The 72,089-nt window shown below is 34.4% G+C and overlaps 1 long non-coding RNA gene across 1 annotated transcript; it reads right to left on the reverse strand.

Moving 5' to 3' along the window:
- Window positions 1-6,924: 6,924 nt before the first annotated feature.
- On the reverse strand, window positions 6,925-24,750 carry LOC122213464. Its single transcript, XR_006199526.1, has 3 exons — window positions 24,325-24,750; window positions 17,262-17,374; window positions 6,925-7,181 (listed from the first exon to the last, which is right to left on the reverse strand). It is a non-coding gene; the product is annotated as an uncharacterized LOC122213464 (long non-coding RNA).
- Between the last annotated feature and the right edge of the window lie 47,339 nt (window positions 24,751-72,089).

Raw genomic sequence — 72,089 nt, forward strand, 5'->3', positions numbered from 1 at the left:
AGCTCATAATCCATTAGGGAATTATCACTGTACGAGTGTTTTCAGTATTATGTGAGAAGTGAAAAGCACATGGATTTATTAACAGAAGAAGTACTTAGCTTGTAAGAGATACTGATATCTAAACGATCCTTAAGAATGAATCTATTAGCTAGGTAGAACAGGGCATAGATGCGGTGATGTATTGTAATTCGTGTTTAGGCCAACAAAGTACTGTTCTGTAAGATTCTAGGTAAGAGAAAACATGCCATTCTGAGGAACTCCGTTCAGTATAAACACTACTGTCTGGCTGAGGACGGCATCTCAACACATTATGTCAAGAAATGTGTGAGAAGTCTGAGTAAAAAGGACCATAGCATACCATTTTAAAGCCACGCCTTGTTTTCTTTTTCCTCTTTGCAAAGGAGTTTACTAAATGTGGATAGGAAAATCAATAAATAGATATCAGAAGCCCTGCAGCAAAGGCCCGTGAGGGCTAAAAAACATACTTAAAAATTTCAAATAAAAAGAAACTTGGGAAACAGCCATTTAAGAAGTTTACTTACCGGATCCAACAGAAACGCCACACGCCCACAAGCACCATCAAGGACATCCAACTATTTGGGCCAAGATGACTCTTCCTTCTCAGTCTCTTCCCCGGAAAAGGGGCCCGATGAGACGCCTCCTGCTCCCCACCATCTTGCTTCTCCCTTTCTGTGTGGCTCCACTCCGGAAGCGCCATTTTCTTACGCCGGCGAGGAGGCGGGACTTGAGCGCTTCCACGTGCTCACAGTTGACCGCTTCTTTTTACAGGCTCACTTTCGCCCCCACCTGTGGCTTGTTAAGGCTAACCCGGAACATGTTCCACGTGTGCCCGTGGGTCTTACCCACCGGCAGTTTTACTTCATGGGCTCTCATTTGCTGGAAACGCTGGCTGAAAGGGCACGGATACCTGTGAGGCGCCCCCATGCCACGACAAACAGCTTCTCCACGAAGCAGGTTTTGCGGGTGACTTTCCTTAGGTCGTCCTGCATGGAAAAATGACATTGTTGAAGGAGTTGGTCCCAGACGGGTGGCCCCCTAGGGCCATGCACATCCACTGAAACAGCCGCTTTTGGTGAAGAGATGTTGGTCTCTCCCGGGCATCGGGGCCAGGCCCACGGTGTGTTTGTCTGAGGCGGAAATCTTCAGCACAGCCTGGGAGTGCTCCAGCCACTAGCCAGCCAGGGCACCGCCTAGATCTCGAAAGGCAGCCACCTCACTTCCCCCTTTGAGGGCATCTTGTTCCCTGGGGCAGTTCCAACGCTGACGCGCTGCACGTGGTATTCGGCAATTCACAGGCAGACGTACACGCAGCCTTCCACCGCGGCGCTACTGATACCCCAGGCGTCAGCGAACCTTGGCACCAGCTGTGACGGATTCTGCGCGTGAAAGCTGCCGAGCTAGCGCCAGCTTCAGCGTCTTCAGGTGCTGCTGCTCTACAGTGTAGAGAAGTCAAAGAAGACAGGGGAGTCTGTCTAGCCTCGACAGGACGGCTATCCAAAATGTCAGCTCAGTTGGTGGACACCCGGGTGGTGGTGCCCATTCCATCCTTTTCTACGGGAAGCTATTTTGAGAGTCCATTTCTCCTCGTGGTTGTGGAAGCTGGACAAGTTGGTGGGGCACTTATTGCCCGGGGTGCGGATCTCATCAAGGAATTAGATGCCAGGGGCCCTTGTGGAGCTTCCTTGGAGGGGCTCCACAAATCAGCAGCGTCTTAGAGGCCTGGGTTGACCTCCATGGACGTCGGGCTTCTATTGTCTTGAAGAGCGTGGGGTTTTCCCGTGCCACGGCCTGCCTGGGTCCCCGTGTCTTCCCCCAGCCGAGGCGGTGGGCTGGCGAACCACGGCCGGCCCTTCTGAACTTTGGCGCCCAACTGCTGGAAGCATGACAGCCTCTTCAGATAATCCACAGCCTCTGACTGCTAGTTTGGCCTCATGCATTCCTACTGTGTCTCTTGAAGGGGACTCCTTGCCACATGTCGCTGCCCACAATCGTGAAAGAAGACGTTTAAAGTTGATGAAAAGCCAGCCCTGAGCCTTCCTTCTCTTACAGACATTGCAGTCAGCTGACGGATGACACAGCCAAGCCCACTGCTGCCATCCTGAAGGCGAGGAGGGTATTTCCAAAGAAGTCCAAAGGCTTATAGGAAACTGGGATCCTGACCTTGCCTTCCTTCCACATTCAGTTCATCTTCAGCTAGTCTGAAAGCTTCTCTTCAGATTTGTGGGCGTTTGCAGCACGCAGTCAGCGAGTGCATCCAGGGCAGCCGAGGCACCTGGAACACCACGGTGCCGGCATCGTCCTTTGCCGGCGTCTCGGGGACAAAATCGGCCCGGGAGATGGCCCCACTGGTGCTGAGCCAGTTCAGCGGGCTCACCACGATGGCGACGAGGAAACAAGGTAGGGAGCCGCTCGTGGTACTCGTGGCCCTTCCTCATTGTGCTTCCTTTCGGTCGTCTTCAGGGGTCCTCACCTTGGATCTATCATTGCTCGCAGGCCTCTGCTTAGTCATTGAGGTGTTCAGTTAGTAAGTACCACCCGATAGTATCCAGAGCCTCACTGGACCCTGGACTAGGTGCTCTATCAACAACCTCTGGGAGACCCCTTCTTTCAAGGGATAGGGGTTAGTAGGCTCACTTGTACACGTTGAAGGGCCAGGCCTCCAGCCCGAGGTAGTAGGGGGGACAAAGTGTAACAAAATTACACTTGCATCACCTGGGAACATTTAAAGGGACCCTTTGATATAGAAGGCAGCTATTGTAGCGCTACTCCAATTTATTCAAAGAAGAATCAAGTCATATAAGGGGAGGAAATGTTTATATTCAGATAACCATTACCACTACCTGGTGATACAGTGAACCTTCTTTCCTAGCCCAGGGTATTGATTTGGGAAGCATAGTTCTTTTTTTGTTGTGTGTGAAAATCAGACTGTTCAGGGCTACGTGTGTGTCTTGTCCACATTTATAGGAGAGGATTGGTCAATTTCATTTTATTCAGAGGTTAAAAAGACAAGGTAAATTTCTCTACAGAGTATACATGTTTTATCCAAAATTATGCTTTCAAAATATATAGAGATTTTTAAATATTAGCTGTAATTAGGTCATGTAATCACTAGCAATTTTAGTTTTTAAAAATATAATCTCATTTGATGGTTACGATATTAACAGTTTTCATTTTAGCTGTCACATAATGGGGAAATGCTGAACAGAACATATTTTTCTCTTGGAATACTCTAAAGATGATCTGCTGATTCATTTTCCTAGGTGTTATGTAAAGACTGATTAGAATCAGAAAGACAAGTATTGAAAATTTACACTATAATGTATTATGTGCTGGGAAAAAAAAGAATGATTATCCTAGTTATGTTTAAATATAATTTACCACTGACAATGAAGCATTTTTTATTTCCAAATTGGAAAAAAGTTTAGATAAATTTATAAAAATAGACATCTTTTGAAAATGCAATTCCCAGAATATCATGGGGGAAATCTCCAGTAAAACAACTAATATCATTAAATACATATAATATATATAATTATATAATATACATAATTTCATAACATATATAATCATTAATGATTATATCATAAACATGTTAATAATCTGTACCCAATGACTACCCTAGTGGGGAATATTGTATACAGTTAAAAAAATAATAATGTGAAACACTGATTTTTAATTTCCTTAAAGTTTAAGAATAAATACTGTTACTTTTTTGTTATATTATCTTTAACAGGTTAGAGTTTAAGAAAGTTCTTATCTGGCTGCAGGCATCAAATTAAATTGTATATACATAGTAAGATTAAAATATATAGTGTACAGTTTTCCTGCTTTTGAAACATTCTTAAGTTTCTAAATTGTCAATTCTGCTCAGTTGTAGTTTATTTTTTAAACATAAATGTTTTAAGTATAATATTTGACTACTCGAGTATACGCTTATTTTTAAAATAAAAATTTACTGGGGCGCCTGGGTGGCGCAGTCGGTTAAGCGTCCGACTTCAGCCAGGTCACGATCTCGCGGTCCGTGAGTTCGAGCCCCGCGTCAGGCTCTGGGCTGATGGCTCGGAGCCTGGAGCCTGTTTCCGATTCTGTGTCTCCCTCTCTCTCTGCCCCTCCCCCGTTCATGCTCTGTCTCTCTCTGTCCCAAAAATAAATAAAAAAAAAAAAACGTTGAAAAAAAAAATTAAAAAAAAAATAAAAAAAAAATAAATAAAAATAAAAAAAAATAAAATAAAAATTTACATAACAAAGGATTGGGTACCACCATTGTATTATGACTTTTATTTATTTTATTTTACTTTTTTTATTTGAGTGTCGTTGACAGACATGTTGGGTTAATTTTAGAGGTACAACATAGTGATTCAACTTCCCTATACCTATGCTGTGCTCACCACTAGTGTAGCTACCATCTGTCACCATACAATGCTACTACAGTATCATTCACTATATTCCCTGTGCTGTGCCTTTTATTCTAGTGATCTATTTATTCCATAACTGGAAGGCTGTATCTCCCATTCCCCTTCACCGATTTTTCCCTTTCCCCTCACCCTCCTACCCTCTGGCAATGATAAGTTTATTTTCTGTATTTACAGGTCTGATTCTGCTTTTTTTGTTTGTTCATTTGTTTTTTTAGATTTCGTATGGGAATGAAATCATATGATATTTGTCTTTTTCAGTCTGACTTATTTCAGTTAGTACACTCTAGGTCCATTCATGGTGTCACAAATGACACAATCTCTTCCTTTTTATGACTGCATAATATTCGTGTGTGTGCGCGCGTGTGCGTGCACGTGCATATATGCGTGCCACATCTTCCTTAGTCATTTATCAGTGGACGGTTAGGTTGCTTCCATATCTTGGCTATTGTGAATAAGTCTGCAATAAACATGGAGGTGCACATATCTTATTGAGTTAGTGTTTCTGTTTTCTTTGGGCAGATACCCAGTAGTGGAATTAGTGGATCATAAGGTATTTCTACCTCTAAATTTTTTGGGGAGCTTTCATATAGTTTTCTACAGTGGCTGTACCAATTTACATTCCTACCAACAATGTATGAGGGATCCTTTTTGTCCACAACCTTGCCAACGCTTGTTTTTGATTTTGGCCATTCAGATAGGTATAACATGATAGCTCATTGTGGTTTTGATTTGCATTTCCGTGATGATTAGTGATGTTGAGCATCTTTTCATACATCTGTTGGCCATCTGTATATCTTCTTTGGAAAAATGTCCATTCAGGTCCTTTGTTTTATTTATTTATTTGGTGTTGAGTTTTGTGAGTTCTTTATATATTTTGGATATTAGCCTCTTAGATAAATCATTTGGAAATATCTTCCCCTACTTTTCAGTAGGTTGCTTTTTTGGTTTTTTTTTTTTTTTTTTTTTTTTTGGTGCTTTCCTTTGCTGTGCAAAAGCTTTTCATTTTGATGTAGTCCTAATAGTCTATTTTTGCTTTTGTTTCCCTTGCCTCAGGAGACATTATCTAGAAAAATGTTGCTACAGCTGATGTCAGAAAAATTAGTGACTGTTCTCTCTTCCAGGATTGTTATGGTTTCAGGTCTCACATTTAGGTCTTTAATTCATTCATAGTTTATATGTGTGTATGGTGTTAAAAAGTTGTCCAGTTTTGTGTTTTTTTGTTTTTGTTTTTGCATGTAGCTGTCCAGTTTTCCCAGCACCATTTAATGAATGGAATGTCTTTACCCTATTATATATTCTTACCTCCTTTGTCATAGATCAATTGACCATATAAACATAGATTTTACTTCTTGGCTCTATGTTCTGTTCCATTGATCTATGTGTCTATTTTTGTGCCAATACCATACTTTTTGATTACTACAGCTTTGTAGTATATCTTGAAATCTAGAATTGTGATATCTCCAGCTTTATTTTTCCTTCTCAAGATTTCTTTGGCTATTCGGCGTCTTTTATGCTTCCATATAAATTTTAGTATTCTAGTTCTGTGAAAATGCTGTTGTTATTTTGACAGGGATTTGAAGCTTATTATTTAAAATACAGTTTTTTTCCCATAGGGTTATAAGATAAATGATTACTGAAAATAAAGAAAATGAATATTTTATAGTAGGATGGTACTTCAAGGTGCATCTTCTTGTGGGAAAAAAACAACAACAACAAACAAACATGTCATTGGAGTCAGAAATAACTGAGCTTGTAACCTAACTATGCCATTTTTGAGCTGTGTAAAATGGTTAATTATGTATTTTCTCTGACCCTCATTTTCCCGTTTGTTGAAAGGGTAAAATAATACCACTTAGGTTTCTGTGAGAAATTCAATTGTATATAAAATATATTAGCATAGTGCTTGGCACAAAATAAACAAAATGATGCCATTTTCTTTCTCCCAGGATGTGCATACTGAATAATATAATAGTAGAGGCAACCAAAAATAATCTGTGGGGTAAAAAGAATAACAACTTTATTTGAAAGAAAGACTTTCAAATATTTATGAATACGGTCTAAAGTGGCATTAAAGAAATATGTGAGTGGGAGCAGGATACGTTATTTTAAAACATAACCATTATACCACAAATGACACTATAGTTCATACTGTGATACATGCTTTTTTTCAACTCAGAAAGATGCTTTAGCTCATCCAAACAATCTTTAGAATTGTGTTCTTAGTAACTACACTAATAGACTGTATATATTAAGCAATTTGCATATCATTGGGATTATATTTCTTTATCTGTAGAAACAGGGTGAAATATGATAGAAGTATCTATATATTTATATATCTATTGTTGTTAATCAGGGTTTTCCAGAGAAACAGAACCAATAAATACACACACATACACACACACACATAAATGTAGATACAGCAAGACATTTATTGTAGGAATCGGTTCACACAGTTATGGAAGATGAAAAGCCTCATAATCTGCCTTCTGTAAGCTGAAGAACCAGGCAACCTGGTGATTTAATTCAGTCCTAGTCCAAAGTCTTGGGAACCAGGAGCTCCGTTTGAGAGGACATGAAAACATGGACATATCAGTTGAAGAAGAGCAAGAGCGAACTCCCCACTTGCTCTGCATTTCTGATGTATTTGGGCCCTCCAATCAGCAGTTGAATTATGCCTGCCCACACTGGTGAGGGCTAATCTTCTTTAGTCAGTCTGATTCAAATGCTAATCTCTTCCAGAAATGTCTGCACAGACACACCAGAAATGATGTTTTACCAGCTCTGTGGACATCCCTTAGTCCAGTCAAATTGACACATAAAATTAACCATCACCTATATCTATATCTATACTCTATATATACCTTTCCATCATTTGCTATTGATGCATGGGTAAACAGATATATATGTGTGTATATATATGTATATGTTTTTATATATATATATATATATATGCTGTTGATATCTGTTATAGATACAGTAACTTTAACTTTTGCTTCAAAACATAATGTGCAAAATATATACATGTTTAGAACAAGGCAAAAGTTTATTTAGTTTTATTCCAGATTTACAAGAAACCAGATAATTTACCTCTGCATGCAAAGCTAATCTTGCTATGAATGGATTCAGATTCAGGACATCTGTTTCTTGTCAAGTTCTTAAGTACTTCCTGCATTATTAGATTTGTTTGTGTGTTTTTATTTTATTTTTCCAGGTGTATTGTATTATAAATGACAAAAAGTGTAAATAGGGTGTACAACATCATGTTTTAATATATATATATGCTTTGTGAAATGATTACCATAATCAAGCTAATTAACATATCTATCACCTCACACACTTGCCACTTAAACTCAAAATAATGCCTTAAAAAACATACTAGTGTTAGCACAATATAGACTGGTGGAGTAGCAAAAAGGACAAAGAGGAAGAGGAGAAAAGGACAAGGAGGAGAAGAAAAAAGCTCTGCAGTACTCTTTTTTTTTTCACAGCTGGATTTAGATGATTTGACATATATATTCTAAAATGATTACCATAATGAGGTTAGTTGACACATTCATCACCTCACAGTTACCTTTTTTTTTCTTGTAATGAGAATTTTGAAAAACTGGTATTCTCTTGGTATCTTTCAAATATATAATACAGTATGGCTGACTATAGTCATCAAGCTGTACATAAGATCCCCAGAATTTATTCATCCTACAATTGTAAATTTGTACCCTTTGACTGTCTTCATCCATTCATTCTACCCACACCCTTGGTAACCTAGAGGATGACACATTTGTTTTAGAGTAGTTGAATTTTTCAGATATATGTATATGTATGTTGTGTCCATGGTGAGGAAAAGCCCGTTTAAAGGATACTGCAAGAGAAAATAATGAGTCCAGCTGATGTACTTTTAAATTATTAGAGCAAGGTCTTTTTAAGTTTTGTAAGGAAAATAGAAATCTAACTTTTGAGTACCTCCATTGTAGCATGCTTTGTACCATTCTGTATTCCCCAGACCCCTGTGATTTCACAGATCTTAGAAGCAAATGTTGCAGTTATTTTGTTCTCATTCATGTAAACTATGTTAACCACACAGCAATGCATATTTATACTAGTCTGTTTCCTGCCACACAAGTCTGCTCTGTTCTCGTTCCTGTACCCCAGCCGGCCGTTGATATACAGATGCACATGGGCACACACAGGCATATACACTAAAGAAAGACTTATGTTTTTGCTTGATGACTAGCTATTAAATATATATCCTTTGGCTGTGGGAGTACCACTAAAACATACACAGGTAGAGACATTTGTATAGAAAGAAGCAATGTCAGGTACAGGAAGTTAATGCTAGAAACTAGCCACCAAATAAGATTAGCTTAATTTCACTGGAGATTTTTCCTTCAGATATTAAACTTTCTTTCCTCCTGTGAAGATTATTATTTCGTATCCCAAACATTCAGAGCTAACTGAACAAAATGACCTTCTTGTCTAGACATTGCCTAATAGACCATGGGGAATGGGGAGGGAGGACGGGGAAGGTTTGTAGCAGAAGAAATATCTGGACAATCAGTTAAATGTGTCTGCATGATGAAATATTTTCAGAATAAAAGTATTGATTGGACTCCACATGTACTTTCTGTAGAGGAGGATTAATTGACGGTCTATTCAAAAGAGCACATGGGACTTTAAAAACTTTATGAAAATAATGCATTTCTAATTTTGGGGAGACTTGAGTAATTTAGGTATAATTAAGCAGTAAGCATGTAAGATCGTGGATTTACAGAAAATGGAAAAAGATAGTGCTACTTTATTCTGCTATTATATATGCAACCTAAATAGAATAAAATAGAATTTGCAACGATACAGAGGTTCACCCAAACTAACTCCATTTTCTTATAAATGTCGTTCCAAAATCTTAATGTGATTAAAAAGATTTTGAGAATGCAGAACTTGTATGTACCTCATTGGATTTTAAATTCCCATGAAAAGCCCCTTTGTTCTCCATCCCTAGAGTGCCTCTGCCCTTTTCATCCATAACATAAACTACAACTACTTTCATATTCTATGCATTTTCCAATGCTTCTTTGTCATTTATATGACAGAGAAGTATATAATAATGAATGGATAGGCACAGCTTTACATTTCTGATTTCAACACAGGAGAATTGTTTACTAGATTAAGTGGAGGAATTTTGTTGTGGAAAATTGGTAAAAAGTGAGGTATAGTAGTGTGGAAAGCAGAAACTTAATGTTCAAACATATAGTAAAGTGCAGATAAGGGAATATAACCTAAAAGGAGAGGGAAAGATGAGTGAGACAAGAACTAATGGGTGGAGATAGGAGAGTTTGGAGAGTGGATGAAGAATTAATTGGGAGGTGATGGTAGTTTTTTCCCCTTGTTCCTTGTGTGTGTGTATAAGAGAGAAAGTGGACTTTTAAGAAATTGTACTATGCTAAGTAGTATCCCCATTTGGCATTTTCAAGAAAATTCATAAAGGTAACGACTTTATATTGGCTAGATCTGTAAGTACTATATTTGGATCTTGTAAAAGATATTTTTAAAAGCAAAATCATCACTCTCATACAAATATAAAATGAACATGCATGTGTCAAATTTTTAACTCATTAATTAATAAGGGATACATGAAGATGCTACAACTGGTTCATATGAGACTTCAAATCACTACACGTATGTTGGTAAGTCAGGAATACCAAAATGAACGTATAAATAGATGCAAAATTTGCTTTTTTCGTAAGAATGAAGGAAAATAAATTGTATCTTCACTAGAAAGAATTAATTAGTATGTGGAAAATAATAATGTGCAATACTATGAATTGATGGAGACATCCTGGAGGGGTAAGTTAGTCATTTTTGCCTGTTTCAAAGCCTTTCATGATTTTTCCTGGCTGTATGAACCAGGTTCATATTAATTTTAAAATTAGAATGTAGGAACAAAGCATTAAAGATGCCATATTTTTGTACATTGAAGAGGAAATAAGAGCAAAGCCAAAATGTTACTGGTTCAGCTCCCTTTTTCAATTTTACAGTGGCTGTGTGGTATAATAACTCCTCAGATTCTGCAAGTTATCTGACTTCCCATCTAAATAAATGCTTTAATTATTACACTGAAAACTCATATTGGTGAATTTTCCACTGCTCATTCTTACTGTATCAACACTCTCTTCATCTTCCCAAAGGTTAAGTGAAACGTCATGCAGATGATCTGTGATCTGTTGTTCTTGTCCCATTGGAATGGAGACAGAAGTGAGAAATAGGGAACATCAATTACAGGGATTTAATCTGTTTAAAGTGACGTTCTCACTACCAGGTCCTTAGTGTATTAGAAAAATCACATTAATTTGCCTCTTAATAGGGTTAAACACAAAATAAAAAACATGAGTTATCTTAGCAGTTGGATGACATTAAAACTACACAGTTGCTTTTCTTCTTTTCTGAGAGGCCCTTGCACAAAGTGGAATTAATCACTAATTTGAAAATTGTAGATGATTGTTAAAAGTGTTGATGAATTCACAAGTGTAATACTATCAATTTATTTGTGGTGCTATACCATTATCTACTGATTTTCAATTTTTATGTAAGGGACTTGTAATTTAAAATAATATATTTTAGGGGTGCCTGGGTTGCTCAGTCGGTTGAGTGTCTGACTTTGGCTCAGGTCATGATCTCCCAGCTCATGAGTTTGAGCCCCACATCGGGCTCTGTGCTGACAACTCAGAGCCTGGAGTCTGCTTTGGATTCTGTGTCCCTCTCTCACTGTGCCCCTCTCTCACTCATGCTCTGTCTCTCTCTCTCAAGAATAAATAAAACATTAAAAATTTTTGAAAAAATAATACATTTTAATTAAATGTAAAGTGTGACTATAAGAAAAGCAAAAGACAAAATATTTTAACATTGATTCAACACTAAGTACTGTCTTTTAACATAAAAACCTATATAAACACATACCACATCACATCATGAAAATGGGTTACCAAACTGTTTCTGGTTTGCTTCATCTATGTTAATACTTTCAGTTAAAGTATGATATATATCCCTGTTGAAGTGATGTAAATGTAGGAAGTTTAGTCTGAGAAATATTTGTATAATTTTCCTTGTTTTGTATTTTGGTGGTACTTAGAAAATTAGATTAGTCACTTCAAAATAGCTTTGTGTCATTTCATAAGTGATTTACTGCATGTAGATATTAAGCTTTAGTTCAGGGTTTGTACCAAATAAATCACTGAGAGTCAGTAGGAACACATTTCCATAAAATGATTTACTACATTTAACAACAACAAAAAAAATAATTTGAAGTGTTAATTTTAATTAGTTTCTGGATAAGACTTACATTATTTAACATTCTTGCTTCAAATTAGCCATGGAGAACATAAATTTTATGACTTGTTAAGAACAACTTACTATGAATTTCCCAGCAAACACCAAGCATACAAGATTATATGGGAAACACAAATTTAGTAGTCTGTTAACAACAAAATACCATACTGAGAATTTTTATACTTCTACCTTGAGGGGTAAAAAAGCCATAAAATAAATGCTGTTAAACATCAAATTAGACTCAAAGAAACATCCAAGCTTATTAATGATCATTAAAGTTATTAGATCTATAGTGTGGAGAAGTTTGTAGTTTAAACCCTTTGCTTTTAAACTAGATACCAGCTGTATAATGTGGTACTTCTGAAAAACCTCTCTCCTTGACCAAACTTTAGTCAGACTCCTCTGAGTTCTTTTAAAGACTAGGTCTCATCCTTGGGCCATGGCTTCAAGCCTGACTAGCCTAGTTGTTACAAGACTTATGCTAAGTCAGTTTAGAGAATCTCCCCCCACCTCAATATCTGATCATCCTGATCTCCCTACACCATAAAGTCTGTTAAGAAGATTTAGCAAAAATCTCCCCTATCCTTGATGTCATCTCATAATTTCTATCCACTGATGACCTCCACCATATCTGTTCATGAGCTGTTAAACTCCATTTGTCCTTATTGTATTTACAGTTGAGCTAGAACTCTCTCCCCTGTTGAGATAAACTTGACAGTTACAGCAATGGTTTTGGATAAGGTCTTTCTCACTGTGTTTAACAAGCATCAGACTAATTTTTTTTTAACAGTTTGAAGGATGCATTAGAGCCAGTGTAAAAATCAAGAAAGTGCCTTAGATGCTAAAAATTCTTGAAAATATACAATTAATTATTCAACCTTTAATTTTCTCATGCGTAATTTCAAATTTTATTACCAGTGTTAAATATTCAAATTTTTTTATGAAAACAAATACAGATATCTTAATGTTCAAATTCTATATAAGTGCATCAGTTTAAAAATTTAAAGACAATTTTCATGTTTCATAGGAAACCTGTGTCAATATTTGGTAGAGTTTTTTTTTTTTTTTTTTTTGACATTTATTTATTTTTGAAAGACTGAGAGAGACAGTGAGCAGGGGAGGGGGAGAGAGAGAGAGAGAGGGTGACACAGAATCTGAAGCAGGGTCCAGGCTCTGACTTGTCAGCACAGAGCCCAATGCAGGGCTCAGACCCACGAACCGTGAGATCATGACCTGAGCCAAAGTTGGACGCTTAACTGACTGAGCCAGCCAGGTGCCTGAGCTGGTGGTGGTGGTTGTTGTTGTTGTTGTTTTACATATATTTCTTGGACTCTTTATTTTAAAGCATTAATTGAAATCTTCACAGCACCATTGTTTTCTCTCCATAGGTAAATTCCATATGTGTTCACATCTTGTATACTATTTAGTATACATAAAACATAAAGGGACAGTAATTCTGTTGTTAAAACTAAACAAGCACAAGGTGATGCTATAAAAAATAAAGCAGAATATTGAATATATGATATAGAATGCAAGCAATGCACAAAGTCATTAACTGCAAAGATTCTTGGGAGGTTATGTGTGTGTTTGGTGATGGTGGTGGTAAGGAGAGGACTGGATAACATACATATTTTGTTTGCCTAATTTGATTTTTATTTTTATAAATTACTTTTATAGTAAAAAAAAATTAAATACAAAGTTTAGTACTTAGTTTGTACTTGATCACTAACTGACCCGTTAATGATGATGGGGTTTCCTCCAGATACCTATTGTCTGACCCATTTTATCATGTCTCTAAAAAAGGCTTTTCCGTTGTGTGATAATAGGGTTAGACTAAATTAATTGGTTGTCCTTCCATTCATCTGAAACATCAATGAAGGTGTTATGCTATTTCCTTCCCAGCACCACTTTTGAATCAGAGTCTCCTGCCTCTCTTTTCATTTGAATGCTACATATTTTGAGTCTACAGTGAAATCATCACTGTTATCATTGAACCTTACATAATTTACTTTTTTTCTCTATGGATAACTTAAGTGGATTGTTCATATGTTTATTTTTCAACCAACTTCAGCTGACTTCACGTTCACAATTTCCACTTTGATATTTCTATCAGTGTAACTCTTCAAGTTCACTTCATTTTACCCTTTCTGATAACCCTGACCTTTACTTATCTTCACTTTGGATTGACCACCCAGTAATACAACCAGACTCTAGACCTCATCAGCCTATCCACATCCAACAATTCAAACTTTGTACTTGGCATGTATAATCAAAACTTCCTGTCTTGTTTTCTCTCCCATTTCCGCACTCCCACTAAATCTGTTCTATAACTTGACCGAGTGCTAGTTTCTCAGTTTCTCTCTTTCCTTAATTAACTCTTTTCTTTTAAATATGTATGTGACTTTCTATGCATATTCGCTCAGGAAACTTTATCATCTTCCTGGATTCTCTGGTACTGATTTAGTTATTTCTGCTGATTAGATTCATGATGGTTCTTATGGACAAACCATTTAGAATTCTCTTGTTGGTGTCTGCATTCTAAGTTTCATTCTCTAGCTTTCCATGAGATATATGAACCCAAATATCTACTAGATAATTTTGCTCTTTAAGCTAGTTTTCTTTTTATGAAATTCATCTTTGCCACTATGAATTCAGACAAATGCAACTGATAAAACCCAAAGGCCCAATAAACAGCTTGGCTACAGCACAGGGCATATATGTACCAGTAGGGAAGATAAGGCTTGAAAAGAGGTTTGGGAGCTCTCTAAACTATGTTTTATTTATGTCAGTGATTCTTAAATTGGAGTTAAAAGTTACTCAATGAATCTGTGGGTAGAAATGTACTTAATAGAATTGATTTGCTTGGGAGACAACCAAAGATAACATTCAGTGAATAGATATAGCTCAAAGTCCGGAATCTTTAGTTGATAAGCAGCAGTCACTTCATTGGGAATCTGTGTGGCTCTTTTTGGCCTTGAGACCTAAGAACTAAGAGGACAGCTTATCTGTCCTATACATACCCAATATACTATAGTAGAACAGGGGCAGAAAAACACTCATGCAAAAATAGTCCCACTTGAAAGAGAAGGATGGAAGTCAAAAAAGTCAATAGTTTATAGCTATTCTGAGATTACTATGAAGGCCTCTTACCATTGAGGTAAAGAGGTTCCTTAAATAGAATATGATTCTCCTGAGAGAGCTTTTGTTCATCTCGTTTATTCTCTGCTATCCTCTTGATCAATTCTAAACTGAGGTTATACAGCTTTCTTAGCTTACTTCCTGCTCATTGATGCTTGGGTACCCACAGATTACTTTGATTCTCGGAGTCACACACTTTTCCAATGCAGGCTCATGGCTTTTCTGACAGTTAACATCCCTTTCATTTTCTTTGCATCTGGTCTCTTTTTGTGTCAGAACCATCTATATGTCAGTTATAATTGCAGATTCCCTTGATCACAATCCAAGAGGTAAGGTAGGAGGCAGAATCTGGGAATAAATATTTTAACAAACTTGTTAAATGATTTTGGTTCTCTGTAAATTTTGGGAGCTACTGGATTACGCTGAAGGTGGTTTTTTGAAGTATGGATTTATTTGAGTTGTTCATAGGTAGAAAGATAGGGGCTAGAACCAACTAGGATAGTGATAGAAAAGCTTGACAAAAACAGATTCCAGAAATATTTTAAAAGTAGAATCCCCCGAATTCGACACATTACATAGGAAATGTCAACAAAGTAATCAGGATGAGCTTCCAAATTTTGCATGTAATAGAGTGTACAGGTAGAGGTCATCACAAGGTAAAGTTACAAAAGAAAGTTTCTTGTTGATTGAAGGTATCTGTGGAACATGGGCAGGGAAATAGTATTAATTGATGGTCATCAAAATGAGAAGGTAAAGTGGAGTTTACAGTCTTTGAGAAGAGAGTATTTTAAACTGTTCTGGTACTAGTCATCTGAGGTCTGATTATATGCTACATTTTCCTGATGCCTTTTGTGAAACACAAACTCATTGTAGTCTTTTATGATTTTTTTTTTCAAAAAAAAAATTTTAGGTTTATTTATTATGAGAGAGACAGAGACAGAGTGAGGGAGGGTCAGAGAGAGAGGGAGACTGAGAATCCCAAGCAGGCTCCACACTGTCAGTGCTGAAGGAGCCTGACAAGAGCGTGAAGGCTGATGCAGGGCTTGAAGTCATGAAACTGTAAGATCATGACTTGAGCTGAAACCAAGAGTTGGACGCTTAACTGAGTCACCCAGGTGCCCAGTGGTTCTGTTCTTTTAACGTTAGGAGATTTACTTGAAAGTAAGACGTTCTATGATGTATCGGTAAGGGGTAAAAAAAAAAGGACTTTTCCTGAAAAATTACCTATCAGTCTTAAATTATTCAATTCTGTTCCATTAACAACCCAAATTCTATGGATGCTCAAAGGATGTATAATTCCGCTTTCTTCTTCCTTGTGTGAGAGCTTAAAAAACATTATCTGTTTTCAGCACTTGGTGTTAACATACATCAATTAAAACTAGGAATTTGTTCAAGACAAAAATTATCTAGCCCTGGAACTGATGTTCATCTCTCAATCCCCCACATTCCTGGTTAGACAAAAGGACTGATAAAATGTGTGGCTGCAACAGTGTATGTGAAATATCTGGTACTGGTGCTTTTGCTCATTTTTTTTACTTTAAAAAATCAAGAATTTTGATTATATCTAGCTGTGATCTACCAAAAGTATAGATTCACAGTATTTTGTTCTGACCTAAGACTTTCAGCACAATATTTCCCATTTAATAAAGATAAGAAGAGGGATTCCATAGATGTGCCCATGCCATAGGAAGGTTAAAGCTAAAGTGCTCCTGGAGGTTCCCAAATGACTCTGATGACGATAGCCAGGTACTCTGGGGACATATCAGTATATCATTGTGTTTCCCAGGAGCACTGGATCGGCTTTCTTTCCCCAAGAGGGATCATTTTGCTTGGCCAAAGTACTCTGACCTTTATACTACCCCACTGCTTTGTTGTCTTTCCTGCCACCATTCCACCTACCCTGGCTGTGCTTTAAGACAACCCCCCAATTCTATAGGACAGCTGTACTTTTATTCTAAAAAAGAGTTTAAAAAAATGTATGAAAAACATATTTCAGCTAATTTTTATCTATTGAAACAATAGACACGTTTTAAAGATATTCTAACTTGTCTTATGTACATTGCTATTACACATTAGGCAACTATGAGTTTTTCATTCTCCAGTTTTTTGTTAAACAGAAAAGTATATATATGTGTGTGTATATATATATATACATATATACGCATATATATATACTTACATATATATGTGTATAGGTATATATACACATATATGTATACACATACATATGTAAGTATATATATATGTATGTGTATATAATTGCTCAATGTAAATCACATTCATAGAGTTTATTTCTGTACCTAGTTTGTTGCAATGTTTGTTGTTATGTTTGTGTGACAGTAGAATGAAGGAGAGGCAAGTACTTACTTTTTTAAAACCTTAAGATCCACTTAAATCTGTCCTTTGTCTTAGAAGCCCTGAAACCTGATTTTGTAGTTGAGATTTGTGAGACAGTTCTCAATTTCTGGCTCGGACATTCTCTACAGGGAGAGAAAATATCCTGTTTTTACAATGTAATAAGAGCAAATAGTTTGAAGCTATATTGAATGATCTGTAATCAGTAGAACACTGATATGATTAAAAATGATAAATCATTTCAAAAAATTTTTCTAGAGGAGTAATAAAAATTGTCTTGTTGGGAGTGATTTGATATGAATAGTCTCTAGTCACCAATGTTATAGATAGGTTCCTTGAACACAGGCCTCATTAATCTCCTGGAAATAAAATGATTCATTTTAAGACAGAAAAATATTCTTTGTTGGTGTAAAACGTATATACTTATTATATCCAAAAAAAGTGGAGAACATTTTAAAACTGTTTGGAAAATAGAAGTGACAGGAAACATTTTATAATACAAAATAAAATGGTAAAGAAAATCCACAGAGATAGAGTTCATTTATGCAAAAGTTTTGATCATTGCCAGGAACTCTTACAGATATTTCTTTATTTTGTCTTGCAGATCCCAAAATTTCTAGTGTTTTAATAATGATAATAATATGTTTGACATACTGTAGGAATAAATTAGCAGTTATTATTTGCTTGCTTTTTTTCCAAAGAAAAATAAGTGGTTTAGATAGTAATGTTAGGAGATATATTAGACCATATATATTTCTTGTCATTTTCTACTACTACTCACATTTCCTAGACAAATTCTAAATAAGTAAATAAGATGGTATGCTCCTTAACATATGAAAAGATTTAATAGTCTACAAACTTCAGAGGGTTTTTAAAAAACCTGATCTTTTAATTTGATAATTTGAAATTAGGAAAAATAATTTTTTCTGTGAAGTACTTTATTCCATTTTTTTTTGTTTATAATCAGACATATAACTAACTTTATACAATTTATATCTAACGGCTTTTCTTTTGCATTCAACTAAGTCATATGTTCACATCACATGTGTATGAATTTGACTTTTATAAAATATATTTTAAATAGAAAGAAATAGTTCCAAATAATTTCTTCAAAAATGGTATTTGTTTTCTTTGTTTTTCATGAGGTCAAATGATAATTTAGGGATATTATACTTTTACTGATACTAATAATCATTTGAATAAACTTCTGCCAAAAAGGCAAGTATCATGCTTTTTCTAGCCATATCTTTAACAATGAGCAAAGAAAATAGAGGTGGTCCTTTCCACATATTTTAGGCAAGTGATTTTCCAAAATTAATTTCATTTTATCTCCCTCACACGACTGCTACTGCACAAGGGAAGATGCTTTGAACACTGACACCACTTGCTATGCTGAGGACTTTTCAGCCTACCAGCGTACATTCTCATCCTACATATTTATTCCCGTGTGCATTTTTTCTTCCTTATCTTATTTTTTAAAAGTAAATATATTGAGTACCTACTATATGCCAGGCACTGTGCCAGATATTCTAAATATATTTGCTCATGTGCTTCTCACAAAAACACTGTTAGTGAGAATTTGGTGCTATTCTCACAGTATAGATGAGAAATTTGTCAGTAAGTGAATGATCTGAGATCCAAATTTTCTGTTTTTGAAAGTGACGCACGGTGTCTTATAGGCTCTTAAAGAGAATTATTTGGCAATAAACAATAATGAATGGATTAGTTGATTTAATCTTTATTTTATTATAATTACTCTGAAATATTACTGGGTTGATTTTCACAAGTACCATATATAAATAATCTAACTGGCTATTATACTCCGCATTTATTTCATGAGTTCTCAAGTGGGTCAATAGCATGGCACTGCTCTTCTCCAAACATTAGACATGTGTGGGAGCTGTTTTGGTTTTCAATAATTGAGGGGTACTCCTAGCATTTAGCGGGCAAGGGTCATGAGGAGTAAATATCTCACAATACAGAGGAGACTTCCATACAACAAAGGACTATCCTGTTCCACAATGCCATCAATAATCCTTTAGAGTAGCACTAAAACCAGCCCAAAACCAGAAAGACTGCACAAAACTTAAATATTTGAACTAATGCCACCCACCATCATTGTCATCTTAACTCACTGAGAATTATTTCGTGCAGTGTTTTTAAATTTGGGGTCTGATAAATTCATTAGTGGGTCATAAAATCAATATAATCTTTTGTGGCTTTGGTTTAAATAAGCATAAGAGAAGAGACAATATTAGATTGTACTACATATAGTTGGAGTAATTATTATGTAATTTTTTTGTTTCAGTTATATATTTAGATATAAATATTTTTGCATACTGGATTGCCATGAAAAGGTATTGTTTGCTGAGAGTAGGCATCAAAACAAACCAGAAACTTCAAAAAAATGATTTATATAGTTGGCTTTTTTTATTCCACTGTATACAACCTCACTTGGGGACATTAGACAATTAAATTACTACCAGCCCAGTAAATCAGGCACCAGTTATCTATGCAAGATGTAAATTTAAGCTAAAACAAAAACTTCATGTTATTGAAAACATTTTAGTGAAGGAGATATATCTTCTGTGATGTATCTGTGGAACTGAAGAAATATATGTCTTTATAGGTCGTGATTAATGAGAAATTGATCAGCATGATAGCTATTTCCATATATAATTTGTAGGCTTGGGAAGTTAGCATTTTAAGAAATAACCATTTGTTATATTCAGACTTACCCAGAATCCTATTTATTCTAGCTAGATTTATATTAAGATATTTATCTTTCAAATAAAATATTTTATATCACAAAAGATGCCTCAAATAAAAATTTATATATATATATCTTAGAATTGTATGGCATCTGTGTGATATTGTTCATTTTATGTCTTTCTTTTAGGGAGGCCAAAAACATTTATAAGATGTTATTCTGATTTTTAGATTTAATTTTTCTCTTATTCAGAGTCTATTACAGAAATTATATCTCTAGAATTGTATTTTAATGGGATATTAAGTTCCTCACACTCCAGATTCATTCACACAAGCCTGACATGTATAATCATTCATCTTCCAGAAACCATTCAGTTGGTGATGAACAAGGATTCCGTGCCCTTTGGTAGAGTGCATATTTTTCAAGCTTACCCACATCACCTTTTACTTTTAAAATCTGGATGGTTAGTTTTGTACCACATACACTATTTCTTGGTCATAGCTGATTGGGCAGGGGTGAGCATCTGACTCAAAGAAACTCATTCCATTATAGGTGAAAGGAATAATCTGTTTCTTTGTAACAAATTTTAAATAAGCTGGCAGCGGACTCTGATGTTGAATGGTCACGGTGCTCTGGCAGAAGAAACCTAGGACCAAGCTGAATTTATGGGGATGAGAAACTCAATTAGAAAGGAAAGCTATACTGTTGATAAGTAAATGGTATTAACAGGCTGAAAACATCAGAAATTAAAAATCTGTAAAACCCAAAAAGAAAAAGAGAAAATGCATTGTTGCCCATACATTCTGTTAAGACATGACTGCTCTGTTAAGACATGACTGCAACTTGACTTCAAGTTGATCTTGTAATACCTATTATTGTTCTGTGGAAGTTTCAGTTCTTTATAAGGAAAGAGCTTTCACTTTCACTATGGGTGAAAACTCTCGTTACATGGTATTTTCAGTAAAGGACAAAGGATATGTGTGTATATTCCAGATAGAGTACTTGCTCTTTATAACAATTTGTGTCTATAGAAAAGTAATGCTATTCTGAAGATTTCTACAAGATAGCTGCATTCCTTGATTGCAGTGGGATTTAATAACTTCCAATTAGCAAGAAATTATGATCACAGTATTCAGATCTGATTGTGAAGTAACCTGATGTACAGATTCCTCAGAATAAATTAGCCAGGAATAAAAGCACTTATTTGAACAAAGCTATGCTCTGAATGTGTGTGGTCCCCTACCTCTAATTCATATGTTAAAAACCTAACCCAAGGTTTATTTGATCCAGTAACTGCCTCTTCAGAAGCAAATGCTGAAATTGCTAATTGCAGAATTAGGTCATTGGTGGGAGAGGTGAGTATGACTAATTGCAGACGTTTTCAGAAAGACTACATTGTGGACTACTTATTTATCCTTTACCTCAGAGTAATAAAGGTGGACACCTGTGTACCAGTTTATGGTAAATGCAACTGGTATATAATATTAAATCCCACAAAACCCACCACAACTTATTATAGTAGGTGATATTTTTATACCAATTTTACCACCAAGGAACCTGCAAAACAGTGACTTCAAGAAATGAAGTAACATTTTGGAAATATTATTTAATTAGTAATGAAGTTGGTTCTTGAACTCAAGACTTTTAGTTACAAAGCTCAGGTTCTTCTCAGCCAATAACACTGTTATCCTTTTAGAAAAATGTTTCATAATATAATGAATACCCCATACATTTCCAAAACTTGTGTATAGAATGACATCAGTCTCGTTTGATTATTGAATCAGAACAAAATCTTAAGAAGGAACAAATTAAATATATTTTATCCGTAATTTTCACATTTACGTTCTCTCTCACAATTTCTCTTGAGGCAAAGGAACCTCAAATGTGTAAATTCAGGTATTTGTTGTATATTTATATTATATTAATATATCATAAGCCATAAAGTGAGGTTAATAGTCTTTTTTTCAGGTTAAATTGCCTTTTAAATTTAATATTTATATAATTATAGTGGAAAGTTTTCCCACCTTTTCAAATTTTGCACTTTGAAAATCTTCAACATAAATTTTCTTTGCTTTATTAACAATAGAAGGAAATTCTGTAGTTCTACTCTCGGATGAAAAAAATAAAGAACAGAAATGGGCTGTGAAGTCCAAGGACTAAGCAACGAGTCACATGACTGTGTAAATGTAAAATAATTAAAATGAAATAAAATTTAATTTTCTTCACACTCACATGCTCACATCTGAAATGTTCAGCAGCCACTTGTGACTGGTGGCTACCAAATTGGACAGATACAGAACATTTCCTTCAAAGTGGAAAGTTCTATCAGAAAGTATACAGGGATATAATCTTAGCATTATAATTTAGACAAAGCCTGAGGACCAAATCAGCCTTTCACCTGTTTTTCTAAATGAAGTTTTAGAAACTTAGTGACATAGTGACATCAATTTGTTTACATGTTTTTACGACTTTTTCCTCATTGAATTGGCAGAGTTGAATAGTTAGGCGAAAAACCATATGGCTCATAAAACCTATTTTGTATTTGGCTGTTGAGGGAAAAGGCTTGCCCAACTTTGACCTAAAGCCTCTCTTCTAAGCTCCCGATAATTGGCATGATTTTCTGGCTGAATTACTATTTTTACAGGAGTATTTATAATCCTTTGCCCACTTCACTCTTCCTTCTTCCTCCTCTGTTCTTTCTTTGATATTATTTCAATCACATATTCCTTTACTTGAATTGCAAAACTTGAATGAAAATCTCTTCAGGAATTTCTTAGTAACTTGTTAATGAAAAGAGTGCCTGAACCTTGGTTCCCACATACTTCTATAAATTTTTAGCCACCATGACATTAAAGTAAAAATACAGTGGTGTTTTTAATAAAAGTCACAGAGAATATCATTATCCTGACATCTGGATGTGGGATATGGACAGGAAGTAATTTTTCTGCTTTATAGGCCTAAATAGAGACAGAGTCCCCTACCAGCTCTCCTTTTGCTTCTTTGCAAAAGAAAGCTCATATTTCCACTATTGATACATACTACCATTTTTCACTCCAGATAGAAATTTCCACTTTTCTTATTTCGTTTTTACCTAAAAACATTCCAAGACCCTCCTTGGTTGTGCCATGTAATAAAATGAAAGAGAAGGAATTTTCTCTGACTAGTCTCATACAGGACAATAATATCTACATAAAATATAATTTATTTCCAAAAAATACCCCCTGCTACCATAGTGTAATTATAGTTAAAATTTGAATTCAACCGTTGAGGTATTGTAAATAAATGTTTGCCTATGTTTATTAGCGATAACATCAGCCTGATGAGAAAATCTTTAGGATTTCTCCACAAGTAATTACTTTGGCTCTTGGTGGATCGAACAATTGACTTAATATTTGGTCAGACCTTTTACTATGCACCATTTTATTCATTTCACCCAATAGTTAAGACATAACTGAGATGTGATAAAATGGGTTATTTTCTCCATCTAATACTAATTAGTAATGACCATACACATCTAACCAGCATTTACATAGCATTTTATAGGTCAGTCTGCATGATGCAGTGTCTCCCAGCTCTGCCTTTACTAGCTGTGTAATCACCCACATGGTACTTAACCTTCTGTTCTTCAGATTCCTCATCTATTATACAGGGATAAAAGGTGTACTTATCTCATGGGGTTGCTGAAGAATCAAATGAATTTATATCTGCACAACCTTTAGAACAAGTCCCCAGTAAATTCTCACTAAATGTTAGAGAGTGGAAAGTGGAAAGATAACATGCATTGGAATCAAATTTGTCCTTAAATCCCAGTTCTGCACTTCTAGTCACGTTAAATTTTCTGACCCTTATTTTTTCATCTATAAAGATTAGATTCAGCTATACTCATTTTATAACTGAATAGTAGCTATAGTAAAGGTCACTGACAAAATATGTAGGATGACTGGTATATGTATGATACTTAATAAGTGACTGTTTATATTAACATAATTGTGTAAATATAAGAACTTCAAATGAGCTGATTCGTTTAGTCAGTCTGGTCAGCCAACAAATAAACAATTGCAGGTCCATTTACTCAAATCTCTTCAGAGGCCTGTCTTGTAAAATGTGTTGAACAAATGTTTAACTAGCAAACTTTGTGCCTGCTCTTAAGAAAGCCTACCCTTTCTCTTTGTCAATGCATGCCTCCCACTACGGTAGTTAAACTAAGAATCATAATTTCACAGACTCTAAGAAATGGAAACCAACTAAAATGTTAAGTGCGGTCCAAAAAGATTAAACTACCCCCCCCCCCCCCAGATTTGCACAACTATTTTGCCAAATTTCTTCCAGGAACCTGTGCTGACCCCAGCCCTTGTTTTTTCTTACCTCACTTTGTATTTAGCATTTATGTATATATAGCCTGTATACTTGTTTATATAACTTCAGAATTGCTCTCTAGCTGTCCACAAGTACATGTGATATTTTTTCAAGTTTTAAGGTTCTTGAAAACAAGCATCTTGAAGTCTTCTCCTTTTAGATGCTTTCAAACAAACACATTAGTGTTATGAAAAAAATAATGATGAATGGTTCGTTAGTGAAAGAATTATAACAAGTTTCACAGTAGAGTAGAAATTCTCGTTTGTAGGGTATCTTAGTCTGCCAAGGCTTCTATAATAAAATTCCATACACTGGGTGGCTTATACAATGGAAATAATTTCTCATAGTTCTGGAGATCAGGGTGCCTGCATAATTGGGTTCTTTGAGGATACACTTCTTAGCTTGCAGACGGCCACCTTCTTGCTTTGTATTCAAATAGCGGTGAGAGAGAACCAGCAAGTTCACTGGTGCCTCTTCTTAAAAATAAACTAGTTCCATCATGAAGATTCTACTTTATAACCTCATCTAAACCTAATTGTGACCCAAAGGCCCCATCTCCAGATTCTACCACATTGGAGTTCAGAGCTTCAACATACGAATTTTAAGGGGTTATGGTACAATTCAGTCTATATTATAGGGGCAAGATTTCTAATGTAATTTGTATAAGCCCTTCCATTCAGATCGATCTCCTTACGTCTGACACTTAAAATATTGAAGTACAGCAAATACATCAATACATGTACACAACATTCAGAGCTGGCTCCATTTCATTGTTCATGTTGCTACCCATTCTTGGAATGCTTTAGTCACAATGATTTGAATGGAGAAAAGAGCCTTACAAAACAACGTATCTTCTTCTAAAATGCCTGATACGCTCCAGTAGGTTTCCTTTCCTCCCTTTCTTCAATTAGCCCAATCATAAGCCAAGATATATGTCACACTGCAATTTTGATATGGTCATTTTTAGCAAACGGCAAGAAAAAAATAATAAAGAGCTTTTAAAATTGCTAAGTGATGGGTGAAATAGACTTCTTCAGTCCTTTACTTAATCATACAGTCTTTCTAACCCTAAGCAGTGATGGGCATTCACTATGTTAAGGCTGATGTTATCTGGATTAGAAGCCAGGGATTAGGAGGCCAGAACTAAGGTAAAGATAATATAATTAGCTAATGCTGTGTATGTCTGTTCAAGTTTTTTTTTTTTTAAATATCAGTGATTCTACATTGTAACAGATTCATATTAGTCATACCAAAACAGTATCAAATAGACCTTGACAAAATGTCATACATTTAGTCCGTCTTTGTTATTAATAAGGATAGCCAGTTTTCTCACTTGAATTGGGTTACAAAAAAAGACTGAGAATATTGCAGGATATTCTCTCTTGTAGTTTGTTTCATGTATTCTCAATGACATGTGCATAATTCCACTTAAATTAAGATTATATACTTAATGTACTTTCAAAGTTTATTTATTTATTTTGAGAGAGAGGGTGTGAACTGGGGAGAGGCAGAGAGAGGGAGAGAGAGAATCCCAAGCAGGCTCCATGCTGTCAGCTCAGACCCCCACACAAAGCTTGATCCCATGAACCATGATATTATGACCTGAGCTAACATCAAGAGTTGGATGCTTAACCAACTGAGCCACCCAGGCACCCCTATATACTTAGTGTATTCTTTGTATGCATATGTATATATTCTGAGAATAAGAATGAAAGAAATGAATGATGAGTTTTCCTTCCCCAAATCAAGGAACTTTTATTACTAGCAATTTCTTAAATTATTATTCTGAAGAATTTGAAACTATTAAATTTTCCAAATTATTTAGATTAAGTTCACTTTCTCTAAATACCTGATATATTAATTTACAAATTCTCTGTAGATTTCAAGTGTGCTTTAAGACTTCTAATGTCTATATTACACTAATTTAGATTACATAAAACATTGGATATCTTTTTTAATTTATGAGGATTACAAATGAGGTTTAGAATCATTTTATCATTGGGACCATTAATGTAACCAAGCAAAGATTACTAATTTCAAACAAGTAAAACTACCTTTGGTTAGTTTAACAGAAAAATGAAAGAACCAAAAAGGAAGCTGCTGAATCAGACTGGGAAAAAAAACAGTAAGACAAAAGGGAGACTAGACAGTCAAGAACATAGCCAAAATCACAACATGCATTGGGTCTGGTTAGAAAATTGGATCTAGTACTGAGACTACTGGACATGTCCTGCTGAGTTGTTGGAATTCAATGCAGCTGCTACTGTGGACATTAGACTCTGGCTATTTTAACTGCCACCACAGTGTTCTAGAGGATTTGTGAACAGTCAGTACACAAATACCTAAGAGGGCAAGTGAATCTGACCAATAGAGCAAAAATCCTAAGCTCCGACTTGGTCATTATCACTATGTTTGAGCTGCCAAGGGCTTATGAGAATATGGAACTGGCCCTTTTTGTTTTAGCAGGAAGACTACACCAGGCCTTGCAAGCTGTCAGACTGCCCAACCATAGGAAGACTATTTCAGTGCTAATCAGCCATAAAAGGAAACAATATCTGTCTCATTGTTTGTCTCCTTGATTTTGATCCCTGTTTCTATTGTGATGTTGGTCACATGGAAGCTTCAAACTATTATATTTTCCCAAATGATCAAAATTTTCTGAACTGTTGTTTGTACCTCCACCTGAATTTCTTATGCATTGGTGATGCTCTTTAGTATGAATCATTTTTATTTGCAAAATTAATCTTCCTAAAAATTAAAAGTTTCATTTTAGCTTTTTATTCAGCTTTGGCTCATTACCAATAAAGAGTTGAAGTGTACCAAGGTGATGTCTTCTCCATAAGATGATCCTAACCCAGTGGATTTAGTTTAAATTATGATGTACAAATCGATAGAGTATTCAGTTGTTAGTCTCTCTTTTATTGGGATTTACTTGGTATTAGTGAATCCTGACTAAAAATGTCTTTATTATTGGTGCCTAGATGGAAGAAAATTTCCATTTGTTCTCAGACCTAGTTTGTTCTCTCTACAGTATTAGTACTAGCGTATCAGTGAATCTAACATAATTATTACTTTCCTTTCCTTGATCCGATTCCTAGATAATTGTCACTTGGTGCCTAAATGCATTTGTGCAGCTGTTAATACAGGCATGCAAGACTCTCTTATTCTCATTCTTTCTCTTATGCACACACACACACACACACACACACGCACACGGGGAGTTACATACAGGGACACTGTAAGAAGCAAAAGTTCTGAGCTCACCATTTCACAAAACACAAAAAAATGTTATGGATATGAATTATGTTCATGAATATTAACACTTAAAATAAATTTTCTATGCAGGATATATATCAAGATGCATTACATTTAATATACTTATATCCAAAATCATTATCTTAAGAGCTAAAAGCATTATGAATTACAGGAAGCTGGAAGCTACTGGGAGGATATGACCAGGCCTTTTCTGCATTATCAAACACACCAACATAGTCTTAGTTAATATATACAGTTCTGTTATTCAACCTCAATAAGAGAACCTATTGATATTAATTCTGTCCAAATAGGCTCATTTATCTCTTTTATTGATCATGAATATCTATTATTTGTCAAAAATAAAAAGGGGTATCTATTGAGTAAATAAAAGAAGTTGGATTTATGAGCATTAGCAACTGGCAATCAAGGGAGAAATTAAAAATAAGAGAAATATATGTGCAAGTAATCATATTTACGAAGAGAAGAAAAGTAATGTAAACAAACTCAGTTACTCTAAATTCATTGAAGAATCTTAACAGATGTGAGTTAGATTTAATAAACTATGATATCATAATAAAAGCATGCCATATAGAGCTATGCAGTTTATTACCAGAACTGAAAAATTCAAGTGGTGTTACTTCTTAAGACTTAAGTTTTGGATTGGTGTTTTATATATATGTAGAAAGAAAATAGACAAGGCAGAGATAGAAATGGTGATTCTATTTTTTAAACTTAATATTTTAATTTTTTGTCTGCAGATGCACATATTTACATAAAAATATACTAAAACAACCTCACAACAGAAAAGAAAAGCATTAACCAATCTTGTGGAAATAATTTTAATGAACAAAAAATGCAGAGATAATAATGTGCATTAAACTTTTTTGTATTAGAGTAAAACATGGAAACAGAATAAAGGGGACAAAATAAAAAGGATTAGATTAGTAAATGATGATATAACTGTATATGAATTTCTTAACCATTATGAAAACTGATGTTTTAAATATGTTTTAGTATGACTTCTTATTAATTAGGACTAGATTTGAATCATGAAACAGGAAATTCTGAAAGAATAGTGATTTAACTATAGAAATTTAATTTTTCTCAGGCATAAAAGAAATGTAGGGTCAGACAGGCCAGTAGTGGCCTGGAATTTAGTTTTCTCTCTTTCTGCTGTCATTCTGAGAACACGGCTGCCAGGCTCAGAACATGGTTGCACCTTAGAACGTGGCTACTGGTCCATCTTGTAAAGAATGCTTTTATAGTCATCATACTTGGACAATACATATAATGTCTTCCTTCTTGGGCAAAGGGTAGGCAGGCTTACTGACTGTTAAAAGTTTCAGGCTCCATAAGCACAAATGTTTCCTGGCCCTCTTCTCAGAGCCCTGTTGAAGGGCTTGGAATTGGCTCTTTAACAAATAGGAAAATGCGGATATTCTGACTACTGCTATTGCTGTGAGAAATAAAATCCTTTAACTCTGAGCCATGAATCTCATATCTTCTGCTAGCTTCTAAGGGACTGTGGTGTGCCAATTTATTTGCTTGATTGTAGGAAGTATAAGATTGTGGAAACTTTGCAATTCTTCATAGTATCACACCATTTCTTCTAATTTCCCTTAGTTCAATTTAGGCAAATAAGTATACCTAGAACCAAGGGAGCTTGAGGAATGTTATTATTTAGCTTAGCAGTAAAGTTGGTGTGTTACTTTTTTTTTATGTTTTTATTTATTTTTGATAGCGCGCACATGCACATGAGTGGGGGAGGGGCAGAGAGAGGGAGACACAGAATGGGAAGCAGGCTCCAGGCCTGGAGCTGTCAGCACAGAGCCGGACAGGGGGCTCGAACCAGGGACTGCGAGATCATGACCTGAGCCGAAATCGGATGCTGAACTGACTGAGCCACCCAGGCGCCCCAAAATAGGTGTATTACTACCAGGAGGATGGAATACCAGATTTCAGTATAGGACACAAATACTCACCGCCAAAGCCTAAAAAACAATCATTCACGATTTATTATTATGTGGAAAAAAACATAAAACTATACTAAAAAACAGAAATCTTCACAGATTAAATAATTTATAATTAATTTTTATAGAGATGATCTCTGGGTAATGAGGGTGCACTAGTTTGCTAGGGCTGCTATAGCAAGGTACCACAACAATAGCACAGTAGGTGCAATAATAGCAATAGCCACAATAGGTGGCTTCAACAACGGAAATTTATTGTCTCATAGTTGTGGAGGCTTGAAGTCCAAGATCAAGGTATTAGTAGGATTCGTTCCTTCTGAGTGTTATGAGGGAACAATCTGTTCAACCCTCTTGCCGTGGCTTGTAGATCGCCATTTACTTCCTTTGCCACTTCACATTGTGTTCTCACCGTTTGCATGCCTCTGTGTCCACAATTAAAGGACACACCCTGAGGTACTGGCAATTAGGACTTCAATATTTGAGTTTTTAAGAGACACAACTCAATCCATAACAGAAGATACGGATGATATATTTTATTTTTATTTATTTCCAAGTATTGTTGTATTGCCTTTTTATTATTTTGGTAATTTAAAAAGGATACTTTTTAATGTTTATTTTTGAGAGAGAAAGATGGAGTGTGAGCAGGGGAGGGGCAGAGAGAGAGGGAGGCACAGAATCCGAAGCAGGCTGTAGGCTCTGAGCTTCCAGCACAGAGCCCAACGTGGGGCTTGAACTCACAAACTGCAAGATTTGGCCCTGAGCCAAAGTCGGACACTTAACTGAGCAACCTAGGCACCTGAAAAGGATACATTTTTTTAAACAAAAGTTCACAGTGTCTTTCATTATATTTATACATCTTGTGAATAGTCTCAAACTGTGTTTAATGCTACCCACATATTTTTAATCTTCAGTGAAAAATGTTTAGTAGCCGAATCAATAGGTAACTACCTCCAGATGCCCCACAATAGGTTTTACACCTGTCTTCCAGAGCACTTGAATTTTTGTTTTCTTTTGCTTTGTCTCCTTGCTTAAATCCTCAAGGTTCCATACATTCACAGCTTATTGCATATATATTAGTCTTTGGCCTTATATCCTTCAATAGGAGTGTCTTTAAGTCTAAAACCATGAAATATATTTTAAACCATGCAGTATATATCTGACTTCAATGCTGAATTGGTGGGAAATCATATCAACTGTGCTTCATTCCCACTGATACAGAGACGTTGAGTGGGAGTTTGTGAGTGATGACTGTTCGAGTAGAATGTGAAGGTAATTGTAACAGTTTGACATGCAAGAACAGAGTAACTGCTTCAAGCATGAGGACATAGGGAACAAACCAAGATAAAAGGAAGACTTGGAAACAAAGACTACATTCTGAACCAGTTCTTTCCAAGTACTTTACTCTGGAAGAGAACTTGTTAATGAATAACCACTATTGAATAGCTGCCATGAAAGCAAACAGAGAGCTATTCTACTATTAGTTACATTTTCATGCAAACGTTACTCATTTGTGCCTGAAAACTCAAATAATCCATATCACCCAGAAGTATATGGTGGAGAGGAATGCTTAGGTAAAGAGCTTAAACCAAAAGATGAGGCAGGAAACAGGAATAATGAAGAAAGAAAAGTTTACCACAAATGAAGGAGTTGAAAGCCAAGAGAAAGAAAGGAATGGAGGAGAGGCAGGCCCACAGTTGATGTGGGGAGATGTGTGGCTCATTTTACTAAGCCCCAGAATAAAACTTGAGAGCTAATATGTTAGTCAAGGTCGTAGATAGATCATTATTTTCTTAAAGTACTACAACAGTAGCAATTTTTGCTGTTGTTTTAAAATCCTGGTTACCATAAAATACTAGAACTTTATAGGAGCAATATTTCTCTTTGTTTAACATCAACAATGTGTTGGGTAACTTAAACATCTATGATTTTCGATCTCATTTTAACAACTTAATACTATATTTATTGTTCCATTCCTGATTTTTTTTTTAGAAACAAATCTTCATTCTTTATTTTTCAGTAGAGCATCTCTCATAAGTCAAATTTATTTTCTTATTTTCCAATCAATACCTGTTTCTTTTCTGCTTCTTCCAATATCTTCTAATCACAGTCACCACCATCCTCCTGCGACAGACCCAGAAAAATCCCAGCACTCCACAAGACATGTCATTTTGGTTAATGATATGTTGGATAAATAAGTTACAGTTAACAGTGACATTTACTAAGAGTTAATATTGTTATTTCATTTTTTTTCATTTATTGGGTTTCACAATAATGAATGATTCCATATCAGTTCCTTGATGGCTCCTCTCAAATTTCAAAGAAACATGTCCCATAGAATTTTTAGCCTCAGGGGTTCATGTGTGGAACTACATACTATTTATATTAAAATATTGAGTAAATTGGATGTTATATAAGCATGGCTTCACTTCCTATTGGCTTCTAAGAAATACAGCTCATAAAGAGTCTGAATGCATCCTTTATAGGCTAGTCTAAGTGTCAGTTTGAAGACATGGTTCAATCTTAATAACTCAAGCAGGAGGAATTTATCATTTCTTAGCCTTGAAACAAGTGCATCTGAGAAAATAAAACATTTTTAATCAGGCATCATGAATAATAATTTCTTGAATGAAATGCTATCATCACGGGGGGAAAAAAGGAAAAAAAAGTGACAATTTAAAAAAAAATTAAAGACATAGAAATGTTCTGATGTGATAGAAACTGTTAGGTAACATACTACTTTTACTTTTTCCTACCCCAACTTCTCCCCTGTTGATTTCAACAAAAGAACATCTTGCATATATGATACCCAGAGCAGATAATTTTTAATATCCCTTATATTTATATAAAAAAAATTATATTGGTAATCTTGCAACGAATGATTAATAATGATCATTATTTTAAGTCACTCTTTAAAATCAACAATTTAAAGAAAAAATCAAATTTTAAAGATTTATAATCAATAAAATTTTAATTGTTTGAAATATGTACTTTACTGCCACCCCGAATACACATTATACCTTTCATGTTCACAGTTTATTACATTTTAAATATTTTAAATAAAAGTAAAAACATTTATATTTAATGTGACCACTTCATTTGCTAGGACTATTTTTAAATGTTTTTCAGATCTGTTCAACATTAAAAACACAGACATAAAACATCTTTCTTTTCAACCATGAAAAAATGATCTACAGAATTTATATTAAGTTAGTTGCAAAAATAGATCAGAGGATGCTAATCCATGAGAAATGTGTCTCCTCCCCTTATTTTTCCCTTCCTTTAAAACCAAGAGATGCGTGTAATTTAACCATGCTTGCTTTGGGTAACAACCAGCATGGGGTTGAAATGCATTGAGTCTGCTTTCTAAGGAAGTACAATACTTCACATTTTTAATGCATCACTGAACAGAGGTCAAATAGAGTAGTTCTAACATAATACAACACATCAAACTACCCACAATAAAGTAACTCTATATACCCTGTGAATATTTCTCCCACATTAACAAGTGGGTCATCAATCTCTTAGCCATCTTAAGCCCAGCTGTAAATTTATGGTAGTATGTTTCCCAACATGTTCCCACTCAGATTTCATGATTGTCTCTAACATATGATCAATGGGGGAAAATATATATATTTATTTTTGAATGCCAGATTAACCTAAAATGATTATTATTATTCCCTACTGATAATTTTGGGCATTACCTAAACTATCAAAAATAGTAAGTGTTCATCCAACAAAAGAATTATATAATTATCCATCTGATTTCTCTTTAAATTTCTTTGTAGCTAACTAAATTAGCACATAGGACCACCACCTTGAAGAGAAATAATTAATGTCAGATAGTAGAGTTTAGGTAATTCCTAAATTACAAATTTTAAAATGCACAAGAGTAAATAAGATAATTGGAAATTCTATGACTATGAAGATAAACATTTCACTTAATGTAGATTATAAATAACCTAAATGTAAATATACTAACTTTAAGGAAGTTAGTATATTTTTCTTCCTTTTTCAGTACTTGTTTGTAGATGTTTTGAGTGTGTGTATATATCTATATCTATATCTCATTTCTCTCTATATATAACTTTTAGATCTATCTATCTATCTATCTATCTATCTATCTATCTATCTATCTATAATTTTAAGTAACAAAGAGCAACAGTAATATCACATTTCAACCATAAGGGAAAAAAATTGAAAGAGTCTGTGACTTATTTGGACAATTCTTTGTCATTATATGGTTATATGATCATATTATTATACAGCAAAGCAGAGTTCTGGCTTAGAACATTTTTATCCTCTTGTCCTACAAGTAAGAAATCTAAGCATTTATCAAATGCACATATATCTATTTTAAAAATACATCCACTAAGTATTCATTTAAAACACATTTGAGCATTCTGCATGTTGCAGGGATATGAAATAAGTAAGGTTAAGTTTCCTGGTTTGAAAAGGTTGTAGTCTAGTGAGAAAAAATATATTATTGGACACGGTGTTTTGTTTCTGTTTTTAGATAACGTGATTAGGAAGTGTGCAATTGGGACATCTTCAAAACTCGGATTATTTACCAATGAAGTATATAGTTCAAATTATTTTGACACATGTTCTTCTAAAGATTCATGATGGAGACCTGACCTGTGCCACTACAAATAATAGAAGTGATGCTTTCTCTTGGAAACAAGAGTCCTCTTTCAGAGCAGGTGACCCATCTTCCATGGCTGTCTAGGCTGGGAGCTGGGAATCAAAAGTGAATAAGCAGAGTACAGAGCCTGAGGTTGCTTTTTTAAGATAAAGTTACAAATTCATTTTTCATAGAGGATGGAATGGGGCATATTGCTTTGTTTGGTAAAAAAAAAAAAAAAGAAATATATATGATATATATGATATTTTTCATATATACATATATGTATATGTGGTTCTGGAAATATAAATTTGCATTCTCAAATTGATTATCATCTCATACTGTTTTTAAAGGCACAATGGGAATTCTTTCTAAGGATATTCAGTAACTAGCAACTGCAAAATGATAGGGCTTCAGTTTTTGAAAAAGATGTTAATAAAATATCTTGGAGAAAGAATTACCAAGTTCTAATTTAGTATAAAACTAATTCTATAGGAAAAAGATACTTTTTGAAAAGATGGAAATGAGTTGAATGTTTGGTAGTGGGGTATCAGTTAAATCATTCTTATCTATACTCTATCATCTATCTATATTAGATCATTTAAATGGGGTTTTATGTACAAACTTGCTGCAATGGAAAAGTATTGATGATCCAATAAGTGGGAAAAGAAGACATTGATGGGGTTCATGAAAGTGCACCAGCATATGGCACAAAAATTATGAAGTATGATATATGTAACAATATCCAACCTATTATTTTTTGATGAAAATGTATTAAAATTTTAATATAGTAACATGTCTTTCAAATTCTTCTACTTTAAAAATTAATAGAAAAGTATGTACAATATAAATATTGTCATTTATAATATAAATAACTGAATTTCATAGTGTATTTATAATCTGTCAGGCAATACTCTAAGTATGTTATTGTATATTAACTCACAACAAGCCTCTGATATAGAGACTATTATCATTTCCAGTCTATAGATGAGGATACTGTTGTTCAGAGAGGTTAGATGAGCCCTGTGTCCAAGGTCACAGGGCTAATAAGTGGCAGAGCTGGAATTTGAACCCAGTTGTCATTGCTCCAGAATCTATTAAGTCAATATGTCATTAAGAAATGTAATCATTTAAATAAATATATAAAATTTTTTGCTTCTGTCAGTTTAAAAAAAAAATATGTGCTTTTTAAATCATTTGAAAACTTACATACAATAAATTTCTTTTTTTGTTTTGTGAAACAATTCTTTGAGTTTTAACATATTTACAGATTGGTATAACCACCACTAAAGACAGGATACAGGACAATTATGTTAGCTCCCAAAATTACCTCTTGATGTCCTTCATTGCCAGACACTCCCCTGATTTCCTGGAAACTACTGATTTCTCTCTATTCCTATAGTTTTTCTTTAAAAGGACATCCTATAAAAGCATCATACATACTGTAATCTTTTGAGGTTGGTATCTTTTCACTTAGCATAATTCATTTGAGATTTATTCATGTTGTTTCATGTATCAGTAGTTTATTTTCTTTTATTGCTAAGTAGTATTCTATTGTATGGATGTATCACAGGTTGCTTATCCATTCACCAATTGTAAGGTATTTGGGTTGTTTTCTGTTTGGGGACAATTATGAATAATAGTGCTATATGTCTGCAGGTTTTTGCATAGCAAACCTTCTCCTTTTTCTAGGACAATATTTGTTAGCCTCCAAACTATTGATACTTCATACTGCACAGTTTTTTTTTTATTACAGGGGACTGTCCTGGGCATTGTAGGATGTTTTGTAGTATCCCTGGCCTCTAGCAACTAGATGCCAGTGGCATCCATGGATGTAACAAGCAAAAATATCCCAACATTTTAACAAATATCTCCTGGGTGAAAAAAATCACCCACCAATAAGAACCTTTATTCTAAAATACCTGGATTTCTGGATCACATGAGTCTATGTTTAACTTGATGAAAAATGACACTTTATTACAGGGTGGTTGTATTAATTTGTAGTCTCATAAGCAAAATGCATCCTCAGTAGCACATGCCATTGTTAACTTTTTTATTTTTTAATTTTTTGCTTGTTTGGATTTTTTTTTTAATTTTAGTTCTAATAGGTATGTAGTAGTACCTGAATACTTTTTAATTTTTAACTCTTATTATTAATAACTAATGTTATTGGACATCTTTTCCATGTACATACTTGTCATCTGCATATATTCTTTGTAAAGAATCTGTTTAGATCTTTCACCTACTCAAATTCCCTTATCAGATATTTGATTTGGAAATTTTGTCCAGTATATGTCTAGTTTTTAAGTATTTTGGAGGGAAAATATATTAAATATTAATTAATTCTACTTTAGCAGTTGTTTCTTTTACAAATCATGCTTTTGGTGTCTTATATAGGAATTCTTTGCATAATCCAAGGTTATAAAGATTTCTACTGTATTTTTACAAAATTTTATAGTTTTTGATCCATTTTGAAATGACGTTTTTGTACTGAATGAGATACAATTAGAGGTTCTTTGGTTTTGAATTATTCATAATCAGTGGTCCAATTGTTCCAGCAACATTTATTAAAAAAAAAAATCTTTCTCCATTGAATTATATATGCACCTTGGTAAAAAACAATTGGTCTATTTGCATGGGTCTAATTCAGCATTATCTGTTCTCTTCCATCTATGTTGATCTTTTTATTATTGGCACAGTCTTTTAATCACTGTAGGTCAGTAGTCAGTCTTAAAATGTGTGGTAATATTGTACCTCCAACTTTGCTCTTTTATTGGCAAATTGCTTGGACATTTTTTTTCTTTTTTTAAATATTTATTTTTGAGAGAGACAGTGAGTGGGGGAGGGGCCAAGAGAGAAGGGGACAGAGAATCGGAAGCAGGCTCCATGCTGACAATAGAGAGCCTTATGTGGGGCTTGAACTCTCAAACCATAAGATCATGACCTGAGCCAAAGTCTGAAGCATAACTGACTGAGCCACCCAAGCACTCCTGGTTGGAGATTTCTTGTACATTTCTCTTTCCATTAGAACTAACTTGATAATACCTACAAAATATCTGTTAAGATTTTAATTGGGAGGCATGAAATCTATAGATTAATTTAGGGAGAACTGACACTTTTTTTTCCCCTCACTTTATCAGTCTACAGCAACTAATATAGAGTAGGAGTATAAAGAACAGATATAAACATTCAGTTTTTCACCATTAAGATTAAGTATGGTGATAGGTTTAAGTTTTTGGTAGATGGACTTTATCAGGTTTGGAAAGTTTTTATTTACACTTGTTTTTTAATCATAAATAGATATTGAATTTTATCAGTCTCTATTGTTTTATCTGTTAATATGGTGATGTAAATAGGCCTATTTATTTTTGAATGTGGAAGCAAGCTTGCATTCCTGAGACAAACTCCACATGATCAGGATGTTTCATCCATTCTATATATTGCTAATTCATTTGGCTAATATTTTGTTAAAGATTTTAATGTTCATGAAGGATATTGGACTGCCCTGTTTTCTTTTATTGTCTTTATCTAGTTTTGCTACTAAAGTGATGGTACTTCATAAAATGATTTGGGAAATCTTTTTTTTTTTTTTTTTTTTTCTTTTCAACGTTTATTTATTTTTGAGACAGAGAGAGACAGAGCATGAATGGGGGAGAGTCAGAGAGAGGGAGACACAGAATCCGAAACAGGCTCCAGGCTCTGAGCTGTAAGCACAGAGCCCGATGCGGGGCTTGAACTCATGGACTGTGAGATCATGACCTGAGCTGAAGTTGGCCGCTTAACCGACTGAGCCACCCAGGCGCCCCTGGGAAATCTTTTTTTTGGTTCTTTTTTCTGGAAGAGATTTTGTAGCTTTAGTGATATTTTATAATTATTGATAGAATTTACTTATAAACCATCTAAACATGGGATTTATTTTTATTTTGACATTTTCAGAAGGTTTTTAATGATGAATTCAATTTCTTGTAATTCACATCTTTCAAGGAATTGATCCAATTCATAGAATTTGTTGCATGTGTGTTCATAGAGGGGTTTATAGCATTTTCTTAGTGTCTTCTTCCTTTTATTTCTTTTTTTTTTTTTTTTTAATTTTTTTTTTAATTTTTATTTATTTTTGAGACAGAGAGAGACAGAGCATGAACGGGGGAGGGTCAGAGAGAGAGAGGGAGACACAGAATCTGAAACAGGCTCCAGGCTCTGAGCTGTCAGCACAGAGCCCGTCGCGGGGCTCGAACTCACAGACTGTGAGATCGTGACCTGAGCCGAAGTCAGACGCTTAACCGACTGAGCCACCCAGGCGCCCCTCTTCCTTTTATTTCTGATGATGCTAATTGAGTCATCAATTTTTTAAATCCCTCATTTTGATTAAGAGGTCTATCATTTTTATTGATCTTTTTAGTCAGGCAACTTTTGATTTAATAGATTTTCTCTATGATTCTCAGCGTTCAGTTAATCAATTTCTGTTATTTCCTATTGCATTTTTTTCTCTTCTAGTTTATTGAGTTAGAAGCTTAAGTTATTGATGTTCTTCCCTCTTTCTAGCATACACATTTACAGTATGTGCTGCTTTATCTAAAACACTCATTTTTGATATGCTATATTTTCATTTTTATTCACTTCAAATTAAAAAAATATCCTTATGACATTCTTTGACCTGGGTATTATTTAGAAGTATATTGTTTGTTAGCAAAATATTTGATTGTAGCAAACATTTCTTTTAATTTTGTTTTTATTTTTATTATGATCCAAGAATTTACTTTTTATTTTTTAAATTTAATAAGTGTATTTTATAACCAAGAATATGGTCTATCTTGGTAAATGTTGATGTCTACTTGAAAAGAATGTGTACTTTAACTGATTTTGGGTGGAATGTTCTATAAATAACAGGATGACTGATGATATTCTTCAGAACTTGTATATTTTTACTGTTGTTTTTTTTTGTCTACCTGTTTTATCAATTACTGAGAAACGAGTGTTGAACTCTCTAACTGAAGTTGTAGATTCATCTGTTTCTCCTTTTAGAATAATCAGTTATTGCTTGATGTATTTTGAAATTCTGTTATTACATGTAGGCACAGTGTTATTAGATCTCTGTGATGAATTGACATTTTTATCATTACATAATATCCTTCTTTATTTCTACTAATTTTCCTTTTTTCTGAAGTCACTATTTCCAGATATCAATATAGTGACCCCAGGCATCTTTTTATTAGTGTTTGTGTGATATGGCTTTTTCCATTGTTTTTCTTTCAGCCTCCTTAATCATTCTATTTCAAGTTCTTATATGAAGTTCTTATGTATATCAGCATATATTTTGGTCTTTTAAAATAATTCAGTATCAGAATATCTTTTAATAAAGTGTATTAGACCACTTACATTTAATGTAGTCACTGATACAGTTGGATGCAGGTCCACCATTTTATTATTAGTTTTATGTCCATACCATCTTTTAATTTTTTTCTTCCTATCTCCTTTTGATTATTTGAATTATTTTATTATTTCATATAATTTATCTATTGAATTTTTCACTCCATTTCCTCTATAGTTTTTATGTATTGCTGTGGTGGATTGCAAATATAATTGCTTAACTTTTACATTCTACTTAAAGATAAATATTTACTTTAAGTAAACTACAGCCTTCAACCATATGGGTAACTTTACCAATCTCCCTTTATGCTTCAGTTGTGATATGTATTACATCTACGTAACATTTTAGGTATAAAGCTACTGGAGACCCTTTGGGAAAGCTTTCCACACTGTTAAAAAGAACCAACAGGTCCCAATTTTGTTGTCTTTAATGGTGCCTGGAAATATTTTTAGACTATGAAAATAATTGCCCAAGAGAACAAGATGCTGACAGTGGTAGAAAAGAAGGATGTAAGGGTAGGGAATCTGTCTTTTTAACAATGAGGATATCCTTCCCAGATAATCTTCAGCATACTTGATTTTATAACTTATTAGCAGAATTAGGACACAATCATTTCCAAAAGTAATCATCTATAACCCTCATTCTTGTAAATTATCATATCTTGCATACTCTCCAGTTCCATATTCTTAAGGAAAATTACTAATGATCTTAATGATTGTCACTCTTAAGAATTTTGAATCCTAAAATATCCTACATTCTCAGAACTTAGCTAAAATCAAGGATATATGGTCAGTCAGTAGGCAAACTATCAGGTTGACACTGACCAATGTAATTATTACATTATCAGAAAAGTGGAATTTAGTGCAGTGAAACTGTTGTTAGAAATGGAAGAACAGGCTCAAAAACTTCTCTTCTGAAAGATATATAGAGAGAGGGTGGGGAGAGGGAGAGAGAGAAAATAATTTTGTTTGACTCCTATATTTGAAGAAGATTGGATATGTCATTATAGTTCCTTTGGTATTAAGAAGAGTATCACATGAGTGTATGAAACATTGTTTATTTGACACTCATTGCCAGTGCAGTCATAGTTTCAAGTTTTTTAAAAGTATTTAGTTATTTATTTCTAATAATCTTCAAGGATCATTCTGTTACACTCACAAACAGGTCCTGTCAAACTACAGCAGCGAACCCAACCCCAACCTGTTTTTGTTAACAAAATAACTGTTCAAATACAGCCATACCCATTCATGTCCCAATTACCTATGGATACTTTCTCAATACATTGGTAGTTGAGTGGTTGAAATAAAGTTAAGTAGTTGCAATGGAGACTAAATGGCCCACAAAACCTAGAATATTTATTGTCTGGCCCTTTATAGAAAAAGTTTGCTGACCCCTGACCCGGAGTACCGAGTAGCCATTTTCTTGTGTCTTGTCTTGTACCTTATACTTACTTTACCTTATTAAATATCACTAAATGTTTACTTCCATATGGATATCACCCCTGTGGCTATACTCAATTAAAATTCTCAATTCAAGGGGACCTGTGTGGCTCAGTTAGTTAAGTGTCTGACTCTTGATTTTGGCTTAGGTCATGCTCTCACAGTTGTGAGATTGAGCCCCACGTTGAGCCCCGCGTCAGGCTCCACAGTAAGGGTGGTACCTGCTTGAGATTCTCTCTCTCTCCCTCTCTCTGACCCTCTCCCCTACCCTCTTTCTCAAAAAACAAAATTAAATTCCCAATTCAGATATAAATGTTGTTTGTAGCTCTGGAAGCCACTAAAATAGAGGCCTTTGGAGTTTTATATTTATAGCCACTGCTGTCAGGATGCCAGATATCTCTGGTTGTCCCTGGCAAGGATATCCATGGTCCCCTGAAGTCCTTGATATGACAGAGCTGAGAGGTGCTCTCATATGCACTGAATGTGCATAGCCATGCCAAGTTCCATGTATAAGCAGAAAATATTCAGATCTCTCATTTTAGTGCTATAGTTTGAAAATGACTACTTTTGTTGTCCAATATCTTCAAAATCTTAATGAAACAGTTTATTGTCCTATTTGAATTTTTATTTGTTTTCTTTGGACAGTATCTTTAGGATTTGTTCATGAGTTCATTGGTTAGGGCAGAAAATAGATGTAAGTGATCATCATTATATTGGGCTCAAAATTACCTTTCTTTTCAGGAAACTGAGACTTCTAATTTGCATCTTTTGTGTCTTTCTCTATCTCCTTTTTAAAAATGGTTTCTATCAGAAAGCCACTTGTGCGTTTAGGTAAATAAACTGCTGTTAGGTCATCTTCACCAAGCTTTGAAAGAGTTGTCTGTATATGTCTGCATTTCAGCTGGGCATTACCTAAGCTAATGGTGAATCCTTTAACCATGAATCCTCTACTTCATTGAATCCTTACAACAACTCTGGAGGAAGGTAATGCTCACCCTACCATGTGCATGAGAAAATTTAATACTTAGGTTATATGAATGGTTCATATTTAAGCAGCATAAGGTCAGTGAAAAGCAGACTCCTACTATGTATTCTTGCCACCAGACCAGTGCCAACATCTGGGATAAATATACATTGCTTTTTATATTTAGTAGTCATCTTTAGTTCTATATCTAAACTAGTGGGGAAAAACTGAAAAGTAGCTTAAAAATTGAGCAAACATCAGAAAAAGACAGCTTTGGAATTGGAAAGGAGCAGTTTGGGGATTTACCCTTTGTGACTTAGCATATTAATTGGCTGATTTATGTGAAAGTGATTCAGATTTTTTTTCTTAAGCACCATCTGGCTAGATCTCTTTCCTTCCCCCTGAAGACTTTTTGAATCAATCAAGTCCTAAATGCTTAGTTCCACAATAACATAGCTTTCCCTAAAACAATGCCTTGATCTATTACATGAAACCATTGAATTTCAGCCATTTAGAGTACTTGCAATGGGCAGAAGAAAAAACAAAACACAATGACAAACATGTTCTAGTCTTCAAATATGGTATCCTTCCATACTGAGGGGACCACAGAAGGGCTGAAACAGGCAGGCCATCAGACTATGAGTATTTTGTCACTCTCCATAGAAAATTAGACTTGGGAGTGGTCACATATTTATTTTATGGTTAAAGATCTCTCATCTGTTGATCTAAATTTTTAAAATTATGAGCAAATAGGAAAATAGCCTGCCAAGTTAGTAATGTTTTGAAATGGTATTTAAGAATATCATTCATAAAAGCTGTAATATTCATATAAAACAAAAATAGAATATATAACTACTTAGAATTTCATTGTAAATACCTTATAAAGGTTCAGAAATTAATAAAGTTTACATTTCCCTTCTGTTAATACCACATGAAACTAAATGAGAATGTATTAACCAGACTGATAATTTTTATTTTGTTTTAAAAGCCTGAACATAAGATATTAAGCATTTTCTGTATTCTCACAAAGTACATGAAAAATATGAACTATGCTTTTTTTATAGTCTGTGATTCTATCCACAAGCTGGTAGCTTGGTTTGTAGCATACTGTTTCCTAATCTGATCTGTATTATTTATGTTTCTGCTTTGACACATTTGTTGTTTGTTTGTTTGTTTCTTTTTTTGGTTTTAGGAAAAAACAAGATTGTTTCATTTGTAGAGTCAAGAGTCATTTGTTCCTAATTACAGGGCTCAACCTGCAAATTGCATTCACCTCTTGATATAGAAATAACACCATGCCACTTCCCCTGGGATATTTAATGCAGACAGAAGTTTTCCTATACAACCCTTATCTATGTGTCTGCCATCAATTACCTTTTTTTCCCTCTTTTAAAATGATCTGTAAACTCCTCTTATCCAGAATATTTGAGAAATGAGGTCTTAACTTAGGGCTCTGATTTTTCTTTTCATATCTGCTTTAGTAATTCAAAATGCTACTGTGAGGAATCTCTGATAATGATAATGGAAAAAAAAAAACAGAAGATTTTATTTGGAAAGTGTATGAGTCTTATATTAGAGGCTTGTATTATGGACTTCTTCATATAAATATCCCTGAAGAAGTCATCTAATGTCTCGCTTTCAATTCCACACTGGCCAACAATAGTGTAGATTTGTTACCATGCATAACAGAACTTCCCTCTAACACTTGTCTTGTGTCTAGTTTCCTCCCTTAATTAAGTGGCTTATGTTACTGTATAAAGATATTATACTGAGAGTTGGTCTATAGTCTGAGCTCATCCAGAGCCGATGGTTCTGGATACAAAGTTACAATTAGTAATTATTTTAAAATAAATACATTAATAAATAAGGAAACCCTTGAGTATTACTTTCAAAGTTCAGTTATCTCTTAATACCTGGCCATCATTTGTTAACGATTGTACAATTTTAATTTTCTGAAGCTAATAAAATGGATAATCTGCAAGCAGACTTACTTTTTTTTTTATCAGAGACTGTTCTCAAGCACATTCAATGATTAGCAAAGGAGATACGCTCCCCTACTATCATAGAGTTTTCATTCTAATGCAAGAAACTGTAAAGAAATCAGATTAAACAATTGCAAATTATTAATATCACTAAGAAAACAAGAGACTAGAATGGAAAATAATAGAATGAAGAGCTATCTATATAGGGTGGTCAAGTAAAGCATCTCTGATTAGATAAGTTAAGCTCATAACTGGAAGATGAAAAAGAATTCATGTGAGAAGAGCTACGGAAGAACATTACAAGTACCCTAAAGAAAGTATATTTGATGTGTTCAAAACCTGAAAAAAAGACCAATGAGGCTGGAGTACAATGATTAAAGAGAGAGAGAAGTATATGCAGTAAATTTAAGGAAATAGGTAATTGCTACATGTTGGAGGGTCTATAGCCATTGGAAAGAATTTCAATATTGTTCTAAGTAAAAGAATAAATAATTGAAAAGTTTTATCAGAGAAATGACGAGACTTAATGAATTGGAGGAGGGAAAATAGTAGAAGTAGGCAATGCAGTCAAAGCTTTTGGTTTAGTGGGAGATAGTGGTAAAAGACAGTTGTGGCCTTTGTTTGGAAGGTAACAGTGGAGAACAATAAAATTAGACAAAGTTGAAATACATTTGGTAAGTATTATAAACAAAACTTTATGCTGGGTGGGATGTGAAGGGTGGAGGGAGGTAGGGAATTTATAATGATTTATTATGTTTAGTTTTAACAGCCAGGTGGAGAGTGATACCATTTATTTGTGGAATACAGAAGTAGGTAAAAACTAGGTGGGGGGTGGAGCGTGGTTCTGTGAGACATGTAAGTGAAGATGTCTAGCAGGCAAGTAGATAGACGGACTATAACTCACATACTGGGGTCTGAGCTTCAGATTAAAAAAATGTGAGTTAGATTTTCAGTAATGTAAAGAAATGAGTATGGATGACATCACATAAAAAGGAAGTTTTTTTGTTTTATTTTTTGTAAGATGATGACCTAGAACTGAATCATGAAGAGTATTAAGATTAAAACCTCAAGTAGAAAAAGAGGAACCACAAAACAAGGAGAAAAAACAAGAGAATGTAGTGGTAAAGATATTAAGAGAAGATTGAGCTTCAAGAAAGAAGGAAAGGGGATATCCATATTAATGGTTACTGAAAGATCTAATGTATGAGGATAGGGAATTATTCAGTGGATTGGACATCCTACAGGTTACTGATGACCTTGATGTGTCCTTTTGAAAACATGGTGGAGAGAGAAGGCAGATTGAAGAATGTTAAAAGTTATTGGGAAGTGAGCAAATCTCAATATCTTTTCTATGAAAACAATTAGAGAATTGGAGTTGAAGGCAGATAAGAGGTCAATGGAGAGTTTTATAAGATGGCCTATATTAGAACATGTTTGTGTGCTTATTGGAGTGCTTCAAGACAGATAAAAAGTCAGACTATGCTGAAAAGAGAGACAAACTAAAGTTCATTCATTGGGAAGGCAAGAGTAGAGTGGGTCCTCAGAACATTTTGGATAGATGTTCTTTGATAAAAGGTGGTGGATTTGGACATTCTCTATTGTCACATTTGGGAAGAAGATGAAATATCTGTTAGTGCAGGAGGTTTACAGGTTTACCAGTGTAAGATGAAGGAATTTAAGTTTAATTTCTTCTCTTTTTCAAAGAAAAATGAGTACAGATGATCGCATAGACCATATAAAGGTGAGAATGAAGGGAGTTTAATAATTGAACAGGAGATGTGAATTTTCTTCTTGGTATATAGAAAAGTGAGAAACATGCTAGTTTTTCTTGATAGAATTGAGTAAAGTTTGTTACTATTAATGTCTATGAATTTAAATTGGAAGTAGTTATATATAATTAATATATATTATATCTAATATAATCCATTATATGATTTTATTTAACAGTGTTGATCTAGCTCTTTAGTTTTTACTTGAAGAAGCCAAATATTGGGTATAGTAGATTCTTAGGGCGGCCATAACAAATTACCACAAACTTTTGGTTTCAAACAACAGAAATTTATTCTCTCATAGTTCTGGAAGCTAGACGTAAAACATCACAGTGTTAGAAAAGCCACATTTCCTCCATAAGCTCTGGGAGAAAATCCTTTCTTGCCTCTTTCGGCTTCAGATGGCTCCAGGTATTCTTTGGTTTAGGGATGCACAGCTTGAATCTCTGCCTCTGACTTCATGTGGCTTTATTCTCTTTATTCTCTTATTCTCTTTATGTCTTCATGTAGCCTTTTCTGCATCTTTGGCTTGGACTTGTGTATTTGTGTCTACTCCTTTTCTGTCTTACAGAAATACTTGGCATTGGATTTAGGGCCCACCTGGATAAACCTAGATGATCTCATCTTGAGAGCTTTAACTCAGTTACATTTGCAAAGACCATTTTTCCAAATAAGGTCACATTCATGTGTTCTCGTAGACCTGTCTTTTGAGACATAGTATTCAACCAGGTCTAAATGAATTTACCCAAGAGCTGGTATTTTATTTACTAAATTATCTGATACATTGTGAATACTCTAGACTGAATGCTCAAGTGTCAAGTTGTATCAAGATATAGTACCATTATCCCATAAGATAACAGACTATCAGAATATGGTGGCATTATTTTTGAATACTGCACAAAAGTCAATAGGCTGTACACTTTACTTTTCAGACTACTAACTTTTAATATGGAAATAATAAATTTACCTGCTTGAAGGCTAGAAGTTAACACAAATGATCTTCGGTAGTTTATTTTGTTTGAAATACCTCTGGTTCTTTATTTTAGCTAAAGTATTTTGTTTTTTAAAACATGAAGGTGTGGTACACAGTGATAAAATAGTACATATTTTTTCCTTCTGAGTCACTGTATGAAAACACGGGAAGCCTCCTACTTAAAGTCTTAATTTCATTTAAAAATAAAGACAGAGAAGTATTTATTGTTTATCACCGAAAAATTACTTTAAACCCATGTCTTAGATTGAGGGGATATTTTCTTTCAAATGTCTGGCCCAGAGGGTAAGAAAACTATTCTCATGATAAGTTACTTAAAGTTTATTAAACTCAATTGCCATTTATAGTAAAAAAAAGATTATTAAAGTATGTATCAAAGAGTTTAAAAATACATTTCAATTCTATATTATTGGTTGTAAGTTAAGAGAGATCAAGACCCAGGAAAAGTGAGAAAAATGGTAGAGTCAAATAGTAGTGAAATAAATGTAAAGGAGCAGAAAGAGAAACAGATAAATTCATTAGAAATGAATCTTAATGGACTAAAGTCACTCATCACAATTGTTTCACTGCTGTCAGCATTGTCAGATTACCATCACCTCTTATCTATGTTCCTTCAGGGATAAAAAGATAATACTATTCAGGGCACAGTAGATATTGGGAGTAATGGATTCTCAAATATTTAATTCTTCATCCTTAAGAATATAACTCTGATGACAGATGTTAACTAGACTTACTGTGGTAACTGTTTCACAATATATACAAATGTCAAATCATTATGTTTTACACTTGAAACTAATGTTATATGTCAATTATACTTCAAGAATACACCTCCACAACATACACTGAAGGGAGAAATAGGGTGAACTTTTTTTTGAGGAAATGGATAGGAGAAATCAAGCCTAGGATTGTGTTGGTCCCCAAGGCTTAAGTCTGTTTCTTACTTATCATATATGAGTGCCAAATCCAGAATAAATTTTCATGTTAACAAAGAGAATTCAGAAATCACCACCATAACAAAAAAAAATATATAATGGGTATACGGAAGTTAGCAGATTTAATAGATACATAATAATAACAGTCACGAACATATTCTGAATACATACTATGTACCAAAACTCATGTTTAGTGCATATAAATATAAATATATATATATCTTTGATCTTCACAAAAACTCAGTGAACTAGTATTGTTACTGTCTTTTACAAAGGAGAAAACAGGTTAAGTGATACTCTTGACCAAGTTTCAGATAATAAATAGGAGATATAGATACAAATTCATATCTATTTGACACTGTCTTTTCCATGGAATATTTTCTACCATACTTTGCTTATTCAGCAGTTAAAATGGCTGTTAGTTCAATAAGTCTTCCTACTACAGATTGATGAACTTCACTAGTCTTTTGAGGTCACATAAAGTACAGCGTTTGTTAGAAGTCAAAAGCCATCAGATAATTGTCTACAGAAGACTGGCCAGGTATGCTGCCTGCCCTAATTGCACCTTGATCTAGTTGTCAGTTTCTCCTACTTTAGCATTTCTTGACTGGATGGTTTGTCATCCTCTAAACTTGGAGATGTAAGAGACTGGTAGTATACTCACAACTGTATCTCAAATAGATATAATTCCCAGTACTACAGGCAGAAATTTACAAATTGCAGAACTTATGATTTATTAATTCTTCTTTCAGTCAAGTTGCTTGTTTAGCAAAAGATTCTATAACTGCAAAAATGTATAATTTCAAGATTTTGTACAGCATACTTATATCATTCTGATAAACATTGTTATGGTTTTTAAATGAGAAAATATCCTCAACCTTGTCAACTTTAATATTAAAGTTCATGTGCACAAATTGAATACTTCCTTACTCATATTGTAATATGGTAATATGTAATATGGTAATCAGATCATATCAAACTACTTGTGTATGCCTGTCACTGTTATTCTTACATTATAGCTTCACAACTAATATTGGTTAACAGTATATAAATGGTTAACAATGTTATTACCAGTGCAAGGTGAAAGCTGAGGAATCAAGTCACCTGCTCAAGGACTGAAGCTAGTAAATTGAACTGGAGCACTCTGAATATCTCCAAAACTTAAAAAAAATGCACGAACTTTTAAATGTACCCAAACAAGTTGAACTGTTACATTTAAATATGCTTATATGTAGAGCTTGAAATATCTCTAATTTTAATTAGAACACAGGCAACATACAATCTTTTTTAGTAATATTCTACAACATGAAATAATTATATTGATATTTTAACATCGTAAAGATTCTAGAGGAAATACATTTTAGTGCTTGAGCTTAATGTTGTCATTCTGAATCTTGCTATATGTTAAAAACTCAGCAAATGAGGAGTATATGAAATGGGAGTGTTTACTCTTAAAGAGATCATTGGTAATTTTTACTAAAGGAAAAGATAAAGATTTTAGAGCCTATTAAGAAACCAGTTCTGGCAAAACCAGTCATAACTTACTGGTTTTTCTTTTACCCAGTGCCCTTAGAATTTTGCTTTGCATAGAACCATGCTGAAACCAAGTCAAGCAGCAACACAACAATGGAAGGCAGATCCCTGAGACTTTCTTGAGAAGACCAAAAAACTCTCTTTAAAAGGCCATTAAATTTCTAGTTTCTTCAAGTTTTCCTCTGGCCACATTTCTTAACCATTTGTATTACCTATCTACATTTGAACAGGGAAAATATTGTAAAATATCAGAATTCTGTTTCCTATAAATGAGGAAGACTGTTTACCACATGAATAGTTAATATCACAATCCAAAGCCAGAGATGAAAGCTTGACTCTTTCTAACGTGTACATTAAATTTTTTTTATGTTTATTTATTTTTGAGAGAGAGAGATAGAGTGCGAGCAGAGGAGGGGCAGAGAGAGAGAGAGAGAGAGAGAGAGAGAGAGAGAGAGAGAGAGAGATGCACAGATCTGAAACAGGCTCCAGGCTCTGAGGTGTGAGCACAGAGCCCGACGCAGGGCTTGGGCCCACGAACCATGAGATCATGACCTGATCCGAAGTCAGATGCTTAACCGACTGAGCCACCCAGGCACCCCTCTATAGTGTACATTTTAACAAGAGACATAAATATCTGTGATCTACTTGTAACTTATTTATATGTTGCATGGGTTGTTTTGTTTCCTAAACTTATCCTGCATATTGTATAATAATGAAGACTAGAAATGTGCCTCCCTTCCCATCCCTATGACTTGAAATATAAAATGAACACTCTATATAAAAGTAATACTTCTGTTTGAAAAACTATTATATAACTTGTATTATTACATTATTAAGCTTGTATTACAGTTTGTTTTTGTTTTTGTTTTTTTTACACTCATGGGTAAGCCATCTTAAAAATACTCTAGGCCTGGGGCATCTGGGTGGTTCAGTTGGTTAGGCATCTGACTCTTGATTTCGGCTCAGGTAATGATCTTACAGTTTGTGAGATCGAGCTCCACATCAGGCTTGTGCTGACAGTGCAGAGCCTGCTTGGGATTCTCTCTCTCCCTCTTGGCCTCTTGCACACTCTCAGTCTGTCTCTCTCAACATAAATAAACATTTAAAAGAAAATACTTTGGCTTTGTTTCCTTTCTCATTTTCATACCTGCGTATTATCACACACCAAAATCCATATATGGATTTATGGTATTCAAAATGCTCATTTCTTCATATACCTAACTTATAATGCATTTGAAATATTTCCATGATTTCACTGACATGTTGGGGATTTCATTTGCACGTGAGGATATGTTTTGTGAATCTAGATAGATTTTTTTTTTTTTTTTTTTTAAGACCAATGAAGCACTCTGGTGTCTTATTTATTTTCATATGCCTCCTATTTTTACTGTTAGCTTGTATATTATTGTTTGGGTTCATGATTGGTTCTAGTGGCACCTGATTTTACTTTTAATACTTTAAACAATATAATGTGATTTATAGGAAGGCACAAACTGAGGTAAAGTTGATTAAGGCAGTTCCGGATAAGCTTAACTTCCCTGTGGTCCTTTCATAATCACTAATGCCCATGTGTTATCAAACACACTCTTGAATGAATTTTTGGACTGAGATTTACTAAGTTTCTGGGCAAGAATCCATGTCAAATGAAGTGATGCATTCCTCTGTGATGGATTTCTGCATGCATCACTGGTGAAATGCTGGAAGGACCAGTTGAACTGATGGACCATGTTCTTTATGTTCAAGGTAAAGGCTGCTTAGGTTCAGCTCACACTGGAACTCGATTTGGCTTGAACTTGTTTGAGCCAAATAGTCCCACACACATACAAGAAACACAAACACTACCAAGGGATTTATTTTCTACAAGAAGCTGTGCACTACCAGCCAAAGAAAACAAACACCAAGGAAAAGGAAGTTCTTATGATGTAACTAGAACTGACTTTCAAAATTCTGTTTCTCCTTTTCCTAGAGAACAATGAAGGCAGTTCAGTGGTCAAAGGTCAATCTATGTCTAAAAGGATTTTCTATGGAATTTCTTGACTTCTCTTTTACCACATGTTTGAACAATAGGGTAAAAATCCCTATTTGTGTGAAACAAAAAGAGTTTCTGCATGAGGTCAGTAATCTGTCTGTTATTCTTTTCCTCCACATTCTTCCCAAGAGGGAGAAAGTCAGAAAAACTACACTGTCTTTGGTCCTGACATTTCTTTTCTTCCTTTGAAATACTCTCACATCTATAACAATATTGATTGTAATTTATTACTTTTTTATCAGTTTAATATATATAAATACTAGGTAACTTTAGTCTGAACTAAAATTCATTACTATTTGATGCTAAATTATAACATGAGCAGCTTCTCCTGGGTATACATTTCAGGACTTTGCAGGTCATGATGTCCACAACTCCAGGGAGTACAATGTATGTGGACTAGAATGTGAATACCCTTCCAGAAAGTTATGTGACTAATGTAGTAAATTAAATAGCATAACAGAAATGCCATTTTTATAGATAGAAAAAGGAAAGTATGGGTAAAGGAAAGAAGGAAGGATGGATGGAAGGAAGGAAGCAAAGGAGGAGGGAGAAAGTAACTTTAAATTTTGTATGTATGCATCAAAGTATTGCTTCCCTCCCCTTAGAATCAAAAACAAAATAAAACAACAACAACAAAAAACTTTGCATTCAGATCAGTGTATTATTTTCAGTCTATAACTTCCATGAACTAAATCCAGTTTGAGCCTCAGATCAAATTTTGTGAGATAATACATAAATTTATCTTAACAAACAGATTAATTGAAATAATAAGATATATGCTGTTTGGATGATAGTTTTTTTCTGATAAAATATGTTGATGAGTTAGAGGAAAGTTATTCAGAAACATGCAGCTCAAATGTTTTCTTCAAATACACAAGGGTTTAAAGATATAGAGGTTAGATATTTGGCAAAATACTTGACAAATTTTTTGAAAAGTTATCTGGCTTAAAATATGACTGGGTTCGCCCATCCCTTTAGGAGACCAGCTGTTGATGTGTCATGAAAGGAGGAAAAAAAATAAAGGTCAGTTCAGCTGTGTCTGCAAGCAAGCTTGTCAGATGTATACACTTATACTATAGGAGGTCATTTTATGTGTGTGCGTTGACAGAAAAAAAACAGTGTTCAAACTTCAGTAGCAAAGATATAAACTTATATCAGTAGGAGAGGTATTTACAGAACTTAGCACATTCTTTCCAAAGCATACGATTTTGGAATGGCAACAATGAAGAATTTCATCTCCATGGAGAACCCATTTGTATGCCTTGTGGGGCTGGCAAATGTGCTGAACATGCCACCATGAAATAATTGGCAGTAAGGGTGGGAAAAGAAAAACCTCATTTTAATGGTGAATTTAAATCTCCGGAGTCCAGACTGGTTCCTCCTCAGGGGAAATGCAAACAGTGAGGAACTTGTTGTTGAATAGGAATTTTCAATGACTGTGATCAAAAGCAAGTCTCAGCAATGTTGCCCAACAGGCAGGGCTGGCTGTGGGAATAGACAGCACAGGAGCTGGTTGCTTAGGTGGTGAGTTTTGTGAAGCTACTGACTGCTTATCAGTGAACCACCATCATTTATTATTGTTCTGAATGTTAATTCTCAAAAGATTACAACTTAAATCCTTATGAAACCACCTTTTAATTTTCTAGTTAATGTCTTAGCAGTAAACAAAATGCAGAATTGCAGATGAGAGGGAGCTCTTCATAGGAAACCCTTTCCAGATGACAATTTTGCCAAGATATGGTCAAGATGCAGGATGGTAGGTAGAGCCAGTGATACGCTTGCTCTCTACTCTTAGAGCAAGTGGAACTTCAACAATAGTCCGTGTTTTACTCAGAGAAACTTGGTGGTGAAAGCAGAGTCAAGTGCTGAAGCGTGAAAGGGTAAGGGTCATTAGAAGAAAAGATAATAACACTATTATGCCTTTTATTTGGAGGTTTACATTCCCCAAGAACTTTCAGATGCATTCACAGCTTGATCTTTATAGCAGCCCTAGATTACTGACTGAATTGAATAACAATGATAATAGTGTCAGCACAAAGTTGTTTATGACTCACTGTCTCCATTAAAATTGTACACTAGTCACTCCTCATCCTTAGAGATTGGTTGTTTGCTTACATCAAGGAGTATGATCATCAATTTGAGCTAAATAAGAATTAGTTTGAGAAATTGTTTCGAACTTCAAAGGAAGATCTAAAGTTTCTCTTCCTTGTATATGCCATACATTCTTCACCCTTAGAGGAATAACTTTTTATACAGCTCCCCAGCCATAGTCCACTTGATGTCTGATTGGTAAGCATATCATATAGATATTCCTAGGTGCAAAAGAGTTTGAGAAACAAGTGTGGAGTTGGATTGGAAATAGTGGGGACAGCCAACCCACATCGTCTGTCACAGACTCAATTCTGACTTTTACCACTACACTGAGGAGGGCAGTTATGGTCTTGTCTAGACCAGTGGTGACCATCAAGAAGTTTTCAAACCCACCCAACTTCGTGATATGCTGAAATTGTTATTTCTAACACTGTCTTTTGGTCATTCATATTAAAGAATGGAAAAACAAAACAAAAATATAAATAAAATTTAAAAAGTAAAAAAAGAACCTCTATGACAACCACATAGTTTTTAAACAAGCCCACATATTTCTAGCTGTAATAGGAACAACTAAAGGGACAGAGGCTAAGGACTCATGGAGGATATTAGTTCATGGGAAGGATAGAACCTCACTTCTGGAGCTGGGACAAAAATTCACAGCAAAATGAGGCCTCTTGAAATCCAGAAATAGCTGGAATTGGGCCATATTGGTGCTGCTTCTGACTATCTGTTTTGAACTCCTCTGAAATCCTCAGAAAAAGAACAGTGTAGACAGCCTTAGGAGATGAAAGTATAACCTAAGTAGATAGAATTTGATCTGCTCTGACAGATATTGTTTCCACAATATTCAGGGAAGAGTGCTAAATAACATAATGAAGTCTTTCTTGCCTAAGCTCTAATGGTAACACTGTGTCATGTCCTTGAGCTTCAGTTTCCTCTCTAGTTTGTTTCAATGATAAAAATATATAATGCAGAGGTGCCAGGGTGACTCAGTTGCTTAAGTGTTTGACTCTTGATCTCCACTCAGGTCATGATCTCAGGGTGTTGAGTTCAAGCCCTGCTTTGGGCTGCACGCTGGCCATGAAGCCTACTTAAAAAAATACACACACACATACACACACACACTTTTATAATGTATGTAAAATGTAGACTCACTCTGACATTTCAAAATACTATTTATATGTTATGAATATTTTAGGAGTGCTATATATACAATTTTATATAATAATTGCAAATAATATACTATATATTTTATGTAACTATATCTTTATCTCTTTATCTCTATAATCTCCATTGCTGCTTCTCAATTGTACTGATATAATTAATGGCTTCAAATTCTATAAATATTCTCCTTAACATGTTTCTATAACATAAGCATACAGAAATATATGTCAATTTTCTTTTATTTTTAATTTTTTTGATGTTTATTTATTATTGAGAGAGAGAGAGAGAGAGAGAGAGAGGGAGAACGCACACAGGTGGGGGAGGGACAGAGAGAGAAGGATACACAGAATCTAAAGCAGATTCCAGGCTCTGAGCTGTCAGCACAGAGCCCAACGTGAAGCTCGAACCCATGAACCATGAGATCGTGGCCTGAGCCAAAGTCAGACGCTTAACCTATTGAGCCACCCAGGCACTCCAAATTTTCTTAAAATGCTTAGTAAAACTAGTTTGTTTTTTTTTTTTATTTCATTTTAGAGAGTGAGAGAGTGCAAGTGGAGGAGAGGGGCAGTGGGAGAGGTAGGGAGTGTGGGTGGGAGAGAGAGACAGAGAGAATGAATCTTAAGCAGGCTCCACAAACAGCACAGAGTCCGACACAGGGCTCAATCCCACAATCCTGGGATCAGGACCTGGGCTGAAATCTAGAGTTGGACGCTTAGCCAAGTAAGCCAGTCAGGTGCCCTGAAACTAGTTTTATTTTTAATCAGAAACTGATTTTTGAACATTTTATATTGTCTTAATAGGAAATTATAGAAGTGAAGGTTCTTTATCAGTTGCATAGACCAGGAAAAGAGCTTACAAATCTTGCAAAATAATAGTATAACAAAAATCAGTGAGAAAAACAGTTCTTATTTTGATAGAGACTGATGAAATTTAAGCTATAATCTTAACACAGATACACTTTGCAAGCGTTTTTTTTATTTATATCAGGCATCTGAACATTTGTTCTGTTTGGAAGACAATACTCTCCAGTATGAGTCTTGGTGAGAAGAAATATTAATTATGCAAATAAATAATCCAAGGGAGACAAATACAACCTCTTCCATCTATGACAAACTAGGGCACGAACATGTGTCCTAGACTTGCCCAATCAGGTCCTCATTGGAAACTTTTGATCTTAAATTGTGATACTAAATTGTAGAAACAATTGCAAAACCATTCAGTGGTGGCAGTGGTGTTGATAACAGCATATAGTTTCACAACCAAACCAAAAGTGATGGTAGCTTTGTGAGCACAGCAATGGCAGTAAGTGTCCAGGGGCAGAAATGTCACCTTTCCTGCTGCAGATAGCATTATGCTATTCCTGGGCCTGGCCTTGGCTATAGTCCCACCTCCTGCCTATTGGCTAAAAGATTTTCAAGTCTTTCAATTCTGCAAGCTACCGGATACTGATATATGATATATTATTTTTTCTTTTGTTTGTGAGTATCGGTTTTTATTCCTTAAGACTCCTTCCTGATCCATAGATAGATTCCTATCCGTATATATTTGTTGGCATCTTAATGGCACATATAAAACAATTTCCTACCTTGTTAATGATTATCTCCAATGTACTTTACTTACTGTCTACTTTATGATTACTAAATTATTAGGAAGTTTTTGAATAGAGGATAATGAGATCTGTAATTTTCCAAAGGGGTGTGTGTGTGTGTGTGTGTGTGTGTGTGTGTGTGTGTGTATGTGTGTATGTGTGTGTGTGTGTGTTATTCACTGAATAATCTCAATACTTTGGCAAAATCAAGTATAACTATTTAATTATAACATTTGCTTCAAAATAGTTAATATTGACAAATTAGTAATACCGTGACCTTTGGGAAAGAAATGGGGAATCATTTCAACCAAAAATAAATGAAAAGAGCCAGTAGAGATAGACTAGCATTTCCAACTATTTTTTTATATTACATTACTTAAGAAATGTATCATACTTTGCAGACCTTATGCTTACTTGGAGCATTATTGAAAAATATATAGAACATTATTGAAAAATTCAGATATTTCTAACAATTTCTATATTTTGATTATTTTTTCCTCTTTATTTTTTCCAAAGAAATTCATATGCAACAGATGATAATTTAACTACTGAGAAATAACTTAATGAAACAAATAATAAAAAGCACACAGACAAAAAAAATTTGCACATCAAATCTTCAAATGAACCCAATATTCACCTAAAATTAGAAATTTAATATGTTTTCTTAAAATAATTATTTTCAAAATTTCTAATCTTTTGAATATAATAACAAAATTGTTATTTTTGTTCTTTTAAAACATGCTTACCTATTATTTCATTGCCATTTCTTGAATGAAATAATTACTAATTTATCTTTAGAAATCATCTATTATTAAATTACCGGTATCTCCACTTCTTTTCTAGCAGCCAGAATTGACCTTTTCTGTTTACATTATAAACAGAATAATATAATTCACAGATCACTTAGCTGTGATGTCAAGCTCATCAATAAATAAATGCATTTTAATTTAAACCAAGAAAAAAAAAGTCAATGACTACAATGACAACTCAAATTAAAAATCAGGTGATGCATTTCAGCTATCACCTCTGCACTGATTCTTCATGTTTACTTGGGAGATTTATTTTATTTTTCAGAGTGGGCTATGGTTATTTAATTAAAAAAATAAATTGTTGAATATAATAGTTTCTAAATTTCCTTTCATTTGGAAATACCATGAATGTGATATATATGTAGCAGAAGATTAGGCAAACAGCTCTTTCTCTTATTTGAAGGATATATATTGGAGTTGATGGTACAGAAGTATATTTAAGAATGTAATCACATGGAAGTAATCCTACTAGAAAGGAGCAGTCATTAGTGTGGACAAGCTAGAGTAAACTCATTGTGATGTGAATAGTGAGGAGTGAGAAAAAGTAAGTGGCCAAAGTAAGTTTCTTCCATTCATCTCCTCAACTGTACTGCTGGCTTGGAAGTTTCACAATAAAAGTAATAAAAATAAACAGGTAAGACACCTTTTACCAAGAGTAGGATTTGTTAAAATGCAAATTTAGAACCCTATAGAAGAATTTGGGATTCCTGTCTTTAAAACCTGGCCATTCATTACTGGTTTGTAGTAATTACATGACTATTTCTGTGAAGATATTATGCATTAGATAAGAATATTATTAGACATTAATTACCAATAATTATAATGCCTGACATTCTAGGGCTAGAAGGGGGTGCACAGACACGAAAGAGGTTAGGTAGCTGTTCTCAGGAAAGGTGTAGTGTCAGCTGCACACAGAGAATAATGTGTAGAACACTACAGAGCAATATAATAATGTGGTAAATTACTTCTGAATTCAATATTTGGATTTTTGTCAGCAACTAAAAATCTTCTGGACTAAATATGCACTTCTGAAAAGAAAATAAAAAAGAAACTTCATAATGTGATGTCAGCAATTCTCATTTAATCTTCTTTAAAGCAAAACAGAAAATAAAAAAAAAAAAACAAAAAAAACAAAACATTGTCTTCTAGACTATTAGTATGTCAGTGAAACTGGCAGATGCTGGAGGTCTTGGACTTTGTAGCTCAGAATGAAGTCAGATTTTGAATTCCAAATAACTGATTCTGGCCTTAAGGGTTGGCTGCAGGAGCTGCCTCAGAGAGGTGGAAGAGAAAACAACCTCCCTTAGCTCAGAACATCTCCACCCTTCTTCAGTGAGTCAAGATTTCTGGGTGGATGTTTGGCAAATCAACCCAGACCCATCTGTTAAAAGAGAAATTAAAAAGAGCCTGTCCTTTCTAGATTATTATGTCTTAGCTGAAGCAATGGGAAAAATAGAACAAAAATAAAGTATATTAAAGGAGAAATTAAGAAGCAGATGCTGCAGGGGCACCTGGGTGGCTCAAGTCAGTTAAGCATCTGACTTCCCCTCAGGTCATGATCTCACGGTTCTTGAGTTCGAGTCCCACATCAGGCTCTGTGCTGACATGTCAGAGCCTGGATCCTGCTTCGGATTCTCTTCTCCCTCTCTCTGTCCCTCCCCTGCTCGCTCTCTCTCTCTCTCTCTCAAAAATAAACTTTAAAAAAAAATTAAAAAGTAGATGCTGCTTTTTTCAACTTTTAAGGACTACCAAACTGCATGTTTTAGACCATAGTTACTGCATTTGTCAACTATACAGTTTAATCTTTAATTAAAATAATATGTATGCACAATTTAAAAGTCAAAGTGCTCTCTAGAGCTTACGGTAAAAACAAAACAGCAAAAATCCCCCAAAATTGAGTCCCTTAATGCCCCCACTTCCTTCCCAATGCCTAACTCCCTAAGTACTATTCTCCAGATCCAATTATTTTTAACTCTTAGCTGTTTCTTCTAGTCTCTACTTCCACACATCTATATAATAAGCTGTGGCAGACACTTGTGAGGCGCCATATCACATCTCCTTGGCCCATCTGCTGACATTCCTGTGCATGTTTGCCCATGTTCATATCTAGCTACTCTGTTTCCACAAAAAAGTCATTCACCCATGGGCTTGTGGAATCAGGGAATGCAGGAGTTAATTTCCATGAGATAGTCTTCAAATGATGAAGGATGTGAATGGGGACTTAAGTACCCCAGCCTCCTCATTTTCTGGTGGATTAATTCTGTGGCAAGTTCTACATGATACTTCAGATGGTCACCCAAGGGATAGAGTCTCTTAATTGCTGACAGTACTAACTAACTTGGTAACAGTCTTTATTGTCACTTAAAACTGTTTCTGATCTTACTTTTCCCGTGTCCTTGCATTTTCTAAGATTGCCTTTTCAGTAAACTATATACTTCCATGTCCTTGTCTCAAGTTTGGCTTTCAGAAGGAACTCAAACAAAACTGCTGGTTCTTTAGAGCCTAGAAAGTAGCCCTTTAGGTTGGGATTTTAGAATTGGATCACTCACCAGTCAGATGCCAATAAGGATAACATGCCTAGTAAGTGAAGTGGTAATAAAGCCTGATATGCTTCAGTTTCACATTTCCTAAAGTTCTCTTTTGTATTGGATTGGGATAAAATATAGGTACAAGATGCAGCAATGATTACATCAGTGATTCTAAAACTATAACCAGCATTCCTGGGGGGAAAAATTAAAAGCAAGATCCAAAAGGTTGAATGGTTTCAATGTAATATACTCAGGGTATGGAACAACACTTGAGAATACTTATAGGGATACAAAAAATAATCTAACAAAATAAAATTCACAATGGCATCCCCCCAAAAATTATCAGGCATTCAAAGAAGCAGGAAAATACTACCCATAATGAAGAGAAATATCAATTATTTGAAACTTACTTGTAAATGAAACAGCTGAAAGAAAAATATTCAAGGACAAAATGAGCATTTTAAATGTATTCCAGTCATTCTAGAAGATAGAGGAAATGTTGAACCTGTTAAATAGATATATTGGAGATATATAGAGGACATAAATCATATTTCCAAAGATGTAATTATATGTCTGAAATTTTAAAATGTACTTGATCAGATTTGTGGCATATTAGAACATACTAGATATACAGAAGAGAAGATTAGTGGACTTGAAGTCATAACAGTAGAAACAATCCAAAATGAAATACAAAGAGAAAAGTAAATTAAAAAAAAAAAACAGTGTTTATTGGTGAACTGAGAACAATTTCAACTGTTTAAAAATGTATATAATTAGCATCCCCAATGGAGAGGAAAAATGAGAAAACAGAAAACAAAGTAGAAATAATTGCTGAAATTTTCCAGTTTTGATAAACTCACAGATCCAACTTGCCTAATAAATCTTATCTTTCAGAGACCTGAAGATATCTGCACAAGGGCACATAATAATGAAATTACTTAAAATCAGTGATAAAGAGAAAAACTTAAAGCAGTAAGAGAAAAAAAAAAGACAAATTACTTGCTAAGGAGCAGAGTTAAATATTTTATAGCAGGTATCTTGTTGAAATCACTGCAAACCAGGAGACAGTACATCTTTAAAGTACTAGAAATGTTAATTTAGAATTATAGACCCACTTCAAAAATTAAGGCAAAATATTAATGATAAAAGAGGGCATCAAACCTCAAATAACTCACCAGAAAACCTAAACTCAAATCAGTGGTAAAAAATTTTGGGGGTATAAGGGAAGTGATACCAGATGTAAATCTGGATCCACATAAAAGAATGAAAAACTCTGGTAACTACCTGTGTAAAGTAATAAACATTTTTCTTAATACTTAAATAAACATCTTTTATTTATTTTTTCTATTTTGTTTAATGTTTATTTTTGAGAGAGAAAGAGAAAGAGAGAGAGAGAGACCACAAGCAGTAGAGGAACAAAGAGAAAGGGAGACACAGAATCCCGAAGCAGCCTCCAGGCTCTGAGCCATCAGCACAGAACCGGTGGCAGAGCTTGAATTTACAGACCGTGAGATTATGACCTAAATTGAAGTCAGATGCTTAACCGACTGAGCCACCCAGGCACCCCAACAATCTATTTTTAAAAATATGTTTAAGTATTGGGACACCTGGGTGGCTCTCTCTCTCTCTCAAGAACAAATAAACATTAGAAAAATAGACTAAGTGAAGATAATGCACTGCGTGGTTTTAACATGACAAAGGAAAATGTATAGTAATAATAGTACAAAGTTTAGGATGGAAGAAATGAAGTGGACTCTTACAAGCTTGTTAGTACTGTTTGGAAGTGGTATAGTATCATTTGAATGTAGATGGTACTAAGTTTAAGTTGTATATTATAGATCTTAAAGCAGTCACAAAAAATGAAAAAAATGTTGATAAACAACTAGTGGAGATAAATAGAACCAGTTAAAATATTCATCAATCCAAAAGAAAGCAGGAAATATAAAGGGAATTAGAAAGCAAAGAATAATATAGGGTGCATAAAAAAGGAATAGTAAGATGGTAAATTTAAACCATACGATGTCAATAGTTGAATTTTACATGTAGTTCAAATACTCCTACTCAAAGGTGGATATTGTGGGTTGGGTTAAAAAAAATCAGACATAAATCTATGGTTTTTATAATTAACCTAATTTAAATGACATCAAGGAATTCAGATACCATTACTACTATGAAACAAAAAACAGGGAAATACATTAAAAGAAAAATAGATCAATACCTCTGATTAAGTTAGCAAAAACCTCTTAACCAAATTTATCAAATTCAGTAAAGTTCTAGAAATGGATAAAAAGAGTCCAACAATGTCTTTTCATGGCCTGTTCTATCTCTGTCATTTACCATTATGTGATCAGTAGATTGCTTATTTGCTTGAGCTAGTTTTAAATGGGTTTATTTCACTTAACAATTAAAAATATTCTGATTATATATATATATATGTATACATATACGTATATATGTGTATATATATGTATATGTATATATAAAGATAATTGTGTAAACACATAGAAACATCTAATCTTCTGATTATTGAAAGACAGTTATGACATATTGTTCTATTAGACATATGGTGTTTTACAGATAGAAAAATAGAAAAATACATTAATTGAAATATAAGAAGCCTATGGAATAGTGAGACAACAGGGATAAACAACTAGCAACAGGGATAAATATACCAAAATATATGCATGACATTTATGGAGAACTGATTTATATTTTTGTTGAATGTTATTAAAGCTATATAAATGGTGATTTATATTGTGTACATGGGTAGGAGGCACAGTATTAAGAAGATTCAATATTTTTATGATGTTAATTTTCTATAAAACTATATGTTGAGTTAAGATGAGTCCAATCAAAATACAAAGATTTTCAGAAGCTTAAGTTTTTCTGAAATACATGCAAAAGAATAAATATTTAAGAAAATAATAAGACAATCCTGAATAAAAAAATAGGGGTATAAATATATAAATTAAAATGTGACACATTTGTCTCTTTGTTTATTAAGTAGCAATTTTTTTTTCTTTTTTTTTTTTTAAGGCTTCATTCAATGTAGACAGTGTTCTGTAGTGTGACAGGTGCTCTTAATGCTACTGGAGAGTATATTGATACCACCATTTTGGGAGCATTCTGTAAAATTCCTTTTAAAGTCTTCAATTATCTAATGTGATATTAACTCAAAGATTGCATATAACATATAAATAAGTTATTAAATCATAATGAAATACACACCCATGAAACAAGTACTCGGTGTTAGAACCAGGCCATTGTTACTAATGTTCTAAGTTTCTATATGATCCTCCTATTTAATCCATCCCCCTCTCCACCTCCCCTTCAGCAACCCTCAGTTTTTTCTCTCTAGTTAAGAGTCTCTTTCTTGGTTTGCCTTTTTTTCCCTTCATGTTCATGTTTTTTTTTCTTAAATTCCATATAAGTGAAATCATATAGTATTTGTCTTTCTCTGACTTATTTTGCTTAGCATAATACTCTCTAGCTCCATCCATGCTGTTACAAATGGCAAGATTTCATTCTTTTTGATGGACGAGTAATAGTCCATTGTGTGTGTGTGTGTGTGTGTGTGTGTGCACGCACGCGTGTGTGTATGCTCTCTGAAGAGAACTATATGATTCTCCTATATATCCCCTTGTCCCCATGCTGTTCCCTTCAATAATTTAAATTTTAGATTTTTCCCTATTATGTCTTATTTAATTTTTAGTTGTTTTTTAAGTTTATTTATTTTTGAGATTGAGAGAGGGAGAGGGAGAGGGAGATGGACGGAGGGAGGGTGAGGGACAGAGAGGGAGAGAGCATGAAAGAGAATCCCAACTAGGCTCTGCGCCACCAGCCCAGAGCCTGACACAGGGCTTGATCTCATGAACTATGAGATCCTGACCTGAGCCAAAATCAAGAGTTGGATGCTCAACTGACTGAGCCACCCAGGTGCCCCAATTATGTCATAGTTAAAAATGAGGTTTACCAAAATAGGACTATATTCCTAAACATATATTACTTAGTTTTCTATTGTTTATGGGAAACCCTATGTAGTATGAAGTCAGTAACGAGAGAGTTTTAGAGAAAGTAAGATTGGGGAAATGAACTAAAAAAATGTAAATGCTTATTTAAATGTAAATGTTAACCTTATTTGAAAAAAGAATCTTTGTAGATATAACAGAATCTTGAGATGGTGAGATCATCTTAGATTATCTATTGGGCCCTGAATCCAGTGCCAAGAGTTCTTGTGAGAGTGAAACAGAGGGAGATTACAGACACACAGAAGATGCAATGTGACCCCTAATGTAGATCTTGGAGTGATGTGATCATAAACCAAGGAATGCCTGGAGCCACCAGAAGCTGGAAGAGGAAGGAAATGAATTCATCCTTAGAGGCTCTGCAGGCAGCATGGTCATGCTGAATTTCAGACTTAGAGCCTGTAGAGCTGTGAGGGAATACATATATGTTGTTTTAAACTGTCATATTTGTGGTAATTTCTTCTAGCAGCCTCAGAAAACTAATGCAGTACTTATAACTAGGTAGTTTTAAACTTTTTTAATATGTATTTCTATTATGTCCAAAGTTTCTTTTAAAAAAGTTTTTTTTCTAATGTTTATGTTTGAGAGAGACAGAGCACAAGTGAGGTAGGGGCAGAGAGAGAGGGAGACACAGAATCCGAAGCAGGATCTAGGCTCTGAGCTGTCAGCACAGAGCCGGACATGGGACTCGAACCCATGAACCATGAGATCATGACCTGAGCTGAAGTCAGGTGCTTAACCAACTGAGCCATTCAGGCACCCCTCATTATGTCCAAAGTTTCTATAGTCAACTTACTTAGGATAATTTTGATAATAACATAAAATAAATTTTTGTTTAAATAATAAAAAATTTTAAATGGCATTTAAGAAGATTCCATGATGGTAAATAGGGCATGCTATGAATTTTTTGTTTTTGTTTTTGTTTTGCTTCCATCTGTGGGCAATGTGGAACCTTAAATACTCAGAAATTCTAATGAGAAATGCAAGGAAGATAACCTGAAACTGTTCTGGAAATTAACACAATTCTTAGCAGTAATAGAGGACATAGAGCTTTTTATCTCCAAGCAGTGTCCTAGCCCAGCAAGGAATCAAATATTTTATAGTGCAATCAAGAGTTCAAAGGCAGATGATACAACACCAAATGGAAGTTTAAGTCTCTTGGGGAGAGCAGTCTCAAAACCTGATTCTTGCTAACAGGAATCAGATTTGAGCCTAACTTTAGCTTGTTTATACTTTGTTCTAAATTGTTTAACTAACATTTAAACAAGTGATTTGATTGTTACACTTTACTATTCTAATATAAAATTCCATTCGTATAGGAAAAGCCCAAATGAGGTGGAAAGATTTGAAACCTGAAACCAAAGCTAAGCATCCCTGTGCATTTGTTGGCTGTAAACCAAAATCTAGATCAATACATCTATGAAAAATAGCCCTGGAATGCTGGCTTTACAAACTAAAGTCACTTGTTGGTAAACATCACCAACTCAAAGTAGTTTATTAACTAAAGGATGTAAGATGTGGTTACTGTCCTTTGAATGTAGGAAATATACTAAAACAGAGACTCTAGTTTTGTTATTTTACAACTGCACTACTTGGATACATTGCATATAAATGTGATTTTGATAAAGAATTTCAGGAAAGAAAAAGATATAGGCCACCTTATTAACTTGGCACTCATTTAGCTTATGAAAAATTCATGAAAATTTTAATACACAAGCAAACTTTAAGGTAGATTAAGTTGATTAATTTCTAGATAAACTCAGTTCTAAAATCCTTTCACATGCGGTATTTCCCCTCTGCTTTCATGTTGTCTCTAGAATTAATCTAAACAACATTTATGTAAGTCAGGTGTGTGTGAAGTGTGATTGAGGGCATATATTTTTATTCAGAGAGCTATTTTTCATCCTCAGTTTGTGTAAAACCTCTTCTTTTTTCATTGTATACTCCGTATAGGATACATGATGAAAATTTTTCAATTATGGTCATTTCTCCCTATTGAGTTTTATATTCAGATTCCATTTATTTGCATATGTGTTGAATAGAAACTTATTCAAGACACTATTAGGTAGAAGCTATGTAAATATATTTTACTTCACATCAGATCTTTATCATACCTCCTTCTTGTTGACAATAGCCTCCAGATGGGAATGTGCATGTGTAATTGGGAAATTAGCTATCATCACTACCCTAAAGGTTTAACTCACATTGTATGCATTTCTTTCCCCACATCTCTGAAAAATCCCAAGAGGACTTTACATCATCATAGTCCCTTCTGGCTCTATTTTTCTACTTCTGCTTAATTAGCTTAGTTTATAGATTTTCTTGCTTTTTCCCATATGCAGTTAGTATTTGGCCTCACATGGACCCAGCTGTGAAACTCAGACCATTTTCTTAATGTCCACAAAGATAACCTCTCTTGCTCAAAGCTATCTTTGTATATAGACTTGATGCATGATGCAGTGGAAGGGTGGGTGGGAGGTGTTATACCCTAGAAACACAAATAACTTTGTAATGAGAATTGAACATCCTGTCTCATAGCAATGGGAACTTTTTCCCCCCACCATTCTTTCTGACAACCTAGTGCCATGTCTCTTTTTATTTTCCCTCTCACACCTCTCTTCTCCCCATTCTTCAACTCTTCCAAGCCAATCAGGTAGCAAGTTGCGTATTCATGTCCAGACCTAAGAGGATGGCTTGATTTTGAAGCTCTAAGTTTAAGAGTTTTTTAAAGTCATTGGACTGGTATAAAAATGAATAGATATTGGATATACTATGACAGAAGGAAATCTAGCATTTCAAAGTGGAAAAGAGAATAGTGTTGGCAAAAGAGACAAAAAGTAAACATGAATGTGGGAAGAAACCTAGTAGAGTGTGGAATCATATAAACCAATTTATAACATTATTCAAAAAAGGAATGATCAATAGTATCAAATTATAGTGATTGTGTAAATAAGAGAAATTAGAATGAGCAATTCAATATGGTGAGGAAAAGGTCATTCGTAATCTCTTCAAGACCAGTTTTAGTAAAATGTTTTGAATGAAACTTTAGGATTAGGCAGATGAGAAATTTGGAGGTGAGACATTGGAGGTAAGAATTATAGAGAACTCCTTTAAGATTTCTGTTCTATTGCAGTTTTTTCTTAATGTTTTATTTAATTTTGAGAAAGAGTACAGGCTGAGGAGGGGTAGAGGGAGGGGGACAGAGGATCCAAAGTGGACTCTGTGCTCATAGCAGCAAGCCTGATATGGGACTTTAACTCCTAAACCGTGAGATCATGACCTGAGCTAAAGTTGGGTGCTCAACCAACTGAACCACCCAGGTGCCCAGTTTTTATTTTTTATTTTAGAGAGAGAGTTAATGGGGGAGGGGGTGGGGGGGGGGGAGAGAGAGAGAGAGAGAGAGAGAGAGAGAGAGAGAGAGAGAGAGAGAGAGAGAGAGAGTGAGTCTTAAGCAGGCACCACATTCAGTGGGGAGCCTGAAGTGGGTCTCAATTCCACAATAATGGGATCATGACCTGAGCCAAAATCAAGAGTCAGATGCTCAACTGATTGATCCACCCAGGCTCCCCTGTTGTAGTGCAGTTTTAGAGGTTTAACAGGAAGATATGGGGCCTCTGAGACTTTATTATCTTAAGATAGAAAATTTTTTGAATGATTGTATGCTGATGGTAATGATAGACCAGGGAAGGAAAAAATATGGTAAAAATTATTAAGCAAAAGAATTAAGTATGATGTGAGCTGTAGCTCATTGGTGGGGTTGGTTTTAGATAGAAGCAGAGAGAGTTTATGTGTTTTAAGCAGAAAGAAAGACCCCATGATATTGCAATATCACAGTAGTTTATAGATTGTGATATGGGTATTAATGGTTTGATTATACTTTTTTCAATGAAATAAATGCTATTTGCTGAGCTGAGAGATTGGAGTTAGGATGTTTTCCAAATAAGTTGCCATAGTATAATTTGTTAGCAGGGGTGTATCTGAATATCACCCTCAACAGTATTAGGCATTTGGGATGATTTTTTAAAATTTAGGCAAAATTGTAACTTGCTGTCAGTTAAATTTGCATGTCTTTGATAATCTGCAAGTGAACTTTTTTTTTTTTTAAATACAGATCCCTATTTTAAAAAAAGGTATGTATATATAGGAGAGACTAGAAATAGAAAAGGATCAATTTAATCCAAGATAAGGCTTCTCAGTAAATTTATGTTTAAATTCTTTGCATTATTGTAACCGTGTCTGCTATGCTTTAGAATAGAGTCCAAGATTCTAAAATGACTTTGGATCTTACTCAAGACATCACTTATCCAGGAAATTCAGGGTAAATAGCCATGTGGAGACAATCAGCATCTGGAGAAGAGGCTATACAATCAGAGCTGATAAATGAATTTTAGGACAATATTTGTGGTTTTCTTTTTGCAACTAATAGAAATACATTTTTAATATCATGATATGTTATTCTATCTCCACGTCATAATGCTCACAGAATTAATAAAACTAGTCACATAACAAAATACAAAACTCAGAACCAGTTTTTGCAATCTATATAGTTAATGGCAACTGGATTCATTTCCCTTCTAATTTTTGTGTTGTTGTGACTTTCTTTACACATTGAAACAAAGATCAGTAAAAGAGAGGAAATTAAAACTGAAAAAAATGTAGTTTTTTCACTTTTGTTGTTATTCACTGGTTCAGTAAAGGATTTCCACGATGTCTTACAAATCAGTTCCCTGGAGAAGAAGTTCTAAAGCTTAGATTGCATCGGTACTACCAGAGGTCAAATCTCTCAGGGTTAGGTGATTAGCTGAGGCGTGTGCTGCCGAAGATGAAGTCTGTGAGTTTTAAATTGAATGTGGTTTGCCAGAGATAATATTCCTGAAGGGAGCTTTGCCAGAAGCTAAGCTTCAGAGTTAAAGGTGTGTTCTCATTTAAGATACAGTTACTTAGGTACATAAACTTTGCAGTTCAAGATTTCAAGGTTCTAGTTATGATTTACTTACTGCATACTCACCTGGACTGCCAGGGGTAAGTTTAACCTTTGCATTGGTTTTAAGGGATTTAAATGAATAATTTAAGGAACATTGTCAACTTCACTGGAAATGGGTCATTAATGTATCTATTCTTCTTTAATATCTTGAACTAAAATAATTTTCCATAACAATTTTCCTTTTAAAACAGAGCACACACACATTATGTAAAGATATGTGAATGTGTGTGTATTGTACCTCTGCCCAGAGTGGTCTTAGACTTTTGCTTGGAAGTTTGATATTGATTAATAGGATTCTTAAATTAGTATCCGGCCATATTTGCAACTTCTAAGTCCTCAATGTCTTCCCTTTAATTTTCACCTTCATATTGAACTAATTACCAAGTTCTCCAAATTAATCTTTCCTAATGTTTTTCATTTATTTATTCCTACTCATTTCCCTACCCATCTTAATCCAAGTGTGTTGTTTCTTATTCTGGGATTATTGAAACATCCTCCTGCAGTTCTCTTTGCTTTTATTCCTGGTCATACAGCCAAACTTCTTTTCTCAGGCTTCTTCATGACTAAGTGTGCCATACACCCAATTAGTAGCCATTACAGTATCGGTGGAAACAATGTTCACCACTTAGACAGCTGGCATTCTTTTTGTGGTTTGTTACAGTGTGTGGATGCTCTAAGGTGGGAAAAAATGTTTGACAAACTCAACTTTGAATATAAAACTCCATTATGATTCAGTGATAATCATTTGGATTATCCAAGCACATGTATTGGATTTATCACAGTATTAGATTTATCCCCCCCCCCCCCGCCGCCAAATTCTCTAAAGTAAATTGTATGTACATATACCAAACACTTATGGGCACCTGGATGGCTCAATCAGTTAAGTGTCTGACCCTTGATTTAGACTCAGGTCATGATTTCATGGTTTGTGGGATCAAGCCCTGAGTTAGGCTCTGCATTGACAGCACAGAGCCTGCTTGGGATTCTCTCTCTCTCTCTCTCTCTCCTTCCCCTGCTGGTTCTCTCTCTCATTAAATTAAAAAAAAACAACCTTAAAAAATTAGCATAGAAGCAAAAAGCTGATGTTAACAGATTAAATAATATTGCCATTTATTTTGTTTCCTAGATTCCAAAGAGGTTTCCATTCTTCAATGAAGGATACATGTTTCTTCTGTATTTTTCCACAGTAAAATTGAGTTTATTCTAAGTTATATCTGAGAGTAAAAACAAAACACAATTCTTTCAGAATGTGATTTCCTGGATATGTGGCAAAACCTGAAGTAAAACCAGGTTGTACTATGTTGTCTATGTGCACAGTTAAAGAATGTTCAACATCACAACTTAGAAACCGTATCAGAGAGCATGGCCACAAACAGCATGCACGGCACAGCTTTAGAGTTCTCAGAGGCACTTGTTAGGTCAGTAATTAGATGAATCTAGAAGCTCTTCTGTCGTTTTTGTAAATAATACCATGACACTCATTCTCTCTGTCCTTTGGTAGTCACTAGTTATGTTCCAGGACAGAATGGTCTTAGTCTTTTTTGAAGTGTATCAGTTTCATTCCACAGTCTTCCTTAGCCAATCCTCTTCTGCCTTTTCCCCATAATCCTATTCTCCTTTAAATAGGGTGATGATAAATTTTGGCTTGTTCCAGTTTTGAAATAATCCAGTTGTTCTGGAATAGCTGTTCTAGTTGGGCAATGAATTAAGATTGTCCTGCCTTTAAGCTTCACCTCATTTTTTACCTCAATTAGATATGGTCACTTTGTTCATGTTATACTATTGCAACACAATTATAAATATTTTAAAAATCCTTGAAACAACTTGGGAGCAAGTTTTGTGTCTTACTCATCTTTGTATTCTCAGAATCTAGAACACTTCTCCACATATGTTAATGCTTAAAAAGTACTTATTGAATGAATAAATGAATAAATGAATATGTGAAAATTAAGGAAGAAAGGGAAACTTGGAGTCTTTAGGATAACAATCAAACAAGTAGCCTAGGGGAAGTACTGAACTTGCTCTTTCAAATAGTTGGCCACATACCAACATTTCCTTCATCAAGGGTGTTTGGATTAAAGAAATTATGAAGTCTACTAAGATTCATGACCAAGCTATGGTGGTCTGCTTTTATTTTCTAGTTCAACATTCCCACCTCACCTCCTTTAAGAAATTAAGGTTGAAAATGTTAAAAGCACTTAGGGATGTTATGGGGGAATGTTTTCTGTCCCCAGTAGTAACTCACATTTGAGTTTTGGAATATTTCAAAGTATTTCAAATAACACAAATCCTCTGAAACACTCCTTTGTTTCCAGAGTGGCAAAAAGTTGGCATTTATTTTACAGAAGGTATATTTTAATGTATCTATCTTAAGTCATTAAAATTAGTATTGCCTAAAAAACACATGTAAGAATGCATACCAAAACAGATTCTATTAATGAGAAGAAATTAATCTTCTAAAAATAGTATTAAATATACATTTAAGATTCTCAATTTTGAATGGAACAGGTTTATTAAAAACTTTTGTTTAAATAAAGAATGTTAATTTTCTACATGCTTGTGAAAGATTAATGTAGTTTTTTGAGTAGCATATGTTTCTAATACTAATTGAAATGAAACTATTCTTTAATAGATTTTGCATTCAGTAAATTAGAGGTAATAAATACTGTATATGATGCATATGTGAAGTGACTTCTATGAATATATTTCTTAGGTTTATCCTAATAAAAATTGCAGTCGCATTTCAGTTATTTACTAATTATTTTTCTCTGTTAAATCTAAATTGAAAATCTTGACATCTGTGTTTAGGCAAACTTTATTTCAAAATATCATAAATAAACTATATAAATCCTATATCATTTTAAACACTCTACATTTATGAATGTTTTTTGTAAAACTTAATACACGGTAGAATTTTTCTTCAGTAATTTCTTGAACAAATTGCACAATTAGAAATATTTGGTTTGTATAAATTAATTACATATGAAACTATAATCTACTTAAAAAGCTAATTCATAAAAATACTTTAAGGATTTTGAAATTAGTATTGACTTTGTGTATAAATTTACTTAGCTTTCATTTTAATGAAAAACTGTAAGTATTAACAGCAATGGCAATATTCCCTTACATGTATTTCTTATTTAAACCTTAAATATCTCTGGGAGATAATATAAGATTTATTTTCACTCTATTTTGTAAGAAAGGGGCTGAAGTCTTAAATGACTTCAGAAATTTTAAATGACTTCTCCATTATTAAAATTAGTAAATATTAAATTTAGAATTTAGGCCCAGTGTATGAGCAAATTCCATATTCTTTATGCTCTCTCATGCTGCCTCATTTATATTGCTACTGCAAAGGGAATCTTTTTGTATCTTAATTTATAATGGATAGAGAAATAGGATTGAAGTTAGGGATTATACAGATTAAATCCTGAAGTCAGATTGCATAAATTGGTCCTCTCAATTGTCTTTAGTCATCTAATTAAGCTTTATCTCTATTAAAAAATTCCTATAAATTTTGATGCATCTAGCTATCTATAGTTAACATTTGTTAAGGGTCGACTCTTTGGCAGCCACTGGGCCTTTTACATATTTTAGGTTATTATTCAACAACAATACAAATTAGGTACTATTTGTATTCCTATAACTCAGATAAGGAAAATAAGACAGAGGTTACTTGCTCAAATTTATGCAGTTAGTGGTGCAGCCAGGTTTACTAGAAGCAGGGATTAG

This window comes from Panthera leo, chromosome A2 (assembly GCF_018350215.1).
Source record: "Panthera leo isolate Ple1 chromosome A2, P.leo_Ple1_pat1.1, whole genome shotgun sequence".
Taxonomy (NCBI): domain Eukaryota; kingdom Metazoa; phylum Chordata; class Mammalia; order Carnivora; family Felidae; genus Panthera; species Panthera leo.